A 69,219-nucleotide genomic window follows, 5' to 3' on the forward strand; every position below is an offset into this window, starting at 1 on the left:
GTGCAAAAAATTGTGAAAAAAAACAAAAATTAAACAGTATAATTCAAAACACTGACACAGGCAAGAAACTTGCAAACAGGAAGTGATGTCAACACAGCTCCCTGGAAAAAGATGATTAAGCAACTTTACTGTAATAAAATCACGATTTTGCAGTCCATACTCCCTTTATGCAATAATATCTGAATCCACAGTCTAGTTTGTAGACAGAAAAATTTTAAACAATTCAGCATGTAAAGATTAAAAGGCTAAACATTGCTAAGCTAACTCAGGACTTTGGCAGTATGCTGATAGTTGGTTATCAATAGTTAAGCATTTAAATGTTAACAAGCTAAAGATGAAGTTGAAGTGTTAAAATGAGTCAATGTTTCACTCCACATAGAAGGAAAATAATTATAGAGGAAAAACTAGCACCCTGCTAAACACAAACCTTAAAACCTAGAAAATTAAGTAATGGATGTAAAAGGACAATGGATGTAAAAGGCATCAAACTATATTGGTAGTATTTGGTAGTTATTAAGGAAGGAAAGCCTCCTTAGCTACAGAAAATATCTTAGTATTGCTATATCAATGTATCACTCCACCCTAATTGAATATAACAAAAATAATTCTAAATTTTTATTTACTACTTCAGCAAAATTAACTCCTAGTAAATCCACTGTAGAAAAAAGCACACCAGCAGCAGCAATGACTTCATGAATTATTTGATTGGACAAATTTAGAATATCAGGCTGAACATTCAGACTATTAATTTAAAGATTAATTTTAATTACATTTTTAATTTTAATAAAAGCAAACAATTAGATCAAAAAAATATTTTTCTGTTTCTGATTAGTGCTTAAGGTTAGGGTTAGGGTAACCCTGTTTTACTCCCTGTCATGAGAATTTCACTAATTTCTTCTTCGAAATCATCAACCTGCATAATAGATCCTTTTCTAATTCCTTTTGCATTGTCTATGTGCCTAAATCTTTTAAACTAGTGGTTATTAAAGCCCTATTTAAAAAAATCTGACCTCGACCCCTCAGCTGTCCAACTATAGCCCAATATCACTTATGGTCATTCTAATTAAATTCAACTGAATTCAACTTATTTGTACAGTGCTTTTAACAATGCACATTGTCTCGAAACAGCTTTACAGTATAGAAGCAGAAATAATATATAAATTATAAAGTTAAATTACTATTTTTCAATTAAAATTAGTATAAGTAAAATTACTATTACTGTCCCTAACATTTATTCATAATGAGCAAACCTTAAGTGAAGGTGGCGGGGAAAAACTCCCTGAGATGATATGAAGAAGAAACCAGGGAGAGGAACCAGGCTCATGAGAGTGACACTGGACAACAAATAATGTAAATGTTGATAATATCCTTTCTTCAACAGTTTATGGTCACAAGGAGCAACTAATAGGTCAGTGTAGTTTCTGAGTTAATTACTGACTTATTCCTTCCTGCTGAATGCTGACTAAGGCAATGGCAGTTCAAAGATAGCATGATAGTCTCCGAGTAGTTCTATCCACAGCACTCCCCTCCAGGACTCCAACCAGGGGTAAAGAATCTGGATGGCTCAGGCAGGTCCAAAACGAAGTGGTCACACTGGAAACTCAGAACACTGGGAAGTATAGCTTGACACAGAATGACAGGGAATCACATCGAGTGCAATCGGTTGAGGTTGAGGGAAGTACAGGAAAGGTTGGAGAGTAATCTGGAGAATGGTAGGAGATGGCAGACTCATGTGACTCAGGAGTGATATCAATGACCTCATAGGAATCATGGGGAGAAAGGAGAGTTTGAGTAGCTTGAGTAGTCTGGGAATTGGAAGTAGCAGGCACTGACATAGTTTGAGTGGAAGCATTGTGAGTAAGAGCCCTACGCACAATGAGAGAGGGAAAAAATGGATGCTCAGGGAGATTAGGGTTACAGAAATGATCCAGGAATTTGGAGAGTTTAACTTCCATGTAAGAGAGTTTAAAATGATGACAGCACCTCAGAGCATGAGTAGAGTGCCTGCGGAAGGATTCACTTCCCCGTTCTAGTAGATTGGGCTGAGTACAAAATAGAGAGAAAGGAAGGAAAAATCATTAAGAAAATACATGTTGTCCTTGCAAAATGCTAGATTGCAGTAACTAGGTTGATGACCTTTCTAGGGAGCCGGCTGCGTGCACTGTGAAACTTTTCCTTTCTGTAAACTCTGCTCTCGCTTGGCTATTTTCTCCAGCCAAGCGCCTGTGCCTCATGACTCTGGTACCGCATTTGTTGAGGCAGCGCTCTGACTTAGATAATGGGTCTCGCAGGTCGAGTTAGTGGAGGCGTTCTCTTTGGCTACAGGAGCTCGTTTTGCGATTTCTCCTGACCTGAACAAGGAATTATAATCGGACTCTGAGGAGCTCGATGTGGGCAATGATGAGCGGTATGTCACTGAATTGCTTCTTGAGAGAAGCAATCAGTGGCGTTCGTGCTGTTAAGCTTCGTGCGCTGTCGCTAAGTGCATACTGCGTTTGCTTACTTGTATTTCCAGCCAAGCGCTTGTGCCACGTGGCTTGAGTTACACGTCTGTTGAGGCAGTGTGCCGGATTTGGTCATTGTTTCATGGTGTCCTGAATACCTCTGCCATGGCTCTGTGAGATTGTTTTGCGATTTCTCCCAACCTAGATGGGGATATAACGTTATCTGCATCGGACTCTGAGGAGCTTGATGTGGGCAAGAAGGAGCGAACAGCATTCGAACAGCCACCACATTCTGTGGTATTCAAAAAGCTCCTGGAGGTGACCACACATGCTGAAAAATGAAGAAAAATATGATATATATGTAAATGTAAGATAAATATATACGTATAAAATACATAAATATGAATATCTGGGTATAACAGGAATGTCAGGGAGTAAAGTGAAGGTGCAAAAACAAAATATGCATATAAATAAAGTGAGTGTGACCTGTGCAGAGTAGTGCAGGTATGTGTGTGCACCAATCTGCTGAGGTAGAATGATGTGTGAGGAAGTCCAGAGAAAAAGTCCAGGTTCTAGGTTTTTTGGTTGAGGGCCCGAATGGCCTGCGGGAAGAAGCTCCTCCTCATTCTCTCTGTGTTTGCCTTCAAGGAGTGGAAACGTTTCCCTGACCGCAACAGAGAGAAGAGTCCATTGTTGGGATGGCTGAGGTCCTTCATTATCTTTATGGCCTTGGTCCAGCACTGCTTGCTGTATATAGTCTCCAGGTCAGGAAGCTCATTGTGGCTGGTATGCTCAGCTGATTGTACCACCCTCTGGAGAGCTTCTCTGTCCTGCTTGGTGCTGTTTCCCTTTGGTATGAATAAAGTGCCTATCTTTCCAAGCCAGGCTGTGATGCTTCCCACTTTTGAGGGCAGTTTAAAGTCCTTTAAACCATCTGAGATGGTAAAGATGCTGCCAGGCCTTCTTCACCAGGGTGTTGACATGACAGGGCCATGACAGGTCCTGTGTGATGTGAACACCTAGGTACCGGAATCTGTCCACTCTCTCCACTGGGGTCCCATTAATAGTGAGGGGCTGGTAATTCTTGGAACCACCTTGGTTCATATCAGATTCATGTCAGATTGGTTCATGTCAGAAAATAAATAAACAAACGAAGCATGGACGGAGTAGTCGTGATGGCAGCCAACCTCACTGGTGCCATCTTTATACATTACCTTTTTCTTGAAAGGTTAGTGTTGTCTGCTATGAGTTTGATAACACTGAGGTTTTGAGGTTGTGGAATAATCCTTATTCTGCCTGACGCTTGCAGGCTATCCATAAACAGACTGTACACTGGCTCTAGACTGTACAGCCCCTTCACTGGCTGTATGGTGAAAGTCTGCTTTCCCACTGAGGACCTGTCAGGCCACATCGGCCTTATAGGGAAGGACTACAATTCTGCAGTTTAAGCCGTTGCGGTGCTGCACACAATGGCAGTTTTGCAGTTGTACTGAGCTCACCTGCTAAAGGAGCTCATCTGCAGGAAGGGGCTCATCAGTGAGGTCTGAACTCTTTCAGACCACAGATTTAGCCCCCTGTGCCAGTAAGCAGATGGCCCATGTCATCGGCAATCTGACAGAGATAAAAGAAAAGGACAAACCTTTCTTTTAGATATCTTGGTGTCTCCTAAGACCCTGTTCTTCCTTTGCCACAGTGAGGAGCTAGGGCTAGGCCAGTACCCACCAGCCCCAGCTTATGTCTTGCCACCTCCTTGGTTAGCCCTTGCCAGCTTGCTGTTTCAGGGCACTATGCGACCACTCTCAGATCACCTGCCAGCATGGAAGCTTCTGCCAGGTGCACCACAATGGGTTCTGTGGGAAAAGGCTATCCTTCCATTCTCTTTCTTTCAGGGTCTGCTGCCCACTGTTGTTGGCACAGACTGAACCTCATTCCTCTATGAGGAACCTCTCTTGAACTCAATGAAGTGTGTGCTTTCTCCCTCTCTGAGAATAGTTTGGGATTCAGCCACGATGCAGGCACGTCTGTCTCCTTCTCTGGGGAATCCCATCCTTTCTGCCATAAAGGTCTTCACCCTTGCACCCCTTCACCCCTTTTCAATCGTTAGGGCGGTCTGTGTTTGCACCCCCTGTTCAGGTTGGTGCACCAGATCTGGCCCTAGGTAGAGGCCAGATTTCTCTCGCCGAGAGCTTTTTACAATCCATAGCACATGATCGGGGTCTGGCCCCTGAGTGGAACCAGTTCCTAGATTCCGTTATCCCAACTGAGGTTGTGGAAACTACTTTTTTTTATTTTTTGTTACCTCTAGGTTGGATTTTTATAATACTTTACTGCCTGTATGTTCCAGTAGGTGCTTAAGCAAGGTTCAGTTAGTTCAGAATGCAGCAGGTGGAACTGCAAGAACCAGAGGATATGAGCCCATTACTCTTATCCACACTGCACTGGCTTCCAGTCAAATTTCACATTCATTATAAAATACTACTACTGACCTAAGCACTAAATGGTCTTGTGCCATAGTACACCACCATGCCTACTTCTATCAAAAGGGGTGGGCTATTTGGTAGTACATAAATACAGTAATAAATACAGTGGGGGCAGAACTTTTTCCTACAAACCCTCACAGTTATGGAACGGCTGTCCGATTAGTCTTTGGGACTTAGACAGAGTCTCAGTGTTTAAGTCTAGGCTGAAAACAAATTTGTTCAGTCAAGCTATTTATGTATAGTTTTTCTCAGGTAAAGGAACAGATCTGGAAGGTTCATGGGCAGAGTGTTTGGTGTGCTGGGATATTTGGATGCTGTCATATTACCACCCTCACAAGTCACTCAGATTTTCTGACTGTGAAGTGATTGTATGCTTTTTATGCCTGTGTCACCTTCTGGCTCTCCCTTTTAGTTATGCTGTTATAGCTAGTCTTTAACCATCACGTAATTACAAGCATATCTACTCTCTCTCTCTCTCTCTCTCTCCCTCTGTCTCTCTCTCTCTGTTAAGCTATATGTGCCACTCTCTACCTCCCAGTGTTCCCAGCATTCCCATTTGGACCTTTCTGAACCTGCCTGATCCATCCAGATGCTCTATCCTGGTTTAAGACTTGTCACTTTATAGGGTTTACTGCTGCTGAGGATAGATCTGCGTAGACAGGTGGTGACCCAGGGGACTGCCCAGGAGACTGCCATGGAAACAACAACTTGGAGACTATCGCACCAGCAGTCAGCTCTATGCTCGGGCCTTCATCAGTGAACATTTGAAGATTATGGCAGGAAGGAATTTCTGTTCTAAGTAACTCAGAAATTACACCGACCTATTTCCTCAAGAGCTCTTGGTTGCACAATTCCACATGCATACAAACTGTTGTAGAAAAGACTTTACTTACTCTTACATTATTTAATGTCCAGTTTCACCCAATTGAACATGGGTTCCCTTCTGAGCCCGGTTCCTCTCAAGGTTTCTTCCTCATATTATCTCAGGGTCCTATATTTGATCAAACTTTTAAAAAGCAGTGACCTTTCATTTGAAAAATTGATGCTCTAACCATCTCTCTCTCCTTTTCTCTCTCCTTCTTTCCTTTTCCCAATCTCTTAAAGTTAAACAAAATTAGTTATTTAACAATAACATAAATTTATATTTCTCATTAATCAAATAATTACCAGATTAACAGATACAAGGATATAGATATAAAACAAACTATTACTCCAATACCATTTCTGCCACATACCGGGAAATGTCTGTCTGTAAAAGAGCACAAAGGTCAGGGTGCTGGACATGGTGATATGCCTAGTGGTGTAATTCGTAGAGGTGAAGCCTCACAGCAAACCTCATAGGCCTAAGAGATAGCTACCACTACCGAGCACAAGGTGCTGCTTGCGGAACTAACTGCTTTTGTTACAGCCAAGGCAGATGAAAAAGGGAGAGGACCTATGCCTTGTGCTCAAGCAATAGGCATAGATCCCAAAAACCTGAACAGGGCACAGCAGTTGCAGTCTCTCCTGCTCTGCCAACTCATGGGGTGGAGGGCAAAAGGCCCGCTGAAAGACTGGATGACTGGCTTACAAAGCTAATAGCAAAGCTAACAGCATTGTGGCTGACCCCACACACCCCTCACACACACTCTTCACCCTCCTGCCATCTGGAAAGAGGTACCGGAGCATTCGGGCCCTTACAACCAGACTGTGTAACAGTTTCTTTCCTCAAGCCATCAGGCTCCTCAACACCCAGGACTGAACTGTTCTACACTCTCTCTCTCTCACACACACACACACACACACACACATACACACACACACACTCAGGACTGAACTGTATATTAACTCTCTGTCTCTCTCACACACAGATACACACACACTCTCTCTTGACTGTGTGGACACGCACACACACGCACACACATAATTTATATTGTTCATTACTTATTGCACTACCTCAACCTGTCATCCGTGCCTGTTCAATACTTATTGCACTACCTTAACCTGTCATCCGCTGCTATAGTTATATTTATTTCTATTTGCACTACCTCAACCGCTGCTGTGTATTTTTGCACAATACTTTTGCACAATACTTTTTTTTACATCATTTCACTTTATCTTATTTTATTTCACTTACATTCCATTACACATGGCCTTTTCTTTCTTTTCGGTGCTAAGTGTCCTGTGTTCTTTTGTGTTTTTCTTGTATTTATTGTCTTTTGCACTGTCTTGTCTATGCTCTGTTTGCACCTAGCTGCACACTGTGCACTTTACGTGGCTAAGACAAACTTCTGTCCTAGCTCTGTGGTGTTGTTTTTGTGTTGAACTTGCTGTTGTATGTTTATGTAGCACCAGGTCCTGGAGAAACGTTGTTTCATTTCACTATGTACTGCGTCAGCTATATGTGGTTGAAATGAAAATAAAGCTTCTTGAATCTTGAATCTTATAGCAGAGTCATGTTCAGGGTCAGAAACTCCTCAGAGGCTGACTTCAGTAGCACAAAGGGCCCGGGGAAGCCCCTCCAGGAACACTTAAAGGTCCTAGGGGAGGAGACATGGTCTAAAGGAAAGCCTTAGCCGCCTGGCACCACGCAGGAGGTCAGAGACCAGAGAGCAGGCACATGACTCGCAGAAATGGCTGCCACATATACCTCAATGTAGAGGGTGATAGGGCCTCAAAGAGGCGTGACTATTGTGATGATTTGTGACTATTGTTAAAAGCACTATACAAAGGTAAGTTGGATGGTTAAACCAGATGGTTTATGGGCATGGAGATTTCTAGTAAACTTGAACTTTGGATACTTTTGCCTCCACTCCCACATTTGCTTATGTCCAATGGATGGTGTCAGCCTCTGGCTCATAACAGGTCATGAATAGGTGAGTGGGTTTGGCTGACAGGCAACAAAAACATTTCCAAGGTTAAATTTAAGGTTTCACCTCCCCAAGATTATTGCAAGTAAACACACAAAACACACACCAGCTGTGGGAATGAGAATTTGTAAAAATGACACAACACAGGGTTGGATAATACAAAAATTGTTTATTAATGTTAGCAGAGGCAGAAGAAAAGACGGGTTTCTCTTATCCTGTCTCATGACTCAAATTTCCCCACTTTGGGTCCGGGAGCTCTCTTTACGATTTCTCCCGAACCCAACGAGAAATTGTTATTGTGGGAATTATGAGGAGCTCGATGTGGGTGGGTGATGATGAGTGGTATGCCACTGAATTGCTTATTGAGAGAAAACATTCAGTGGCGTTCATGCTATTGAAAACAATTTTTTGCACTATCACTAAGGTCATTCCAGGCTCGCTTGGCTGTATTTCCAGTCTGTCGAGGAGACACCTCATGTTTGCTTTCAAGGGCAAAGCATACCAGTACCAGGTTCTCCCTTCTGGCCTAGTCCTATTGCTCACTCTCATTGTTCACTCTCACAAAGTGCATGGCAGCTGCTATGGCATCATTGCACCCTAGGGCATCCATGTACTCAATCAGAAAGATGACTGGCTCATCTTGGCTTAGTCGAGGGGCAAGGCAGCCGGGCACTGAGATGGTGTGCTTGCCCACATGTGGCCTAAAAGGCCTCAGGCTCAAGTGTGTGCTTTCTCTATTTCAGAGAACCATCTTCTTTGTAAAATTAGACGTAAAATGCATATATGCTATATGCAATCCCCCCGAGCGGAAGAATCCACAACTATTACATCCAGTTGTTTTGCACCCTCATGCTGTCATATGAGTCTCATATCTTATTGTTGTCATATTTGCAGCCTGTTATGGTCTTCTTCTCTCCTATGCTCAAGGCACACTCTGTTCCTAGCTCCCTATCTAGTTAGCAAGGACATATATGCAGGCTATGTTGACTGATCTTTCTGACCTACTTTCCTTTCTCGAATTTGCTAAAAACATGGAAATAAGATGCAGTCATTATATATAGCTATTTCACATTATATGTTTAACTTTTGCCGTAACTGATAACTAATAATAATTATACGGCTTAAGCACACATTAAGATAAGTGAGAATAATATATGTACATCAAAATAAGTAAAGATTAAAATTTGAATTAACTTCAGATAATGGATTAAAATAATCTTTAAATTTGTTTTAGCTTAACTGAGTAAATTTAAGGATTAAACAGTGACTTTTAATTTATTGATTAAATTAAATTAGGCTTGCCTTAATGATTAAATTTGAATAGAATTAGATTTATATGTTGATCCACTGCATAACTTCAACATCTTTATCAAGTATGCAGATAATACCTGTGAGGGACCATACAGCCCAGAATTGAAGGGGCGTAGATAAAAACAATTTTCCCAAAAATATACTGTAGTTAATATAGTATAATATAGTTTAATAAATCCACAACATCTACATCTAAAGGAGGCTAACAGAATCAAAACTAAGCTCAAACTGATAAACTCAGGACAACTTAACTGAACAAAACTGACCTCCCAAATGAAACAATAGGGAGACATTTATAACCACGGACCAGTCCATTTACAAACACAAGGGGAAGACACAACATCACCAAAGACCAAAACACAATCTACTAACAAGGTCAATCAAATAACTATAATAAAAATTAAACATATATTGAAAAAAGGATAAACAATTAGAGAAAGAAAAAAAAATCAAAACCAAATATCCAAACGTAAACATCCCACTCCCCCATCACAATACCACAGTCTATATTTCTATGGCATTTCCATAGCATCAGCCACGAAGCAGTGTCAAAATAAAATGAGAAACAGGCAGAGGGTGGGTGAGCTACAATCAACAATGGCAGGGAAGTCCAAAACACATGAACAAGGTAACAGAACAAGATAAAAAACCTAAAAAGCCACAGAACAAAACGGTTCCACATATGGCGGAGATTCCTGCCATTGAATAACCAATCAAAAAAAGAAAAATATCCATGTTGAGACATAATATGATAAGCTTTATTATAGATATCATTAATAAACAGGCAAAATAAATATATTTATGCACATAGAAGATTGAATATTTATATATATGTATATATTTTTTTTCTTTAATTTAATATTTTAATTTTTAATATTTTAAATATATAATATTTAAAGTATGCAGCATAATTTCAGTAATCCATGACACCAAGTATTTTGGAATTAATGTTAAAATAAATAAATACGTAAATAAATAAGAATTAAATAATGACATAAATACATAAATAAATAAGCACAATTAATTATTAAATGTTCTATTATTTAACACTTAATTACTCTTATTTTTAAAAGAGTCCATTTCGTGTTGCATATTGGACGTTGTAGGACCTTCTTCTGTTGTAGCGCCTCCTTAAACCAGCACAGCAGCCACACAACAGACACTGAGACATACAGAGAGAAAGTTAATAAGAGAGGCAAAGGGGAATAGATGAGAGATTCTGATCAGCTATTTACATTTATTTTGATTGTTCATAAAAATAACATATTTAATAAAAAATAAAGAAATAATTTTAGTCAGTTCCTGCAACAAATACAAATACACAAAAATCTAAAAATAAGATTATTTATATTTCATGCCATATAGCACTCTAAGTTACACTTACACAGAGTAGAATCCAGCAGGGTATGAGAATAATGACTATACTGCAGGGGATAATGATGCCCAGGATCCATGCAGAATTTCCTCCATTGGTGGTGTTCTGAGCTTGGACTGTGGGCCTCAGAACTACATGGACAGGAGGTTCTGTTTGAGCAGCAGGAGTGGTGACAGTCGACAGACCGCTAATGTTGAGTATTGCAAACAGAAATCCACTTGGTGTCCACTTGGTGTCACCTTCCACAAAGACGTATTCTGAATTAGCCACAATTTCTGTACCAGTTAACCTAGGGAAAAAGAAAAATATTAACTGAGTGTACCATTCTGATTTTGTTTGCTTGGGAAGAGAGTTACAAATTTATGCATCCGACACATTTTTGACACATTTTTTACACACCGTATTCTACATCTACATTTGACCTTGTGGGTGTTTGTTCCTCTATAGTAATAGCTTCTTATGTGACTGCTCTTTAATTCTTGGGGAATGATTTTGTTCCACTTGAAGAACCTGTGTGAGCTAATCATTTCACTCTAGAACCCCCCCCAAAATGTGGTTTTAAAGGCAGCTGGTTTAAAATGATCCTTAATTTAAAGGTGGTCTTTTTTCCTCTTTTTGTTTCAGCACTAAACCTAGCATTGCCTTCCAGTGTAACAAGTTAAGGTGAACTGTGCATTTATCACGTTTGTGCATCTAGTTTAGTACTTTTCTGTTACAGATGTGATTATGGAGCCACCTCCTGGATGTAAGTGGTATTTTCACTATATATTAATAAGACAATAAGTAGTATGTTAGTTCTGTTCTGCATCCAGTAGCAAGAACATCTGCACTTTCAAGCAGTTTTCTTACATTTAAGCCTTTGGTGTTTGATTGCTGTTTTGGTTAACTAGCTGTTTAGTATTGCTCAGGTACACATTGCAAGGGCAGCAAAAAGCCTGCATGTTTACTACAGAGCTTTTGCTTTTATGTTTGCTTTGTAAATTGATGAGTGCAGATTCACATGCAGATTCATGTCTTTGAATCATTATAAAATATTAAGGCAGTCAATATTTTAAATAAATTATTTCTTTTATTAATATTATCCTGGTGCATGTATCCTGAGAAGAAGTGATGTTTATTCATCACATATATATTACAGCACAGTGAAACTCTTTACTTGGAATATCCCAGATCATTAGGCAGGTGGAGTAAAAGCACAGAGTCAGCCAGGGTACAACAGCCCTGGAACAGTCTGGGTTAACTGTGTCAGCTTAGTAGTACTGGGGCTTGAACCCCCAACCTTCTGGCCAGGAACCCATAGCCTTACCCACTGCTCCAGTGTCTAATGTGTGGAGATATTTCTTTAAAATTATAACTCTTTTCCTCCCATTAAAGAAAATGCTAGAATTTTGAACCTATTTTGAAAAACAGCACTGGATAGTAGATGCAAAATGAAGACACTTACGTGAGGTTAGCAAATGGGAAGACAAATTCAGGAGCACCCTTGACATTCAGAATAGTGTTCAGCTAAAAAAGAGAAATATAAAAGTGTTTAGTTTAGTTTACTGTATAATTTTGTGACAAAGAACAGTTGCCAAGAACACTTACCAAGTTGTTGATGGTGGTTTGGATTAAATTATATGTTTCATTCCTCAGCTGAATGTCCTTGGAGATGGTGACATTGCCGATTTGGAATCCAAAGCTAATAATGTATGATTTGTTATCAATTTCTGAAAAATCGATAATGAACAAAATTATATTCAACACATTATATTTAACATATTGTAATTATAATTTAGGGACAGATTAATAAAAAGAAGACTCACGCTGATATTTGACATCCTGAATGCTCACAGGATCACTCAGTTTTTGTGTTACAAGATCTCGTGCTCTTCTTATCTTTGCATCCAGCAGAGCATTAGCAGCATTGAGAACATCAGCTTCACTAGGTACCCTGGTCAAATTCTTAAAAACTAGACGAATATATATCAGCACCTTCCCCAATCTGAAGTAGAATAAAAAGAAATTTTAAAATTAATATATATATATATATATATATATAAGAGAGATATTTAAAGAAGAGTAGTTAACTTCTCATTAGGTATATAAAGGCTAATAAAAATAAGATCCAATAAAGACTGACTAATAAATTATAAACATTTCATATAAATATGTCTGAATAAGCTGACAGTTATTACAGTTTGATGAAACTCAGACTAAAATGCTAAATTGTGACACTTACACAGGTGTAATCTCATTGAGGAAGGCTGCTGGAGTTTTGGTGTCTTCATCTTTGAAGCTGTACATCATGTCACCATTAACCTGGTTTTCTGAACTCCTGTTAATCGTATAAAAAAAATCACAATACAATTTGTTGTACAGTAAGAATTACAAAAAGTATATTTCAAAAAGAGAAATCAATAGTGCTTTAAACTTACGTGAAAGAAAAGTTATGCGGTTTGAATGGTTCTGCACCAGGTTTATTCAGAAGAATATTCAGCTAAAGACAGAAAAATAATCATTTTAATGTGGTATACAAAAGAATTCCAGAGAATTGTTTGGATAACGATTTCATCTCTTAAAAATAAAAACTGTTTAACAATATATAAGTTGAAGAAAATAATTATCAAAATGAACTTTTATAATGAATAATATTGAATCATATTTAATAATTTAAATGTTAATATATCACATGTAAAAAGATAACACTTTACACAAAGAAACTCAAGTGTCCTGACTAACAGATTTTCAGTGATAAAATAATCCATTTGTATATGAATGGAATGCCTGTGTACTGTGAAAAAGGGTTAAACTCAGCAACGAGATCCAACAACTTCTCCCTACATTTGTTAATGTTATGCATTTGCTCATATACACTCACAGCATTATTGACGATGCTCACTACTTGGTTGTAGGTGGTGTTCCTGAGGACAGGGTTCTCTGATATGCTGATGTTAATGATATTGAATATGAAGATGACTGCATAGCTGGTGTCGGAAATTTCTAAGGAACAAATCAAATGTGCTTTAGAATAACTGATGATGGTCAAAAATGTAAGAGCCTGATAGACAGATAGACAGCCAGATAGAAATTTTATGTAATCGTGTGATTATTAAAACAAACTCACTCTCATAAGTAAAGTTCATCACTTTTACAGAGTCACCGAGGTTTGTGCGTCTAGCACTCAGAAGAGTCTCAGTTGAATTGAGGACCAAATTTTTACTGGGAATTGATGAGGTGGAACTGAAAACCATCCTGGTCTGAACCACTGCTGAACCAGATCTGAAGATACAAAGCATTCTGGTGAATATTGTTCATGATAAATCATGATAAAAATGTGAATCTCTATTTCATGCTCATTTAGGGAATTAACATACATTATTGATGGAGTTGATGTTAAAGTCAAAGCAACAAGTTTTGTAGTCACTGGAGAAGCCGTTGTAGATGATACTGCAAGAGAAATTTATGTAACAATTACAGTCCATAAAACCTCATAGAACTGTTTGGGTCTAGGTAGGCAGGGGTTCTGTTTGAGCAGAAAGAGTGGTGAAAGTTAACAGACCTCTAATGTTGAGTATTGCAGAAAGAAATTCACTTGGTGTCCACTTGATGTCACTTTCCACAAAGGTGTGTTCTGAATCAACCACAATTTCTGTACCATTAAATCTGGAGGAAAAGAAAAAGAAAACCACAGTGCCCCATTCTGTGTTTAAAAAAGTATGTTTTCAGTTATGGAAAAAACAGTCTATGGTTTCAGAAAAATCTTAACAATCTCTTTCTTGGCATTGTATGATATTAATCAGTGTTATGACACTCTCCAGTTTCATGGGTTCTGCACAGACAGATTTCCTAAATCACATCATTTCTATTTCCAACTTTTTCTATTTACAGTGTCTACAAACTGACTATTTTTACCTAGCTTGTAAAAATATCACCGTTGGGGTTGAGATGCAGAGAGAAGTCACTTACTCATAGTTTGCCCGTGGGAAGACAAATGAAGTGGCCTCTTTCGCATTTAAAATATCATTTAGCTATATAAAAGAGCAAAATCTTGTGAGTGAACAAGTAATTTTATATTTTTTAATCCTGACATGCAGAATGATGGTTTATACTTACCAAGCTGTTGAGGGTGTTTTGGATTAAATCATATGTTTGGTTCCTCAGCTGAATGTTCTTGTAGACGGTTACATTGCTAATTTGGAATGCAAAGCTAATATCATATGAGTTGTTGTCAATTTCTAAAAGAGAGAAATTAAACAAAATTATATTGGCATAAAAACTTAGGAGAAAATACAATACATTTTTATTCAATTAACATTACTACATGAGGGCAGATTTATAAAAGGAGACTCACTCTGATATTTGACATCCTGTATGCTCACAGGATCACTTAGTTTTTGTGTTACAAGATCTCGTGCTCTTCTGATCTTTGGATCCAAAAGAGCATTAGCAGATTTAAGAACATCAGCCTCACTAGGTATTCTGGTGAAGTTCTTAAAAATTAGACGAATATATATCAGGACATTCCCCAATCTGAAATAGGAAACCAAATGTAATTAATAAAATACGTCAACAGTAGGTAGAGCATAAAGAACATGTAGACACTCGTGAGTATGAAAGAGACGATGAAAACTGAAAGATTTAGAATAAAATAGCAACATCTGTAAATAATTACAATTGTCTTATGTGACATTCAACAGATTTTGTGAGAACAAACTGAATACAAATGGAAATTTTTGAAATAATTAGCAAAACATTTACACAGGTGTAAGCTCATTCAGGAAAGCTGCTGGTGTTTTGGTGTCTCCATCTTGGAAGTGGTACATCATGTCACCATTAATGTGGTTTCTAGAAGTTCTGCTACAAATAGAAGAAAAAAGTAATGATACAGTTTACTTTACAATATTTACAACAAAGAATTATCACACTATTTTTCGAGAGTGGACAGAATGCTGCTGTGATCTTACGTGAAGATAGAGCTCTGGGATTCAAATGGTTCTGCACCAGCTTCATTTAGAAGTGTGTTTAACTATAGAAGGAAAGATAATCAGTAATCAGTTGTTATGTTTGATAAAAAATATTGCTTTGTACTGTTTTTGTAACTATTTATTGTTTAAAATAAACATTTTTATGTTGCAATGGAATAGAGAAATGCTATTATCTTTTTAATTGGACGTTAATGAATGATATTAGTTAAAAATATGTTTAATATGGACTTTTAATATACAGCATATTTTTATACATAGTTGACACTAAAATACATTTAGACCACTGACCACAGGAGTCACTCTCACCTGAGTTGTGAACTGATTTGCACACCTGAGGGAATTTGCTTCATTTATGTCCCTACTTATGGTGCATGTTTGATGTCTCCCATTGCAAAGTCTTGCGACTATTTCTGTTAGACATACACTATATTGCCAAAAGTATTTGCTCACCTGCCTTGACTCGCATATGAACTTAAGTGACATCCCATTCCTAATCCATAGGGTTCAATATGATGTCGGTGCACCCTTTGCAGCTATAACAGCTTCAACTCTTCTGGGAAGGCTGTCCACAAGGTTTAGGAGTGTGTTTATGGGAATTTTTGACCATTCTTCCAGAAGCGCATTTGTGAGGTCACACACTGATGTTGGACGAGAAGGCCTGGCTCTCAGTCTCCGCTCTAATTCATCCCAAAGGTGTTCTATGGGGTTGAGGTAAGGACTCTGTGCAGGTCAGTCAAGTTCATCCACACCAGACTCTGTCATCCATGTCTTTATGGACCTTGCTTTGTGCACTGGTGCACAGTCATGTTGGAAGAGGAAGGGGCCAGCTCCAAACTGTTCCCACAAAGTTGGGAGCATGGAATTGTCCAAAATGTCTTGGTATGCTGAAGCATTCAGAGTTCCTTTCACTGGAACTAAGGGGCCAAGCCCAGCTCCTGAAAAACAACCCCACACCATAATCCCCCCTCCACCAAACTTTACACTTGGCACAATGCAGTCAGACAAGTACCGTTCTCCTGGCAACCGCCAAACCCAGACTCGTCCATCAGATTGCCAGATGGAGAAGCGCGATTCCTCACTCCAGAGAACGCGTCTCCACTGCTCTAGAGTCCAGTGGCGGCGTGCTTTACACCACTGCATCCGACGCTTTGCATTGCACTTGGTGATGTATGGCTTGGATGCAGCTGCTCAGCCATGGAAACCCATTCCATGAAGCTCTCTGCGCACTGTTCTTGAGCTAATCTGAAGGCCACATGAAGTTTGGAGGTCTGTAGCGATTGACTCTGCAGAAAGTTGGCGACCTCTTCGCACTATGCGCCTCAGCATCCGCTGACCCCGCTCCGTCAGTTTACGTGGCCTACCACTTCGTGGCTGAGTTGCTGTCGTTCCCAAACACTTCCACGTTCTTATAATACAGCTGACAGTTGACTGTGGAATATTTAGGAGCGAGGAAATTTCACGACTGGATTTGTTGCACAGGTGGAATCCTATCACAGTTCCATGCTGGAATTCACTGAGCTCCTGAGAGCGACCCATTCTTTCACAAATGTTTGTAAAAACAGTCTGCATGCCTAGGTGCTTGATTTTATACACCTGTGGCCATGGAAGTGATTGGAACACCTGATTCTGATTATTTGGATGGGTGAGCAAATACTTTTGGCAATATAGTGTATCTGACCATTTACAATTCCCAAATTGCAGTCCTCTATGCAATTACTGTTCATGATGCTGTTGAAGATTTCTGTGCTGTTTTTCTTCTGTACCTACTTTCTTGTGCTTTGCCCTTTGCCTGATTACACCACTGTGAGTCATTTCGCTTTTTATAACCTTGAGTTTGTTCTGTAACTTTTAGACCATTTGGTTTTTGAACTGTTTATATTAAACTCTGCAACGGGATACAATGCCATCTCTGGACATTTGTCAGAATGGCATTAAACACATGGTGATGTACACTTACAGCATTGTTGATGATGCTCTTTACATGGCTGTAGGTATCGTTCCTGAGGTCAGGGTTCTGTGTCATGCTGACGCTACTGATGTTGAATGTGAAATTTAATGCATAGGAGGTGTCTGAAATTTCTGTGGAACAAATCACATGATTTAGAAAGTCTGATCAAGAAGTCACAACTCTGAGACAATAATTTGTATATTATGTGATTGCGTTATTAGTAAAACAAACGTACTCTCATAGGTGAAGTTCAGCACTTTTACAGAGTCAGTGAGGTTTGTGAGTCGAGTACTCAGAAGAGTCTGGGTTACATTGAGAACCAAACTCTCACTGGGAACAGGAGAGGAAGAACTGAAGACCATCCTGGTCTGAACCACAGCTGATCCAGTTCTGATGAAATAAGGCATTATGGTGATTTTTTTTTCACAACCCAAATGTAAATTTAATTCTCTTTTAAATATGATGTTTGAAACAATATTTTTTTATAGATTAATGAGCAGACAATAAAACAGAGTGTGAGAAAACACTGATTAAATGCAAACTTTGTCAAATTAATATCAGCACACTTACATTGGCGTGCTTTGTGCTTTAAGCTCATTCAGGAAAGCTGCTGGTGTTTTGGTGTCTCCATCTTGGAAGTGGTACGTCATGTCACCATTAACCTGGTTTCCTGAACTCCTGTTACCAGTAGAAGACAAAGTCACGATACAGTTAACTTTACAAAAAGAATTATCATACTATACTTTGTGAGCGGAAAGAACACTGGTGTTATCTTACGTGAAGACAGAGCTCTGAGGTTCGAATGGTTCTGCGCCAGCTTCATTTAGAAGTGTGTTTAACTGCAGGAGGAAAGATAATTCATCAGGTTTGATGTTTGATGAAAAATATTCCATTGTATTGTTTCTTGAACCATTTATTTTTTCTAGATATAAATTTTTCACGTTTGCAATTTAACACACAGACATGACGTTATATTTTATGTTAGAGCTTTATAAATTTTTTACTTGAAAATGTTATGATTATTTGGGACTTTAAATATACAGCATCTTTTTTCTAGATAGGTGATGTTACAATACATTTAGAATACAGAACACTAAGAACCACTACCTGTAGTTTTCCCACTGACCACAGGGGTCATTTAGTTCTAAACTGCTTTTCACACCTGAGGGAATTTGCTTCATTTATGTCCCTACTTATGGAGCATGTTTGAGGTCTCCCATTGCAAAGTCTTGCGACTATTTCTGTTAGACATATCTGACCATTTACAATTCCCAAATTGCAGTCCTCTATGCAATTACTGTTCATGATGCTGTTGAAGATTTCTGTGCTGTTTTTCTTCTGTACCTACTTTCTTGTGCTTTGCCCTTTGCCTGATTACACCACTGTGAGTCATTTCGCTTTGGATAACCTTGAGTTTGTTCTGTAACTTTTAGACCATTTGATTTTTGAAATCTTTATGTTGAACTCTGCAACGGGATACAATACCATCTCTGAACATTTGTCAGAATGGCATTAAACACATGGTGATGCACACTTACAGCATTGTTGATGATGCTCTTTACATGGCTGTAGGTATCGTTCCTTAGGTCAGGGTTCTGTGTCATGCTGACGCTACTGATGTTGAATGTGAAATTTAATGCATAGGAGGTGTCTGAAATTTCTGTGGAACAAATCACATGATTTAGAAAGTCTGATAAAGAAGTCACAGCTCTGAGACAATAATTTGTATATTATGTGATTGCGTTATTAGTAAAACAAACGTACTCTCATAGGTGAAGTTCAGCACTTTTACAGAGTCAGTGAGGTTTGTGAGTGGAGTACTCAGAAGAGTCTGGGTTACATTGAGAACCAAACTCTCACTGGGAACAGGAGAGGAAGAACTGAAGACCATCCTGGTCTGAACCACAGCTGATCCAGTTCTGATGAAATAAGGCATTATGGTGATTTTTTTTTTCACCACCCAAATGTAAATTTAATTCTCTTTTAAATATGATGTTTGAAACAATATTTTTTTTATAGATTAATGAGCAGACATTAAACACAGAGTGTGAGAAAACACTGATTAAATGCAAACTTTGTCAAATTAATATCAGCACACTTACATAGGCGTGCTTTGTGCTTTAAGCTCATTCAGGAAAGCTGCTGGTGTTTTGGTGTCTCCATCTTGGAAGTGGTACGTCATGTCACCATTAACCTGGTTTCCTGAACTCCTGTTACCAGTAGAAGACAAAAGTCACGATACAGTTAACTTTACAAAAAGAATTATCATACTATACTTTGTGAGCGGAAAGAACACTGGTGTTATCTTACGTGAAGACAGAGCTCTGAGGTTCGAATGGTTCTGCGCCAGCTTCATTTAGAAGTGTGTTTAACTGCAGGAGGAAAGATAATTCATCAGGTTTGATGTTTGATGAAAAATATTCCATTGTATTGTTTCTTGAACCGTTTATTTTTTCTAGATATAAATTTTTCACGTTTGCAATTTAACACACAGACATGATGTTATATTTTATGTTAGAGCTTTATAAATTTTTTACTTGAAAATGTTATGATTATTTGGGACTTTAAATATACAGCATCTTTTTTCTAGATAGGTGATGTTACAATACATTTAGAATACAGAACACCAAGAACCACTACCTGTAGTTTTCCCACTGACCACAGGGGTCATTTAGTTCTAAACTGCTTTTCACACCTGAGGGAATTTGCTTCATTTATGTCCCTACTTATGGAACATGTTTGAGGTCTCCCATTGCAAAGTCTTGCGACTATTTCTGTTAGACATATCTGACCATTTACAATTCCCAAATTGCAGTCCTCTATGCAATTACTGTTCATGATGCTGTTGAAGATTTCTGTGCTGTTTTTCTTCTGTACCTACTTTCTTGTGCTTTGCCCTTTGCCTGATTACACCACTGTGAGTCATTTCGCTTTGGATAACCTTGAGTTTGTTCTGTAACTTTTAGACCATTTGATTTTTGAAATCTTTATGTTGAACTCTGCAACGGGATACAATACCATCTCTGAACATTTGTCAGAATGGCATTAAACACATGGTGATGCACACTTACAGCATTGTTGATGATGCTCTTTACATGGCTGTAGGTATCGTTCCTGAGGTCAGGGTTCTGTGTCATGCTGACGCTACTGATGTTGAATGTGAAATTTAATGCATAGGAGGTGTCTGAAATTTCTGTGGAACAAATCACATGATTTAGAAAGTCTGATAAAGAAGTCACAGCTCTGAGACAATAATTTGTATATTATGTGATTGCGTTATTAGTAAAACAAACGTACTCTCATAGGTGAAGTTCAGCACTTTTACAGAATCAGTGAGGTTTGTGAGTGGAGTACTCAGAAGAGTCTGGGTTACAGTGAGAACCAAACTCTCACTGGGAACAGGAGAGGAAGAACTGAAGACCATCCTGGTCTGAACCACAGCTGATCCAATTCTGAAGAAATAAGGCATTATGGTGATTTTTTATCACAACCCAAATGTAAATTTAATTCTCTTTTAAATGTGATGTTTGAAACAATATTTTTTTTATAGATTAATGAGCAGACATTAAACACAGAGTGTGAGAAAACACTGATTAAATGCAAACTTTGTCAAATTAATATCAGCACACTTACATTGGCGTGCTTTGTGCTTTAAGCTCATTCAGGAAAGCTGCTGGTGTTTTGGTGTCTCCATCTTGGAAGTGGTACGTCATGTCACCATTAACCTGGTTTCCTGAACTCCTGTTACCAGTAGAAGACAAAAGTCACGATACAGTTAACTTTACAAAAAGAATTATCATACTATACTTTGTGAGCGGAAAGAACACTGGTGTTATCTTACGTGAAGACAGAGCTCTGAGGTTCGAATGGTTCTGCGCCAGCTTCATTTAGAAGTGTGTTTAACTGCAGGAGGAAAGATAATTCATCAGGTTTGATGTTTGATGAAAAATATTCCATTGTATTGTTTCTTGAACCGTTTATTTTTTCTAGATATAAATTTTTCACGTTTGCAATTTAACACACAGACATGATGTTATATTTTATGTTAGAGCTTTATAAATTTTTTACTTGAAAATGTTATGATTATTTGGGACTTTAAATATACAGCATCTTTTTTCTAGATAGGTGATGTTACAATACATTTAGAATACAGAACACTAAGAACCACTACCTGTAGTTTTCCCACTGACCACAGGGGTCATTTAGTTCTAAACTGCTTTTCACACCTGAGGGAATTTGCTTCATTTATGTCCCTACTTATGGAGCATGTTTGAGGTCTCCCATTGCAAAGTCTTGCGACTATTTCTGTTAGACATATCTGACCATTTACAATTCCCAAATTGCAGTCCTCTATGCAATTACTGTTCATGATGCTGTTGAAGATTTCTGTGCTGTTTTTCTTCTGTACCTACTTTCTTGTGCTTTGCCCTTTGCCTGATTACACCACTGTGAGTCATTTCGCTTTGGATAACCTTGAGTTTGTTCTGTAACTTTTAGACCATTTGATTTTTGAACTCTTTATACTAAACTCTGCAACGGGATACAATGCCATCTCTGGACATTTGTCAGAATGTCATTAAGAACATGGCCATGTACACTTACAGCATTGTTGATGATGCTCTTTACATGGCTGTAGGTATCGTTCCTGAGGTCAGGGTTCTGTGTCATGCTGACGCTACTGATGTTGAATGTGAAATTTAATGCATAGGAGGTGTCTGAAATTTCTGTGGAACAAATCACATGATTTAGAAAGTCTGATAAAGAAGTCACAGCTCTGAGACAATAATTTGTATATTATGTGATTGCGTTATTAGTAAAACAAACGTACTCTCATAGGTGAAGTTCAGCACTTTTACAGAATCAGTGAGGTTTGTGAGTGGAGTACTCAGAAGAGTCTGGGTTACATTGAGAACCAAACTCTCACTGGGAACAGGAGAGGAAGAACTGAAGACCATCCTGGTCTGAACCACAGCTGATCCAGTTCTGATGAAATAAGGCATTATGGTGATTTTTTTTTTCACAACCCAAATGTAAATTTAATTCTCTTTTAAATATGATGTTTGAAACAATATTTTTTTTATAGATTAATGAGCAGACATTAAACACAGAGTGTGAGAAAACACTGATTAAATGCAAACTTTGTCAAATTAATATCAGCACACTTACATTGGCGTGCTTTGTGCTTTAAGCTCATTCAGGAAAGCTGCTGGTGTTTTGGTGTCTCCATCTTGGAAGTGGTACGTCATGTCACCATTAACCTGGTTTCCTGAACTCCTGTTACCAGTAGAAGACAAAAGTCACGATACAGTTAACTTTACAAAAAGAATTATCATACTATACTTTGTGAGCGGAAAGAACACTGGTGTTATCTTACGTGAAGACAGAGCTCTGAGGTTCGAATGGTTCTGCGCCAGCTTCATTTAGAAGTGTGTTTAACTGCAGGAGGAAAGATAATTCATCAGGTTTGATGTTTGATGAAAAATATTCCATTGTATTGTTTCTTGAACCGTTTATTTTTTCTAGATATAAATTTTTCACGTTTGCAATTTAACACACAGACATGATGTTATATTTTATGTTAGAGCTTTATAAATTTTTTACTTGAAAATGTTATGATTATTTGGGACTTTAAATATACAGCATCTTTTTTCTAGATAGGTGATGTTACAATACATTTAGAATACAGAACACCAAGAACCACTACCTGTAGTTTTCCCACTGACCACAGGGGTCATTTAGTTCTAAACTGCTTTTCACACCTGAGGGAATTTGCTTCATTTATGTCCCTACTTATGGAACATGTTTGAGGTCTCCCATTGCAAAGTCTTGCGACTATTTCTGTTAGACATATCTGACCATTTACAATTCCCAAATTGCAGTCCTCTATGCAATTACTGTTCATGATGCTGTTGAAGATTTCTGTGCTGTTTTTCTTCTGTACCTACTTTCTTGTGCTTTGCCCTTTGCCTGATTACACCACTGTGAGTCATTTCGCTTTGGATAACCTTGAGTTTGTTCTGTAACTTTTAGACCATTTGATTTTTGAAATCTTTATGTTGAACTCTGCAACGGGATACAATACCATCTCTGAACATTTGTCAGAATGGCATTAAATACATGGTGATGCACACTTACAGCATTGTTGATGATGCTCTTTACATGGCTGTAGGTATCGTTCCTTAGGTCAGGGTTCTGTGTCATGCTGACGCTACTGATGTTGAATGTGAAATTTAATGCATAGGAGGTGTCTGAAATTTCTGTGGAACAAATCACATGATTTAGAAAGTCTGATAAAGAAGTCACAGCTCTGAGACAATAATTTGTATATTATGTGATTGCGTTATTAGTAAAACAAACGTACTCTCATAGGTGAAGTTCAGCACTTTTACAGAGTCAGTGAGGTTTGTGAGTGGAGTACTCAGAAGAGTCTGGGTTACATTGAGAACCAAACTCTCACTGGGAACAGGAGAGGAAGAACTGAAGACCATCCTGGTCTGAACCACAGCTGATCCAGTTCTGATGAAATAAGGCATTATGGTGATTTTTTTTTTCACCACCCAAATGTAAATTTAATTCTCTTTTAAATATGATGTTTGAAACAATATTTTTTTTATAGATTAATGAGCAGACATTAAACACAGAGTGTGAGAAAACACTGATTAAATGCAAACTTTGTCAAATTAATATCAGCACACTTACATAGGCGTGCTTTGTGCTTTAAGCTCATTCAGGAAAGCTGCTGGTGTTTTGGTGTCTCCATCTTGGAAGTGGTACGTCATGTCACCATTAACCTGGTTTCCTGAACTCCTGTTACCAGTAGAAGACAAAAGTCACGATACAGTTAACTTTACAAAAAGAATTATCATACTATACTTTGTGAGCGGAAAGAACACTGGTGTTATCTTACGTGAAGACAGAGCTCTGAGGTTCGAATGGTTCTGCGCCAGCTTCATTTAGAAGTGTGTTTAACTGCAGGAGGAAAGATAATTCATCAGGTTTGATGTTTGATGAAAAATATTCCATTGTATTGTTTCTTGAACCGTTTATTTTTTCTAGATATAAATTTTTCACGTTTGCAATTTAACACACAGACATGATGTTATATTTTATGTTAGAGCTTTATAAATTTTTTACTTGAAAATGTTATGATTATTTGGGACTTTAAATATACAGCATCTTTTTTCTAGATAGGTGATGTTACAATACATTTAGAATACAGAACACCAAGAACCACTACCTGTAGTTTTCCCACTGACCACAGGGGTCATTTAGTTCTAAACTGCTTTTCACACCTGAGGGAATTTGCTTCATTTATGTCCCTACTTATGGAACATGTTTGAGGTCTCCCATTGCAAAGTCTTGCGACTATTTCTGTTAGACATATCTGACCATTTACAATTCCCAAATTGCAGTCCTCTATGCAATTACTGTTCATGATGCTGTTGAAGATTTCTGTGCTGTTTTTCTTCTGTACCTACTTTCTTGTGCTTTGCCCTTTGCCTGATTACACCACTGTGAGTCATTTCGCTTTGGATAACCTTGAGTTTGTTCTGTAACTTTTAGACCATTTGATTTTTGAAATCTTTATGTTGAACTCTGCAACGGGATACAATACCATCTCTGAACATTTGTCAGAATGGCATTAAACACATGGTGATGCACACTTACAGCATTGTTGATGATGCTCTTTACATGGCTGTAGGTATCGTTCCTGAGGTCAGGGTTCTGTGTCATGCTGACGCTACTGATGTTGAATGTGAAATTTAATGCATAGGAGGTGTCTGAAATTTCTGTGGAACAAATCACATGATTTAGAAAGTCTGATAAAGAAGTCACAGCTCTGAGACAATAATTTGTATATTATGTGATTGCGTTATTAGTAAAACAAACGTACTCTCATAGGTGAAGTTCAGCACTTTTACAGAATCAGTGAGGTTTGTGAGTGGAGTACTCAGAAGAGTCTGGGTTACAGTGAGAACCAAACTCTCACTGGGAACAGGAGAGGAAGAACTGAAGACCATCCTGGTCTGAACCACAGCTGATCCAATTCTGAAGAAATAAGGCATTATGGTGATTTTTTATCACAACCCAAATGTAAATTTAATTCTCTTTTAAATGTGATGTTTGAAACAATATTTTTTTTATAGATTAATGAGCAGACATTAAACACAGAGTGTGAGAAAACACTGATTAAATGCAAACTTTGTCAAATTAATATCAGCACACTTACATTGGCGTGCTTTGTGCTTTAAGCTCATTCAGGAAAGCTGCTGGTGTTTTGGTGTCTCCATCTTGGAAGTGGTACGTCATGTCACCATTAACCTGGTTTCCTGAACTCCTGTTACCAGTAGAAGACAAAAGTCACGATACAGTTAACTTTACAAAAAGAATTATCATACTATACTTTGTGAGCGGAAAGAACACTGGTGTTATCTTACGTGAAGACAGAGCTCTGAGGTTCGAATGGTTCTGCGCCAGCTTCATTTAGAAGTGTGTTTAACTGCAGGAGGAAAGATAATTCATCAGGTTTGATGTTTGATGAAAAATATTCCATTGTATTGTTTCTTGAACCGTTTATTTTTTCTAGATATAAATTTTTCACGTTTGCAATTTAACACACAGACATGATGTTATATTTTATGTTAGAGCTTTATAAATTTTTTACTTGAAAATGTTATGATTATTTGGGACTTTAAATATACAGCATCTTTTTTCTAGATAGGTGATGTTACAATACATTTAGAATACAGAACACTAAGAACCACTACCTGTAGTTTTCCCACTGACCACAGGGGTCATTTAGTTCTAAACTGCTTTTCACACCTGAGGGAATTTGCTTCATTTATGTCCCTACTTATGGAGCATGTTTGAGGTCTCCCATTGCAAAGTCTTGCGACTATTTCTGTTAGACATATCTGACCATTTACAATTCCCAAATTGCAGTCCTCTATGCAATTACTGTTCATGATGCTGTTGAAGATTTCTGTGCTGTTTTTCTTCTGTACCTACTTTCTTGTGCTTTGCCCTTTGCCTGATTACACCACTGTGAGTCATTTCGCTTTGGATAACCTTGAGTTTGTTCTGTAACTTTTAGACCATTTGATTTTTGAACTCTTTATACTAAACTCTGCAACGGGATACAATGCCATCTCTGGACATTTGTCAGAATGTCATTAAGAACATGGCCATGTACACTTACAGCATTGTTGATGATGCTCTTTACATGGCTGTAGGTATCGTTCCTGAGGTCAGGGTTCTGTGTCATGCTGACGCTACTGATGTTGAATGTGAAATTTAATGCATAGGAGGTGTCTGAAATTTCTGTGGAACAAATCACATGATTTAGAAAGTCTGATAAAGAAGTCACAGCTCTGAGACAATAATTTGTATATTATGTGATTGCGTTATTAGTAAAACAAACGTACTCTCATAGGTGAAGTTCAGCACTTTTACAGAATCAGTGAGGTTTGTGAGTGGAGTACTCAGAAGAGTCTGGGTTACATTGAGAACCAAACTCTCACTGGGAACAGGAGAGGAAGAACTGAAGACCATCCTGGTCTGAACCACAGCTGATCCAGTTCTGATGAAATAAGGCATTATGGTGATTTTTTTTTTCACAACCCAAATGTAAATTTAATTCTCTTTTAAATATGATGTTTGAAACAATATTTTTTTTATAGATTAATGAGCAGACATTAAACACAGAGTGTGAGAAAACACTGATTAAATGCAAACTTTGTCAAATTAATATCAGCACACTTACATTGGCGTGCTTTGTGCTTTAAGCTCATTCAGGAAAGCTGCTGGTGTTTTGGTGTCTCCATCTTGGAAGTGGTACGTCATGTCACCATTAACCTGGTTTCCTGAACTCCTGTTACCAGTAGAAGACAAAAGTCACGATACAGTTAACTTTACAAAAAGAATTATCATACTATACTTTGTGAGCGGAAAGAACACTGGTGTTATCTTACGTGAAGACAGAGCTCTGAGGTTCGAATGGTTCTGCGCCAGCTTCATTTAGAAGTGTGTTTAACTGCAGGAGGAAAGATAATTCATCAGGTTTGATGTTTGATGAAAAATATTCCATTGTATTGTTTCTTGAACCGTTTATTTTTTCTAGATATAAATTTTTCACGTTTGCAATTTAACACACAGACATGATGTTATATTTTATGTTAGAGCTTTATAAATTTTTTACTTGAAAATGTTATGATTATTTGGGACTTTAAATATACAGCATCTTTTTTCTAGATAGGTGATGTTACAATACATTTAGAATACAGAACACTAAGAACCACTACCTGTAGTTTTCCCACTGACCACAGGGGTCATTTAGTTCTAAACTGCTTTTCACACCTGAGGGAATTTGCTTCATTTATGTCCCTACTTATGGAGCATGTTTGAGGTCTCCCATTGCAAAGTCTTGCGACTATTTCTGTTAGACATATCTGACCATTTACAATTCCCAAATTGCAGTCCTCTATGCAATTACTGTTCATGATGCTGTTGAAGATTTCTGTGCTGTTTTTCTTCTGTACCTACTTTCTTGTGCTTTGCCCTTTGCCTGATTACACCACTGTGAGTCATTTCGCTTTGGATAACCTTGAGTTTGTTCTGTAACTTTTAGACCATTTGATTTTTGAACTCTTTATACTAAACTCTGCAACGGGATACAATGCCATCTCTGGACATTTGTCAGAATGTCATTAAGAACATGGCCATGTACACTTACAGCATTGTTGATGATGCTCTTTACATGGCTGTAGGTATCGTTCCTGAGGTCAGGGTTCTGTGTCATGCTGACGCTACTGATGTTGAATGTGAAATTTAATGCATAGGAGGTGTCTGAAATTTCTGTGGAACAAATCACATGATTTAGAAAGTCTGATAAAGAAGTCACAGCTCTGAGACAATAATTTGTATATTATGTGATTGCGTTATTAGTAAAACAAACGTACTCTCATAGGTGAAGTTCAGCACTTTTACAGAATCAGTGAGGTTTGTGAGTGGAGTACTCAGAAGAGTCTGGGTTACATTGAGAACCAAACTCTCACTGGGAACAGGAGAGGAAGAACTGAAGACCATCCTGGTCTGAACCACAGCTGATCCAGTTCTGATGAAATAAGGCATTATGGTGATTTTTTTTTTCACCACCCAAATGTAAATTTAATTCTCTTTTAAATATGATGTTTGAAACAATATTTTTTTTATAGATTAATGAGCAGACATTAAACACAGAGTGTGAGAAAACACTGATTAAATGCAAACTTTGTCAAATTAATATCAGCACACTTACATTGGCGTGCTTTGTGCTTTAAGCTCATTCAGGAAAGCTGCTGGTGTTTTGGTGTCTCCATCTTGGAAGTGGTACGTCATGTCACCATTAACCTGGTTTCCTGAACTCCTGTTACCAGTAGAAGACAAAAGTCACGATACAGTTAACTTTACAAAAAGAATTATCATACTATACTTTGTGAGCGGAAAGAACACTGGTGTTATCTTACGTGAAGACAGAGCTCTGAGGTTCGAATGGTTCTGCGCCAGCTTCATTTAGAAGTGTGTTTAACTGCAGGAGGAAAGATAATTCATCAGGTTTGATGTTTGATGAAAAATATTCCATTGTATTGTTTCTTGAACCGTTTATTTTTTCTAGATATAAATTTTTCACGTTTGCAATTTAACACACAGACATGATGTTATATTTTATGTTAGAGCTTTATAAATTTTTTACTTGAAAATGTTATGATTATTTGGGACTTTAAATATACAGCATCTTTTTTCTAGATAGGTGATGTTACAATACATTTAGAATACAGAACACCAAGAACCACTACCTGTAGTTTTCCCACTGACCACAGGGGTCATTTAGTTCTAAACTGCTTTTCACACCTGAGGGAATTTGCTTCATTTATGTCCCTACTTATGGAACATGTTTGAGGTCTCCCATTGCAAAGTCTTGCGACTATTTCTGTTAGACATATCTGACCATTTACAATTCCCAAATTGCAGTCCTCTATGCAATTACTGTTCATGATGCTGTTGAAGATTTCTGTGCTGTTTTTCTTCTGTACCTACTTTCTTGTGCTTTGCCCTTTGCCTGATTACACCACTGTGAGTCATTTCGCTTTGGATAACCTTGAGTTTGTTCTGTAACTTTTAGACCATTTGATTTTTGAACTCTTTATACTAAACTCTGCAACGGGATACAATGCCATCTCTGGACATTTGTCAGAATGTCATTAAGAACATGGCCATGTACACTTACAGCATTGTTGATGATGCTCTTTACATGGCTGTAGGTATCGTTCCTGAGGTCAGGGTTCTGTGTCATGCTGACGCTACTGATGTTGAATGTGAAATTTAATGCATAGGAGGTGTCTGAAATTTCTGTGGAACAAATCACATGATTTAGAAAGTCTGATAAAGAAGTCACAGCTCTGAGACAATAATTTGTATATTATGTGATTGCGTTATTAGTAAAACAAACGTACTCTCATAGGTGAAGTTCAGCACTTTTACAGAATCAGTGAGGTTTGTGAGTGGAGTACTCAGAAGAGTCTGGGTTACATTGAGAACCAAACTCTCACTGGGAACAGGAGAGGAAGAACTGAAGACCATCCTGGTCTGAACCACAGCTGATCCAGTTCTGATGAAATAAGGCATTATGGTGATTTTTTTTTTCACAACCCAAATGTAAATTTAATTCTCTTTTAAATATGATGTTTGAAACAATATTTTTTTTATAGATTAATGAGCAGACATTAAACACAGAGTGTGAGAAAACACTGATTAAATGCAAACTTTGTCAAATTAATATCAGCACACTTACATTGGCGTGCTTTGTGCTTTAAGCTCATTCAGGAAAGCTGCTGGTGTTTTGGTGTCTCCATCTTGGAAGTGGTACGTCATGTCACCATTAACCTGGTTTCCTGAACTCCTGTTACCAGTAGAAGACAAAAGTCACGATACAGTTAACTTTACAAAAAGAATTATCATACTATACTTTGTGAGCGGAAAGAACACTGGTGTTATCTTACGTGAAGACAGAGCTCTGAGGTTCGAATGGTTCTGCGCCAGCTTCATTTAGAAGTGTGTTTAACTGCAGGAGGAAAGATAATTCATCAGGTTTGATGTTTGATGAAAAATATTCCATTGTATTGTTTCTTGAACCGTTTATTTTTTCTAGATATAAATTTTTCACGTTTGCAATTTAACACACAGACATGATGTTATATTTTATGTTAGAGCTTTATAAATTTTTTACTTGAAAATGTTATGATTATTTGGGACTTTAAATATACAGCATCTTTTTTCTAGATAGGTGATGTTACAATACATTTAGAATACAGAACACTAAGAACCACTACCTGTAGTTTTCCCACTGACCACAGGGGTCATTTAGTTCTAAACTGCTTTTCACACCTGAGGGAATTTGCTTCATTTATGTCCCTACTTATGGAGCATGTTTGAGGTCTCCCATTGCAAAGTCTTGCGACTATTTCTGTTAGACATATCTGACCATTTACAATTCCCAAATTGCAGTCCTCTATGCAATTACTGTTTATGATGCTGTTGAAGATTTCTGTGCTGTTTTTCTTCTGTACCTACTTTCTTCTGTAACTTTTAGACCATTTGATTTTTGAACTCTTTATACTAAACTCTGCAACGGGATACAATGCCATCTCTGGACATTTGTCAGAATGTCATTAAGAACATGGCCATGTACACTTACAGCATTGTTGATGATGCTCTTTACATGGCTGTAGGTATCGTTCCTGAGGTCAGGGTTCTGTGTCATGCTGACGCTACTGATGTTGAATGTGAAATTTAATGCATAGGAGGTGTCTGAAATTTCTGTGGAACAAATCACATGATTTAGAAAGTCTGATAAAGAAGTCACAGCTCTGAGACAATAATTTGTATATTATGTGATTGCGTTATTAGTAAAACAAACGTACTCTCATAGGTGAAGTTCAGCACTTTTACAGAATCAGTGAGGTTTGTGAGTGGAGTACTCAGAAGAGTCTGGGTTACATTGAGAACCAAACTCTCACTGGGAACAGGAGAGGAAGAACTGAAGACCATCCTGGTCTGAACCACAGCTGATCCAGTTCTGATGAAATAAGGCATTATGATGATTATTTTTCACAACCCAAATGTAAATTTAATTCTCTGTTAAATACGATGTTTGAAACAATATTATTTTTATAGATTAATGAGCAGACATTAAACACAGAGTGTGAGAAAACACTGATTAAATGCAAACTTTGTCAAATTAATATCAGCACACTTACATTGGCGTGCTTTGTGCTTTAAGCTCATTCAGGAAAGCTGCTGGTGTTTTGGTGTCTCCATCTTGGAAGTGGTACGTCATGTCACCATTAACCTGGTTTCCTGAACTCCTGTTACCAGTAAAAGACAAAAGTCACGATACAGTTAACTTTACAAAAAGAATTATCATACTATACTTTGTGAGCGGAAAGAACACTGGTGTTATCTTACGTGAAGACAGAGCTCTGAGGTTCGAATGGTTCTGCGCCAGCTTCATTTAGAAGTGTGTTTAACTGCAGGAGGAAAGATAATTCATCAGGTTTGATGTTTGATGAAAAATATTCCATTGTATTGTTTCTTGAACCATTTATTTTTTCTAGATATAAATTTTTCACGTTTGCAATTTAACACACAGACATGACGTTATATTTTATGTTAGAGCTTTATAAATTTTTTATTTGAAAATGTTATGATTATTTGGGACTTTAAATATACAGCATCTTTTTTCTAGATAGGTGATGTTACAATACATTTAGAATACAGAACACTAAGAACCACTACCTGTAGTTTTCCCACTGACCACAGGGGTCATTTAGTTCTAAACTGCTTTTCACACCTGAGGGAATTTACTTCATTTATGTCCCTACTTATGGAGCATGTTTGATGTCTCCCATTGCAAAGTCTTGCGACTATTTCTGTTAGACATATCTGACCATTTACAATTCCCAAATTGCAGTCCTCTATTCGATTACTGTTTATGATGCTGTTGAAGATTTCTGTGCTGTTTTTCTTCTGTACCTACTTTCTTGTGCTTTGACCTTTGCCTGATTACACCGCTGTGAGACATTTCACTTTGGATAACCTTGAGTTTGTTCTGTAACTTTTAGACCATTTGATTTTTGAAATCTTTATGTTGAACTCTGCAACGGGATACAATGCCATCTCTGAACATTTGTCAGAATGGCATTAAACACATGGTGATGCACACTTACAGCATTGTTGATGATGCTCTTTACATGGCTGTAGGTATCGTTCCTGAGGTCAGGGTTCTGTGTCATGCTGACGCTACTGATGTTGAATGTGAAATTTAATGCATAGGAGGTGTCTGAAATTTCTGTGGAACAAATCACATGATTTAGAAAGTCTGATAAAGAAGTCACAACTCTGAGACAATAATTTGTGTATTATGTGATTGCGTTATTAGTAAAACAAACGTACTCTCATAGGTGAAGTTCAGCACTTTTACAGAATCAGTGAGGTTTGTGGGTCGAGCAATCAGAAGAGTCTGGGTTACATTGAGAACCAAACTCTCACTGGGAACAGGAGAGGAAGAACTGAAGACCATCCTGGTCTGAACCACAGCTGATCCATTTCTGATAAAAAAAAATTTCAAAATATTTGTATTAGTAAATAATTTATCTATCTATCTATCTATCTATCTATCTATCTATCTATCTATATATATATATATATATATATAAATATATATATAAATTCAAATACATAAATATTTAACATACATATCTGACAGTGTTGCCACAGGTATTGAAGTTGCTGCATTTGTCGGGTGTGATTTTGTTGAAATTGGAGCTGCTGTTGGGAATAAAACTGGAGCTGTTTCAGCATTCTTGCTAGTGTTTATGAATGCTGTTGTTTCTTCATTTGCATTTGTTTGTGTCATTGGATCTGTGGTGACTGTAGGATTTGCACTGGATACACTAACAAAAGTGGTAGTAGTTGTTTTTGCCATTGTTGGTGATGCGCTTGTTGTAGCTTGCGTTTTGTACAAAGTTGTACCTGGATATGCTGCTGTTTGTTTGGTGTATAAAACAGTTGTTTCAGTGGATATTTTCTCTGTAGCTGTTGCTTCAGCAATGGTACTTGTTGGGGTGCTAGTTGGTGTCAGTGGAATTCCTTCTGCTGTTGTTGGTGCTGTGATTGTTGTAGCTTCTGTTGTAGCCATGGTTGTTTCTGGAATTGTACTTGTTGGAATGATAGTAGTTTTAACTGCATATGTTTCAGCTGATGTTGATGGGGTGGTTGTTGTAGATTCAGTTGTGTACAAAGTATTGGGCATAAATTCTGTTGGTGTAAAAGTGGATGTGAATGTCATAACAGTGGATGTGAATGTCATATCAGCGGGTTCTGAAGTTGCACTTGCTGGGGTGCAAGTAGTTTTCACTTCAGTTGTTTCCGATGTTGGTGCTGTGCTTGATGTAGCTTCTATTGTTGCACTGGTTGCTTCAGAAATTGTATTAGTTGGAGTCATGGCTGTTGTCAATGCAGTTAGATCTGCTGTTGTTGGTGCTGTGGTTGTTGTACCTTCTGTTGTGGCAGAGGTTGTTTGTGATATTGTACTTGTTAGTCTAGTAGTAGTTGTCACTGCAGTTGTTTCTGCTGTTATTGGTGTTGTGGTTGTTGTAACTTCTGTTGCAGCACTGTGTGTATCTGAAATTGTACTTGTTGGGCTAGTAGTAGTTGTCACTGCAGTTGTTTCTTCTGTTGTGTGTGCTGTGGTTGTTTTATCTTCTGTTATGTACAAATTGGTGGTAAATCCTGTAGTTGGTGCTGTGGTTTTTGTACCTTCTGTTGTGGCAAAGGTTGTTTCTATTATTGTACTTGTTGGGCTTGTAGTAGTTTTCACTGCAGTTGTTTCTGCTGTTGTTGGTGCTGTGGTTGTTGTACCTTCTGTTGTGGTAAAGGTTGTTTCTGATACTGTACTTGTTGTGCTAGTAGTAGTTGTCACTGCAGTTGTTTCTGCTGTTGGTAGTGCTGTGTTTGTTGTACCTTCTGTTGTGGCATAGGTTGTTTCTGATATTGTACTTATTGGTCTAGAAGTAGATTTCACTGCAGTTGTTAATGCTCTTGTTGGTGCTGTGGTTCTTGGTGCTGTAGTTGTTGTACCTTCTGTTGTGGCATAGGTTGTTTCTGATATTGTACTTCTTGGCCTAGTAGTAGTTGTCACTGCACTTGTTTCTGCTGTAGTTGTTGTACCTTCTGTCGTGGCAATGGTTGTTTCTGATATTGCACTTGTTGGGTTAGTAGTAGTTGTCACTGATGTTGTTTCTGCTGTTGTTGGTGCTGTGGTTGTTGAACTTTCTGTTGTGGCAAAGGTTCTTTCTGATATTGTAATGTGTCGGCTAGTAATGTTTGTCACTGTAGTTGTTTCTGCTATTGTTGGTGCTGTGGTTGTTGTACCTTCTGTTGTGGCAAAGGTTGTTTCTGATCTTGTACTTGTTGGGCTAGTAGTAGTTGTCACTGCAGTTGTGTCTGCTGTTGTTGGTGCGGTGGTTGTTGTACCTTGTGATGTGGTAAAAGTTATTTCTGATATTGTAGTTGTTGGTCTAGTAGTAGTTGTCACTGCAGTTGTGTCTGCTGTTGTTAGTGCTGAGGTTGTTGTACCTTCTCTTGTGGCAACGGTTGTTTCTGAACTTGTACTTGTTGGGTTAGTAGTAGTTGTCATTGCAGTTGTTTCTGCTGTTTTTGGTGCTGTGGTTGTTGTACCTTGTGATGTGGTAAAAGTTATTTCTGATATTGTAGTTGTTGGTCTAGTAGAAGTTGTCACTGCAGTTGTGTCTGCTGTTGTTAGTGCTGAGGTGGTTGTACCTTCTCTTGTGGCAAAGGTTGATTCTGAACTTGTACTTGTTGGGTTACTAGTAGTTGTCACTGCAGATGTTGGTGCTGTTGTTGTTGTAGCTTCTGTTGTGTACAAACTTGTGGTAAATTCTGTTGTTAGCGGTGTGGTTGTTGTACTTTCTGTTGTGTAAAAGGTTGTTTCTGATAATGTACTTGTTGGGATAGCAATAGTTGTCACCTCAGTTGTTTCTGCTGTGCTTGATGTAACTTTTTTTGTGGCATAGATTGTTTCTGATATTGTACTTGTTGGGCTACTAGTAGTTGTCACTGCAGTTGTTTCTGCTGTTGTCAATGCTATGGTTGTTGTAGCTTCTGTGGTGTACATATTTGTGGTAACTTGTGTTGCTGGTGCTGTGGTTGTTGTACCTTCTGTTGTGGAAAAGATTGTTTCTGATAATGTACTTGTTGGGATAGCAATAGTTGTCACTGCAGTTGTTTCTGCTGTGCTTGATGTAAATTCTGTTGTGGCAACGGTTGTTTCTGATATTGTACGTATTGGGCTAGTAGTAGTTGTCACTGCAGTTGTTTCTGCTGTTTTTGTTGCTGTCATTGATGTACCTTCTGTTGTGGCAAAGGTTATTTCTAATATTGTACTTGTTGGGCTAGAAATAGTTGTCACTGCAGTTGTTTCTGCTGTTGGTAGTGCTGTGATTGATGTACCTTCTGTTGTGGCAAAGGTTGTTTCTAATATTGTACTTGTTGGGCTAGAAATAGTTGTCACTGCAGTTGTTTCTGCTGTTGTTAGTGCTGTGGTTGTTGTAGCTTCTGTTGTGTACATATTTGTGGTGAATTCTGTTGCTGGTGCTGTGGTTGTTGTACCTTCGGTTGTGGCAATGGTTTTTTCTGAGATTGTACTTGTTTTGCTAGTAATGCTTGTCATTGTAGTTGTTTCTGCTGTTGTTGGTGCTGTGGTTGTACCTTGTGATGTGGTAAAAGTTGTTTCTGATATTGTACTTGTTGGGCTAGTAGTAGTTGTCACTGCAGATGTTGTACCTTCTATTGTGGCAAAGGTTGTTTCTGATATTGTATTGGGTCTGCTAATAATGGTTGTCACTGTAGTTGTTTCTGCTGTTGTTGTTGCTCTGGTTGTTGTACCTCCTGTTGTGGCAAAGATTGTTTCTGATATTGCAGTTTTTGGGCTAGTAGTAGTTGTCTCTGCAGTTGATTCTGCTGTTGTTGTTGCTCTGGTTGTTGTACCTTCTGTTGTGGCAACGATTGTTTCTGATATTGCAGTTTTTGGGCTAGTAGTAGTTGTCACTGCCGTTGTTTCTGCTGTTGTTGGTGCTGTGGTTGTTGTACCTTCTGTTGTGGCAAAGGTTGTTTCTGATATTGTGCTGGGTCGGCTAATGATTGTCACTGTAGTTGTTTCTGCTGTTGTTTGTGCTGTGGTTGTTGTACCTTCTGTTGTGGCAAACGTTGTTTCTGATATTGTACTTGTTGGGCTAGTAATAGTTGTCACTGCAGATGTTGGTGCTGTGGTTGTTGTAGCTTCTGTTGTGTACAAATTTGTGGTAAATACTGTTGTTGGTGATGTGGTTCTTGTACCTTCTGTTGTGGCAAAGGTTTTTTCCGATATTGTCCTTGTTGGGCTAGTAGTAGTTGGCACTGCAGTTGTGTCAGCTGTTGTTGGTGCTGTTGTAGTTGTACCTTCTGTTGTGGCAAAGGTTGTTTCTGATATTGTACTTGTTGGGCTAGTAGTAGTTGTCACTGCGGTTGTTTCTGCTGTTGTTGGTGCTGTGGTTGTACCTTCTGTTGTGGCAAATGTTGTTTCTGATATTGTACTTGTTGGGCTAGTAGTAGTTGTCACTGCAGTTGTTTCTGCTGTTGTTGGTGCTGTGGTTGTTGTACCTTCTGTTGTGGCAAATGTTGTTTCTGACATTGTACTTGTTGGGCTAGTAACAGTTGTCACTCCAGATGTTGGTGCTGTGGTTGTTGTAGCTTCTGTTGTGTACAAATTTTTGGTAAATTCTGTTGTTGGTGCTGTGGTTGTTGTAGCTTCTATTGTGGCAAAGATTGTTTCTGGTATTGTACTTGTTGGGCTAGTAGTAGTTGTCAATTCAGTTGTTTCTGCTGTTGTTGGTGCTGTGGTTGTTGTACCTTCTGTTGTGGCAAAGGTTGTTTCTGATATTGTACTTGTTGGGCTAGTAGTAGTTGTCACTGTAGTTGTTTCTGCTGTTGTTGGTGCTGTGGTTGTTGTACCTTCTGTTGTGGCAAAAGTTGTTTCTGATATTGTACTGGGTCGGCTAGTAATGGTTGTCACTGCAGTTGTTTCTGCTGTTGTTGGTGTTTTGGTTGTTGTACCTTCTGATGTGGCAGTAGTTGTTTCTGATCGTGTACTTGTTGGGCTAGTAGTAGTTGTCACTACGGTTGTTTCTGCTGTTGTTGGTGCTGTGGTTGTTGTACCTTGTGATGTGGTAAAAGTTGTTTCTGATATTGAACTTGTTGGGCTAGTAGTAGTTGTCACTGCAGTTGTGTAAGCTGTTGTTGCTGCTGTGGTTGTTGTACCTTCTGTTGTGGCAAAGGTTGTTTCTGATATTGTACTGGGTCGGCTAGTAATGATTGTCACTGTAGTTGTTTCTGCTGTTGTTGGTGCTGTGGTTGTTGTACCTTCTGTTGTGGAAAACGTTGTTTCTGATATTGTACTTTTTGGGCTAGTAACAGTTGTCACTGCAGATGTTGGTGCTGTGGTTGTTGTAGCTTCTGTTGTGTACAAATTTGTGTTATATTGTGTTGTTGGTGATGTGGTTGTTGTATCTTCTCTTTTGACAAAGTTTGTTTGTGATATTGTACTTGTCGGGCTAGTAGTAGTCATCACTGCAGATGTTGGTGCTGTGGTTGTTTTAGCTTCTGTTGTGTACAAATTTGTGGTAAATTCTGTTTTTGGTGCTGTGGTTGTTGTACCTTCTGTTGTGGCAAAGGTTGTTTCTGATATTGTACTTGTTGGGCTAGTAGTAGTTCTCACTGCAGTTGTTTCTGCTGTTGTTGGTGCTGTGGTTGTTGTACCTTCTGTTGTGGCAAAGGTTGTTTCTGATATTGTCCTTTTTGGGCTAGTAGTAGTTGGCACTGCAGTTGTTTCTGTTCTTGTTGGTGTTTTGGTTGTTGTACTTTCTGATGTGGCAATAGTTTTTTCTGTTATTGTACTGGGCCGGCTAGTAATGATTGTCACTGTAGTTGTTTCTGCTGTTGTTGGTGCTGTGGTTGTTGTACCTTCTGTTGTGGCAAAGATTGTTTCTGATATTGTACTTGTTGGGCTAGTAGTAGTTCTCACTGCAGTTGTTTCTGTTGTTGTTGGTGCTGCGGTTGTTGTACCTTCTGTTGTGGCAAAGGTTGTTTCTGATATTGTACTTGTTGGGCTAGTAGTAGTTGTCACTGCGGTTGTTTCTGCTGTTGTTGGTGCTGTGGTTCTTGTACCTTCTATTATTGCAAATGTTGTTTCTGATATTGTACTTGTTGGGCTAGTAGTAGTTGTCACTGCAGTTGTTTCTGCTGTTGTTGGTGCTGTGGTTGTTCCGTGTGATGTGGTAAAAGTTGTTTCTGATATTGAACTTGTTGGGCTAGTAGTAGTTGTCACTGCAGTTGTTTCTGCTGTTGTTGGTGCTGTGGTTGTTGTACCTTCTGTTGTGGCAAAGGTTGTTTCTGATCTTGTACTTGTTGGGCTAGTAGTAGTTGTCACTGCAGTTGTTTCTGCTGTTGTTGGTGCTGTGGTTGTTGTACCTTCTGTTGTGGCAAACGTTGTTTCTGATATTGTACTTGTTGGGCTAGTAACAGTTGTCACTCCAGATGTTGGTGCTGTGGTTGTTGTAGCTTCTGTTGTGTACAAATTTGTGGTAAATTCTGTTGTTGGTGATGTGGTTGTTGTATCTTCTCTTTTGGCAAAGGTTGTTTGTGATATTGTACTTGTTGGGCTAGTAGTAGTCGTCACTGCAGATGTTGGTGCTGTGGTTGTTGTAGCTTCTATTGTGGCAAAGATTGTTTCTGGTATTGTACTTGTTGGGCTAGTAGTAGTTGTCAATTCAGTTGTTTCTGCTGTTGTTGGTGCTGTGGTTGTTGTACCTTCTGTTGTGGCAAAGGTTGTTTCTGATATTGTACTTGTTGGGCTAGTAGTAGTTGTCACTGTAGTTGTTTCTGCTGTTGTTGGTGCTGTGGTTGTTGTACCTTCTGTTGTGGCAAAAGTTGTTTCTGATATTGTACTGGGTCGGCTAGTAATGGTTGTCACTGCAGTTGTTTCTGCTGTTGTTGGTGTTTTGGTTGTTGTACCTTCTGATGTGGCAGTAGTTGTTTCTGATCGTGTACTTGTTGGGCTAGTAGTAGTTGTCACTACGGTTGTTTCTGCTGTTGTTGGTGCTGTGGTTGTTGTACCTTGTGATGTGGTAAAAGTTGTTTCTGATATTGAACTTGTTGGGCTAGTAGTAGTTGTCACTGCAGTTGTGTAAGCTGTTGTTGCTGCTGTGGTTGTTGTACCTTCTGTTGTGGCAAAGGTTGTTTCTGATATTGTACTGGGTCGGCTAGTAATGATTGTCACTGTAGTTGTTTCTGCTGTTGTTGGTGCTGTGGTTGTTGTACCTTCTGTTGTGGCAAACGTTGTTTCTGATATTGTACTTCTCGGGCTAGTAGTAGTCATCACTGCAGATGTTGGTGCTGTGGTTGTTGTAGCTTCTGTTGTGTACAAATTTGTGTTATATTGTGTTGTTGGTGATGTGGTTGTTGTATCTTCTCTTTTCGCAAAGTTTGTTTGTGATATTGTACTTGTCGGGCTAGTAGTAGTCATCACTGCAGATGTTGGTGCTGTGGTTGTTTTAGCTTCTGTTGTGTACAAATTTGTGGTAAATTCTGTTATTGGTGCTGTGGTTGTTGTACCTTCTGTTGTCGCAAAGGTTGTTTCTGATATTGTACTTGTTGGGCTAGTAGTAGTTCTCACTGCAGTTGTTTCTGCTGTTGTTGGTGCTGTGGTTGTTGTACCTTCTGTTGTGGCAAAGGTTGTTTCTGATATTGTCCTTGTTGGGCTAGTAGTAGTTGGCACTGCAGTTGTTTCTGCTGTTGTTGGTGTTTTGGTTGTTGTACCTTCTGTTGTGGCAATAGTTTTTTCTGTTATTGTACTGGGTCGGCTAGTAATGATTGTCACTGTAGTTGTTTCTGCTGTTGTTGGTGCTGTGGTTGTTGTACCTTTGGTTGTGGCAAAGGTTGTTTCTGATATCGTACTTGTTGGGCTAGTAGTAGTTGTCACTGTAGTTGTTTCTGCTGTTCTTGGTGCTGTGGTTGTTGTACCTTCTGTTGTGGCAAAAGTTGTTTCTGATATTGTACTTGTTGGGCTAGTAGTAGTTGTCAATTCAGTTGTTTCTGCTGTTGTTGGTGTTTTGGTTGTTGTACCTTCTGATGTGGCAATAGTTGTTTCTGTCATTGTACTGGGTCGGCTAGTAATGATTGTCACTGTAGTTGTTTCTGCTGTTGTTGGTGCTGTGGTTGTTGTACCTTCTGTTGTGGCAAAGGTTGTTTCTGATATTGTACTTGTTGGGCTAGTAGTAGTTGTCACTGCAGTTGTTTCTGCTGTTGTTGGTGCTGTGGTTGTTGTACCTTCTGTTGAGGCAAAAGTTGAATCTGATCTTGTACTTGTTTGGCTAGAAGTAGTTGTCACTGCAGTTGTTTCTGCTGTTGTTGGTGCTGTGGTGCTTGTAACTTGTGACGTGGTAAAAGTTGTTATTGATATTGAACTTGTTGGGCTAGTAGTAGTTGTCACTGCAGTTGTTTCTGCTGTTGTTGGTGCTGTGGTTGTTGTACCTTCTGTTGTGGCAAACGTTGTTTCTGATATTGTACTTGTTGGGCTAGTAACAGTTGTCACTCCGGATGTTGGTGCTGTGGTTGTTGTAGCTTCTGATGTGTACAAATTTGTGGTAAATTCTGTTGTTGGTGATGTGGTTGTTGTATCTTCTCTTTTGGCAAAGGTTGTTTGTGATATTGTACTTGTTGGGCTAGTAATAGTCGTCACTGCAGATGTTGGTGCTGTGGTTGTTGTAGCTTCTGTTGTGTACAAATTTGTGGTAAATTCTGTTTTTGGTGCTGTGGTTGTTGTACCTTCTGTTGTGGCAAAGATTGTTTCTGGTATTGTACTTGTTGGGCTAGTAGTAGTTGTCGCTTCAGTTGTTTCTGCTGTTGTTGGTGCTGTGGTTGTTGTACCTTCTGTTGTGGCAAAGGTTGATTCTGATATTGTCCTTGTTGGGCTAGTAGTAGTTGGCACTGCAGTTGTTTCTGCTGTTGTTGGTGTTTTGGTTGTTGTACCTTCTGATGTGGCAATAGTTGTTTCTGATCGTGTACTTGTTGCGCTAGTAGAAGTTGTCACTTCAGTTGATTCTGCTGTTGTTGGTGCTGTGGTTGTTGTACCTTCTATTATGGCAAATGTTGTTTCTGATATTGTACTTGTTGGGCTAGTAGTAGTTGTCACTGCAGTTGTTTCTGCTGTTGTTGGTGCTGTGGTTGTTGTACCTTGTGATGTGGTAAAAGTTGTTTCTGATATTGAACTTGTTGGGCTAGTAGTAGTTGTCACTGCAGTTGTGTCAGCTGTTGTTGCTGCTGTGGTTGTTGTACCTTCTGTTGTGGCAAAGGTTGTTTCTGATATTGTACTGGGTCGGCTAGTAATGGTTGTCACTGTAGTTGTTTCTGCTGTTGTTGGTGCTGTGGTTGTGGTACCTTCTGTTGTGGCAAAGCTTGTGTCTGATATTGTACTTGTTGGGCTAATAGTAGTCGTCACTGCAGATGTTGGTGCTGTGGTTGTTGTAGCTTCTGTTGTGTACAAATTTGTGGTAAATTCTGTTTTTGGTGCTCTGGTTGTTGTACCTTCTTTTGTGGCAAAGGTTGTTTCTGATATTGTACTTGTTGGGCTAGAAGTAGTTGTCACGTCAGTTGTTTCCGCTGTTGTTGGTGCTGTGGTTGTTGTACCTTCTGTTGTGGCAAAGGTTGATTCTGATATTGTCCTTGTTGGGCTAGTAGTATTTGGCACTGCAGTTGTTTCTGCTGTTGTTGGTGTTTTGGTTGTTGTACCTTCTGATGTGGCAATAGTTGTTTCTGATCGTGTACTTGTTGCGCTAGTAGTAGTTGTCAATGCGGTTGTTTCTGCTGTTGTTGGTGCTGTGGTTGTTGTACCTTCTATTATGGCAAATGCTGTTTCTGATATTGTACTTGTTGGGCTAGTAGTAGTTGTCACTGCAGTTGTTTCTGCTGTTGTTGGTGCTGTGGTTGTTGTACCTTCTGTTGTGGCAAATGTTGTTTCTGATATTGTACTTGTTGGACTAGTAGTAGTTGTCACTGCAGTTGTTTCTCCTGTTGTTGGTGCTGTGGTTGTTGTACCTTGTGATGTGGTAAAAGTTGTTTCTGATATTGAACTTGTTGGGCTAGTAGTAGTTGTCACTGCAGTTGTTTCTCCTGTTGTTGGTGCTGTGGTTGTTGTACCTTGTGATGTGGCAAAGGTTGTTTCTGATATTGTACTGGGTCGGCTAGTAATGATTGTCACTGTAGTTGTTTCTGCTGTTGTTGGTGCTGTGGTTGTTGTACCTTCTTTTGTGGCAAAGGTTGTTTCTGATATTGTACTTGTTGGGCTAGTAGTAGTCGTCACTGCAGATGTTGGTACTGTGGTTGTTGTAGCTTCTGTTGTGTACAAATTTGTGGTAAATTCTGTTTTTGGTGCTCTGGTTGTTGTACCTTCTGTTGTGGCAAAGGTTGTTTCTGATATTGTACTTGTTGGGCTAGTAGTAGTTGTCACTGCAGTTGTTTCTGCTGTTGTTGGTGCTGTGGTTGTTGTACCTTCTGTTATGGCAAATGTTGTTTCTGATATTGTACTTGTTGGGCTAGTAGTAGTTGTCACTGCAGTTGTGTCAGCTGTTGTTGGTGCTGTGGTTGTACCTTCTGTTTTGGCAAAGGTGGTTTCTGTTATTGTACTGGGTCGGCTAGTAATGATTGTCACTGTAATTGTTTCTGCTGTTGTGGGTGCTGTGGTTGTTGTACCTTCTGTTGTGGCAAAGGTTGTTTCTGATATTGTACTTGTTGGGCTAGTAGTAGTTGTCACTGTAGTTGTTTCTGCTGTTGTTGGTGCTGTGGTTGTTGTACCTTCTATTATGGCAAATGCTGTTTCTGATATTGTACTTGTTGGGCTAGTAGTAGTTGTCACTGCGGTTGTTTCTGCTGTTGTTGGTGCTGTGGTTGTTGTACCTTCTGTTGTGGCAAACGTTGTTTCTGATATTGTACTTGTTGGGCTAGTAACAGTTGTCACTCCGGATGTTGGTGCTGTTGTTGTTGTAGCTTCTGATGTGTACAAATTTGTGGTAAATTCTGTTGTTGGTGATGTGGTTGTTGTATCTTCTCTTTTGGCAAAGGTTGTTTGTGATATTGTACTTGTTGGGCTAGTAATAGTCGTCACTGCAGATGTTGGTGCTGTGGTTGTTGTAGCTTCTGTTGTGTACAAATTTGTGGTAAATTCTGTTTTTGGTGCTGTGGTTGTTGTACCTTCTGTTGTGGCAAAGATTGTTTCTGGTATTGTACTTGTTGGGCTAGTAGTAGTTGTCGCTTCAGTTGTTTCTGCTGTTGTTGGTGCTGTGGTTGTTGTACGTTCTATTATGGCAAATGTTGTTTCTGATATTGAACTTGTTGGGCTAGTAGTATTTGTCACTGCAGTTGTGTCAGCTGTTGTTGCTGCTGTGGTTGTTTTACCTTCTGTTGTGGCAAAGGTTGTTTCTGATATTGTACTGGGTCGGCTAGTAATGGTTGTCACTGTAGTTGTTTCTGCTGTTGTTGGTGCTGTGGTTGTTGTACCATCTGTTGTGGCAAAGCTTGTTTCTGATATTGTACTTGTTGGGCTAATAGTAGTCGTCACTGCAGTTGTTGGTGCTGTGGTTGTTGTAGCTTCTGTTGTGTACAAATTTGTGGTAAATTCTGTTTTTGGTGCTCTGGTTGTTGTACCTTCTGTTGTGGCAAAGGTTGTTTCTGATATTGTACTTGTTGGGCTAGTAGTAGTTGTCACTTCAGTTGTTTCTGCTGTTGTTGGTGCTGTGGTTGTTGTACCTTCTGTTGTGGCAAAGGTTGATTCTGATATTGTCCTTGTTAGGCTAGTAGTAGTTGGCACTGCAGTTGTTTCTGCTGTTGTTGGTGTTTTTCTTGTTGTACCTTCTGATATGGCAATAGTTGTCTCTGATCGTGTACTTGTTGGGCTAGTAGTAGTTGTCACTGCAGTTGTTTCTGCTGTTGTTGGTGCTGTGGTTGTTGTACCTTGTGATGTGGTAAAAGTTGTTTCTGATATTGAACTTGTTGGGCTAGTAGTAGTTGTCACTGCAGTTGTGTCAGCTGTTGTTGCTGCTGTGGTTGTTTTACCTTCTGTTGTGGCAAAGGTTGTTTCTGATATTGTACTGGGTCGGCTAGTAATGGTTGTCACTGTAGTTGTTTCTGCTGTTGTTGGTGCTGTGGTTGTGGTACCTTCTGTTGTGGCAAAGCTTGTGTCTGATATTGTACTTGTTGGGCTAGTAGTAGTTGTCACTGCAGTTGTTTCTGCTGTTGTTGGTGTTCTGGTTGTTGTACCTTCTGATGTGGCAATAGTTGTTTCTGATCGTGTACTTGTTGCGCTAGTAGTAGTTGTCAATGCGGTTGTTTCTGCTGTTGTTGGTGCTGTGGTTGTTGTACCTTCTGGTGTGGCAAAGGTTGTTTCTGATATTGTACTGGGTCGGCTAGTAATGATTGTCACTGTAGTTGTTTCTGCTGTTGTTGTTGCTGTGGTTGTACCTTCTGTTGTGGTAAAGGTTGTTTCTGATATTGTACTTGTTGGGCTAGTAACAGTTGTCACTCCAGATGTTGGTGCTGTGGTTGTTGTAGCTTCTGTTGTGTACAAATTTGTGGTAAATTCTGTTTTTGGTGCTGTGGTTGTTGTACCTTCTGTTGTGGCAAAGGTTGTTTCTGATATTGTACTTGTTGGGCTAGTAGTAGTTGGCACGTCAGTTGTTTCTGCTGTTGTTGGTGCTGTGGTTGTTGTACCTTCTGTTGTGGCAAAGGTTGATTCTGATATTGTCCTTGTTGGGCTAGTAGTAGTTGTCACTGCGGTTGTTTCTGCTGTTGTTGGTGCTGTGGTTGTTGTACCTTGTGATGTGGTAAAAGTTGTTTCTGATATTGAACTTGTTGGGCTAGTAGTAGTTGTGACTGCAGTTTTGTCAGCTGTTGTTGCTGCTGTGGTTGTTGTACCTTCTGTTGTGGCAAAGGTTGTTTCTGATATTGTACTGGGTCGGCTAGTAATGATTGTCACTGCAGTTGTTTCTGCTGTTGTTGGTGCTGTGGTTGTTGTACCTTCTGTTGTGGCAAAGATTGTTTCTGATATTGTACTTGGTCGGCTAGTAATGGTTGTCACTGCAGTTGTTTCTGCTGTTGTTGGTGCTGGTGATGTTATACCTTCTGTTGTGGCAATGGTTGTTTCTGATATTGTACTTGTTTGGCTAGTAGTAGTCGTCAATGCAGTTGTTTCTGCTGTTGTTTGTGCTGTGGTTGTTGTACCTTCTGAGGTGGTAAAAATTTTTTCTGATATTGAACTTGTTGGGCTAGTTGTAGTTGTCACTGCAGTTATTTCTGGTGTTCTTGGTGCTGTGGTTGTTGTACCTTCTGTTGTGGCAAATGTTGTTTCTGATATTGCACTTGTTGGGCTAGTAACAGTTGTTACTCCAGATGTTGGTTCTGTGGTTGTTGTAGCTTCTGTTGTGTACAAATTTCTGGTAAATTCTGTTGTTGGTGATGTGGTTGTTGTACCTTCTGTTGTGGCAAAGATTGTTTCTGGTATTGTACTTGTTGGGCTAGTAGTAGTTGTCACTGCAGTTGTGTCAGCTGTTGTTGCTGCTGTGGTTGTTGTACCTTCTGTTGTGGCAAACGTTGTTTCTGATATTGTACTTGTTGGGCTAGTGGTTGTTTTAGCTTCTGTTTTGTACAAATTTGTGGTAAATTCTGTTTTTGGTGCTGTTGTTGTTGTACCTTCTGTTGTGGCAAAGGTTGTTTCTGATATTGTACTTGTTGGGCTAGTAGTAGTCATCACTGCAGGTGTTTCTGCTGTTATTGGTGCTGTGGTTGTTGTACCTTCTGGTGTGGCAAAGGTTGTTTCCGATATTGTCCTTGTTTGGCTAGTTGTAGTTGTCACTGCGGTTGTTTCTGCTGTTGTTGCTGCTATGGTTGTTTTACCTTCTGTTGTGGCAAAGGTTGTTTCTGATACTGTACTGGGTCGGCTAGTAATGGTTGTCACTGTAGTTGTTTCTGCTGTTGTTGGTGCTGTGGTTGTGGTACCTTCTGTTGTGGCAAAGCTTGTGTCTGATATTGTACTTGTTGGGCTAATAGTAGTCGTCACTGCAGATGTTGGTGCTGTGGTTGTTGTAGCTTCTGTTGTGTACAAATTCGTGGTAAATTCTGTTTTTGGTGCTCTGGTTGTTGTACCTTCTGTTGTGGCAAAGGTTGTTTCTGATATTGTACTTGTTGGGTTAGTAGTAGTTGGCACTGCAGTTGTTTCTGCTGTTGTTGGTGCTGTGGTTGTTGTACCTTCTGTTGTGGTAAAGGTTGATTCTGATATTGTCCTTGTTGGGCTAGTAGTAGTTGGCACTGCAGTTGTTTTTGCTGTTGTTGGTGTTTTGGTTGTTGTACCTTCTGATGTGGCAATAGTTGTTTCTGATCGTGTACTTGTTGGGCTAGTTGTAGTTGTCACTGTGGTTGTTTCTGCTGTTGTTGGTGCTGTGGTTGTTGTACCTTCTGTTATGGCAAAGGTTGTTTCTGACATTGAACTTGTTGGGTTAGTAGTAGTTGTCACTGCAGTTGTGTCAGCTGTTGTTGGTGCTGTGGTAGTTGTACCTTCTGTTGTGGCAAAGGTTGTTTCTGATATTGTACTTGGTCGGCTAGTAATGGTTGTCACTGTAGTTGTTTCTGCTGTTGTTGGTGCTGTGGTTGTACCTTCTGTTGTGGCAATAGTTGTTTCTGATCGTGGACTTGTTGCGCTAGTAGTAGTTGTCAATGCGGTTGTTTCTGCTGTTGTTGGTGCTGTGGTTGTTGTACCTTCTATTATGGCAAATGCTGTTTCTGATATTGTACTTGTTGGGCTAGTAGTAGTTGTCACTGCAGTTGTTTCTGCTGTTGTTGGTGCTGTGGTTGTTGTACCTTCTGTTGTGGCAAATGTTGTTTCTGATATTGTACTTGTTGGACTAGTAGTAGTTGTCACTGCAGTTGTTTCTCCTGTTGTTGGTGCTGTGGTTGTTCCTTGTGACGTGGTAAAAGTTGTTTCTGATATTGAACTTGTTGGGCTAGTAGTAGTTGTCACTGCAGTTGTTTCTGCTGTTGTTGGTGCTGTGGTTGTTGTACCTTCTGTTGTGGCAAAGGTTGTTTCTGATATTGTACTGGGTCGGCTAGTAATGATTGTCACTGTAGTTGTTTCTGCTGTTGTTGGTGCTGTGGTTGTACCTTCTGTTGTGGCAAAGGTTGTTTCTGATATTGTACTTGTTGGGCTAGTAACAGTTGTCACTCCAGATGTTGGTGCTGTGGTTGTTGTAGCTTCTGTTGTGTACACATTTGTGGTAAATTCTGTTTTTGGTGCTGTGGTTGTTGTACCTTCTGTTGTGGCAAAGGTTGATTCTGATATTGTCCTTGTTGGGCTAGTAGTAGTTGGCACTGCAGTTGTTTCTGCTGTTTTTGGTGCTGTGGTTGTTGTACCTTCTGTTGTGGCAAAGGTTGTTTCTGATATTGTCCTTGTTGGGCTAGTAGTAGTTGTCACTGCGGTTGTTTCTGCTGTTGTTGGTGCTGTGGTTGTTGTACCTTCTATTATGGCAAATGTTGGTTCTGATATTGAACTTGTTGGGCTAGTAGTATTTGTCACTGCAGTTGTGTCAGCTGTTGTTGCTGCTGTGGTTGTTTTACCTTCTGTTGTGGCAAAGGTTGTTTCTGATATTGTACTGGGTCGGCTAGTAATGATTGTCACTGTAGTTGTTTCTGCTGTTGTTGGTGCTGTGGTTGTTGTACCTTCTGTTGTGGCAAAGGTTGTTTCTGATATTGCCCTTGTTGGGCTAGTAGTAGTTGGCACTGCAGTTGTTGGTGCTGTGGTTGTTGTAGCTTCTGTTGTGTACAAATTTGTGGTAAATTCTGTTTTCGGTGCTCTGGATGTTGTACCTTCTGTTGTGGCAAAGGTTGTTTCTGATATTGTACTTGTTGGGCTAGTAGTAGTTGTCACTTCAGTTGTTTCTGCTGTTGTTGGTGTTTTGCTTGTTGTACCTTCTGATGTGGCAATAGTTGTTTCTGATCGTGTACTTGTTGGGCTAGTAGTAGTTGTCACTGCAGTTGTTTCTGCTGTTGTTGGTGCTGTGGTTGTTGTACCTTGTGATGTGGTAAAAGTTGTTTCTGATATTGAACTTGTTGGGCTAGTAGTAGTTGTCACTGCAGTTGTGTCAGCTGTTGTTGCTGCTGTGGTTGTTTTACCTTCTGTTGTGGCAAAGGTTGTTTCTGATATTGTACTGGGTCGGCTAGTAATGGTTGTCACTGTAGTTGTTTCTGCTGTTGTTGGTGCTGTGGTTGTACCTTCTGTTGTGGCAAAGGGTGTTTCTGATATTGTACTTGTTGGGCTAGTAACAGTTGTCACTCCAGATGTTGGTGCTGTGGTTGTTGTAGCTTCTGTTGTGTACAAATTTGTGGTAAATTCTGTTTTTGGTGCTGTGGTTGTTGTACCTTCTGTTGTGGCAAAGGTTGTTTCTGATATTGTACTTGTTGGGCTAGTAGTAGTTGGCACGTCAGTTGTTTCTGCTGTTGTTGGTGCTGTGGTTGTTGTACCTTCTGTTGTGGCAAAGATTGTTTCTGGTATTGTCCTTGTTGCGCTAGTAGTAGTTGACACTGCGGTTGTTTCTGCTGTTGTTGGTGCTGTGGTTGTTGTACCTTCTATTATGGCAAATGTTGCTTCTGATATTGTACTTGTTGGACTAGTAGTAGTTGACACTGCAGTTGTTTCTGCTGTTGTTGGTGCTGTGGTTGTTGTACCTTGTGATGTGGTAAAAGTTGTTTCTGATATTGAATTTGTTGGGCTAGTAGTAGTTGTCACTGCACTTGTGTCAGCTGTTGTTGCTGCTGTGGTTGTTGTACCTTCTGTTGTGGCAAAGGTTGTTTCTGATATTGTACTGGGTCGGCTAGTAATGGTTGTCACTGTAGTTGTTTCTGCTGTTGTTGGTGCTGTGGTTGTTGTACCATCTGTTGTGGCAAAGCTTGTTTCTGATATTGTACTTGTTGGGCTAATAGTAGTCGTCACTGCAGATGTTGGTGCTGTGGTTGTTGTAGCTTCTGTTGTGTACAAATTTGTGGTAAATTCTGTTTTTGGTGCTCTGGTTGTTGTACCTTCTGTTGTGGCAAAGGTTGATTCTGATATTGTCCTTGTTGGGCTAGTAGTAGTTGTCACTGCAGTTGTTTCTGCTGTTGTTGGTGCTCTGGTTGTTGTACCTTCTGTTGTGGCAAAGGTTGATTCTGATATTGTCCTTGTTGGGCTAGTAGTAGTTGTCACTGCAGTTGTTTCTGCTGTTGTTGGTGTTTTGCTTGTTGTACCTTCTGATGTGGCAAAGGTTGTTTCTGATATTGTCCTTGTTGGGCTAGTAGTAGTTCTCACTGCAGTTGTTTCTGCTGTTGTTGGTGCTGTGGTTGTTGTACCTTGTGATGTGGTAAAAGTTGTTTCTGATATTGAATTTGTTGGGCTAGTAGTAGTTGTCACTGCAGTTGTGTCAGCTGTTGTTGCTGCTGTGGTTGTTGTACCTTCTGTTGTGGCAAAGGTTGTTTCTGATATTGTACTGGGTCGGCTAGTAATGATTGTCACTGTAGTTGTTTCTGCTGTTGTTGGTGCTGTGGTTGTTGTACCTTCTGTTGTGGCAAAGGTTGTTTCTGATATTGTACTTGTTGGGCTAGTAGTAGTTCTCACTGCAGCTGTTTCTGCTGTTTTTGGTGCTGTGGTTGTTGTACCTTCTGTTGTGGCAAAGGTTGTTTCGGATATTGTACTTGTTGGGCTAGTAGTAGTTGTCACTTCAGTTGTTTCTGCTGTTGTTGGTGCTGTGGTTGTTGTACCTTCTGTTGTGGCAAAGATTGTTTCCGATATTGTACTTGTTGGGCTAGTAGTAGTTCTCACTGCAGCTGTTTCTGCTGTTTTTGGTGTTTTGGTTGTTGTACCTTCTGATGTGGCAAAGGTTGTTTCTGATATTGTACTTGTTGGGCTAGTAGTAGTTCTCACTGCAGCTGTTTCTGCTGTTGTTGGTGCTGTGGTTGTTCCTTGTGACGTGGTAAAAGTTGTTTCTGATATTGAACTTGTTGGGCTAGTAGTAGTTGTCACTTCAGTTGTTTCTGCTGTTATTGGTGCTGTGGTTGTTGTACCTTCTGTTGTGGCAAATGTTGTTTCTGATATTGTACTTGTTGGGCTAGTAACAGTTGTCACTCCGGATGTTGGTGCTGTCGTTGTTGTAGCTTCTGATATGTACAAATTTGTGGTAAATTCTGTTGTTGGTGATGTGGATGTTGTATCTTCTCTTTTGGCAAAGGTTGTTTCTGATATTGTACTTGTTGGGCTAGTTATAGTCGTCACTGCAGATGTTGGTGCTGTGGTTGTTGTAGCTTCTGTTGTGTACAAATTTGTGGTAAATTCTGTTTTTGGTGCTGTGGTTGTTGTACCTTCTGTTGTGGCAAAGATTGTTTCTGGAATTGTACTTGTTGGGCTAGTAGTAGTTGTCGCTTCAGATGTTTCTGCTGTTGTTGCTGCTGTGGTTGTTGTACCTTCTGATGTGGCAAAGGTTGTTTCTGATATTGTCCTTGTTGGGCTAGTAGTAGTTCTCACTGCAGTTGTTTCTGCTGTTGTTGGTGCTGTGGTTGTTGTACCTTCTGTTGTGGGAAAGGTTGTTTCTGATATTGTACTTGTTGGGCTAGTAGTAGTTGTCACTGTGGTTGTTTCTGCTGTTGTTGGTGCTGTGGTTGTTGTACCTTGTGATGTGGTAAAAGTTGTTTCTGATATTGAACTTGTTGGGCTAGTAGTAGTTGTCACTGCACTTGTGTCAGCTGTTGTTGCTGCTGTGGTTGTTGTACCTTCTGTTGTGGCAAAGGTTGTTTCTGATATTGTACTGGGTCGGCTAGTAATGATTGTCACTGTAGTTGTTTCTGCTGTTGTTGGTGCTGTGGTTGTACCTTCTGTTGTGGCAAAGGTTGTTTCTGATATTGTACTTGTTGGGCTAGTAACAGTTGTCACTGCAGATGTTGGTGCTGTGGTTGTTGTAGCTTCTGTTGTGTACAAATTTGTGGTAAATTCTGTTTTTGGTGCTGTCGTTGTTGTACCTTCTGTTGTGGCAAAGGTTGTTTCTGATATTGTACTTGGTGGGCTAGTAGTAGTTGGCACGTCAGTTGTTTCTGCTGTTGTTGGTGCTGTGGTTGTTGTACCTTCTGTTGTGGCAAAGGTTGACTCTGATATTGTCCTTGTTGGGCTAGTAGTAGTTGGCACTGCAGTTGTTTCTGCTGTTGTTGGTGTTTTGCTTGTTGTACCTTCTGATATGGCAATAGTTGTTTCTGATCGTGTACTTGTTGGGCTAGTAGTAGTTGTCACTGCAGTTGTTTCTGCTGTTGTTGGTGCTGTGGTTGTTGTACCTTGTGATGTGGTAAAAGTTGTTTCTGATATTGAATTTGTTGGGCTAGTAGTAGTTGTCACTGCAGTTGTGTCAGCTGTTGTTGCTGCTGTGGTTGTTGTACCTTCTGTTGTGGCAAAGGTTGTTTCTGATATTGTACTGGGTCGGCTAGTAATGATTGTCACTGTAGTTGTTTCTGCTGTTGTTGGTGCTGTGGGTGTACCTTCTGTTGTGGCAAAGGTTGTTTCTGATATTGTACTTGTTGGGCTAGTAACAGTTGTCACTCCAGATGTTGGTGCTGTGGTTGTTGTAGCTTCTGTTGTGTACAAATTTGTGGTAAATTCTGTTGTTGGTGATGTGGTTGTTGTAACTTCTGTTTTGGCAAAGGTTGTTTCTGATATTGCACTTGTTGGGCTAGTAGTAGTTGTCACTGCAGTTGTTTCTGCTGTTGTTAGTGCTGTCATTGTTGTAGCTTCTCGTTTGGCAAAGGTTGTTTGTGATATTATACTTGTTGGGCTAGTAGTAGTCGTCACTGCAGTTGTTTCTGCTGTTATTGGTGCTGTGGTTGTTGTACCTTCTGTTGTGGCAAAGGTTTTTTCCGATATTGTACTTGTTGGGCTAGTAGTAGTTGTCACTGCGGTTGTTTCTGCTGTTGTTGGTGCTGTGGTTGTTGTACCTTCTGTTGTGGCAAAGGTTGTTTCTGATATTGTACTTGTTGGGCTAGTAGTAGTTGTCACTGTAGTTGTTTCTGCTGTTGTTGGTGCTGTGGTTGTTGTACCTTCTGTTGTGGCAAAGCTTGTTTCTGATATTGTACTTATTGGGCTAATAGTAGTCGTCACTGCAGATGTTGGTGCTGTGGTTGTTGTAGCTTCTGTTGTGTACAAATTTGTGGTAAATTCTGTTTTTGGTGCTCTGGTTGTTGTACCTTCTGTTGTGGCAAAGGTTGTTTCTGATATTGTACTTGTTGGGCTAGTAGTAGTTGTCACTGCAGTTGTTTCTGCTGTTGTTGGTGCTGTGGTTGTTGTACCTTCTGTTATGGCAAAGGTTGTTTCTGATATTGTACTTGTTGGGCTAGTAGTAGTTATCACTGCAGTTGTGTCAGCTGTTGTTGGTGCTGTGGTTGTTGTACCTTCTATTGTGGCAAAGGTTGTTTCTGATATTGTATTGGGTCTGCTAATAATGGTTGTCACTGTAGTTGTTTCTGCTGTTGTTGGTGCTGTGGTTGTTGTACCTTCTGTTGTGGCAAAGCTTGTTTCTGATATTGTACTTATTGGGCTAATAGTAGTCGTCACTGCAGATGTTGGTGCTGTTGTTGGTGCTGTGGTTGTTGTACCTTGTGATGTGGTAAAAGTTGTTTCTGATATTGAACTTGTTGGGCTAGTAGTAGTTGTCACTTCAGTTGTTTCTGCTGTTTTTGGTGCTGTGGTTGTTGTACCTTCTGTTGTGGCCAAGATTGTTTCTGATATTGTACTTGTTGGGCTAGTAGTAGTTGTCACTGTGGTTGTTTCTGCTGTTGTTGGTGCTGTGGTTGTTGTACCTTCTGTTGTGGCAAAGGTTGTTTCTGATATTGTCCTTGTTGGGCTAGTAGTAGTTGGCACTGCAGTTGTTTCTGTTGTTGTTGGTGTTGTGGTTGTTGTACCTTCTGTTGTGGCAAAGATTGTTTCTGATAATGTACTTGTTGGGCTAGTAGTAGTTGTCACTTCAGTTGTTTCTGCTGTTGTTGGTGCTGTGGTTGTTGTACCTTCTGTTGTGGCAAAGGTTGATTCTGATATTGTCCTTGTTGGGCTAGTAGTAGTTGGCACTGCAGTTGTTTCTGCTGTTGTTGGTGTTTTGGTTGTTGTACCTTCTGATGTGGCAATAGTTGTTTCTGATCGTGTACTTGTTGGGCTAGTAGTAGTTGTCACTGCGGTTGTTTCTGCTGTTGTTGGTGCTGTGGTTGTTGTACCTTCTATTATGGCAAATGTTGTTTCTGATATTGTACTTGTTGGGCTAGTAGTAGTTGTCACTGCAGTTGTTTCTGCTGTTGTTGGTGCTGTGGTTGTTGTACCTTGTGATGTGGTAAAAGTTGTTTCTGATATTGAACTTGTTGGGCTAGTAGTAGTTGTCACTGCAGTTGTGTCAGCTGTTGTTGCTGCTGTGGTTGTTGTACCTTCTGTTGTGGCAAAGGTTGTTTCTGATATTGTACTTGTTGGGCTAGTAGTAGTTGTCACTGACGTTGTTTCTGCTGTTGTTGGTGCTGTGGTTGTTGTACCTTCTGTTGTGGCAAAGGTTGTTTCTGATATTGTACTTGTTGGGCTAGTAGTAGTTGGCACTGCAGTTGTCTCTGCTGTTGTTGGTGTTTTGGTTGTTGTACCTCCTGATGTGGCAATAGTTGTTTCTGATCGTGTACTTGTTGGGCTAGTAGTAGTTGTCAGTGCGGTTGTTTCTGCTGTTGTTGGTGCTGTGGTTGTTGTACCTTCTATTGTGGCAAAGGTTGTTTCTGATATTGTACTTGTTGGGCTAGTAGTAGTTATCACTGCAGTTGTTTCTGCTGTTGTTATTGCTGTGGTTGTTTTACCTTCAGGTGTGGCCACGGTTGTTTCTGATATTGTACTTGTTTGAATAGTCATGGTTGTCACTGCAGTTGTTTCTGCTGTTATTATTGCTGTGGTTGTTTTACCTTTTGTTGTCGCAACGGTTGTTTCTGATATTGTACTTGTTGGGCTAGTAGTAGTTGTCACTGCAGTTGTTTCTGCTGTTGTTGGTGCTGTGGTTGTTGTACCTTCTGTTATGGCAAATGTTGTTTCTGATATTGTACTTGTTGGGCTAGTAGTAGTTGTCACTGCAGTTGTGTCAGCTGTTGTTGGTGCTGTGGTTGTATCTTCTGTTGTGGCAAAGGTGGTTTCTGTTATTGTACTGGGTCGGCTAGTAATGATTGTCACTGTAATTGTTTCTGCTGTTGTGGGTGCTGTGGTTGTTGTACCTTCTGTTGTGGCAAAGGTTGTTTCTGATATTGTACTTGTTGGGCTAGTAGTAGTTGTCACTGTAGTTGTTTCTGCTGTTGTTGGTGCTGTGGTTGTTGTACCTTCTGTTGTGGCAAAGCTTGTTTCTGATATTGTACTTGTTGGGCTAGTAGTAGTTGTCACTGCGGTTGTTTCTGCTGTTGTTGGTGCTGTGGTTGTTGTACCTTCTGTTGTGGCAAACGTTTTTTCTGATATTGTACTTGTTGGGCTAGTAACAGTTGTCACTCCGGATGTTGGTGCTGTGGTTGTTGTAGCTTCTGTTGTGTACAAATTTGTGGTAAATTCTGTTTTTGGTGCTGTGGTTGTTGTACCTTCTGTTGTGGCAAAGATTGTTTCTGGTATTGTACTTGTTGGGCTAGTAGTAGTTGTCGCTTCAGTTGTTTCTGCTGTTGTTGGTGCTGTGGTTGTTGTACCTTCTGTTGTGGCAAAGGTTGATTCTGATATTGTCCTTGTTGGGCTAGTAGTAGTTGGCACTGCAGTTGTTTCTGCTGTTGTTGGTGTTTTGGTTGTTGTACCTTCTGATGTGGCAATAGTTGTTTCTGATCGTGTACTTGTTGCGCTAGTAGTAGTTGTCACTTCAGTTGTTTCTGCTGTTGTTGGTGCTGTGGTTGTTGTACCTTCTATTATGGCAAATGTTGTTTCTGATATTGTACTTGTTGGGCTAGTAGTAGTTGTCACTGTAGTTGTTTCTGCTGTTGTTGGTGCTGTGGTTGTTGTACCTTCTGTTGTGGCAAAGGTTGTTTGTGATATTGTACTTGTTGGGCTAGTAGTAGTCGTCACTGCAGATGTTGGTGCTGTGGTTGTTGTAGCTTCTGTTGTGTACAAATTTGTGGTAAATTCTGTTTTTGGTGCTGTGGTTGTTGTACCTTCTGTTGTGGCAAAGATTGTTTCTGGTATTGTACTTGTTGGGCTAGTAGTAGTTGTCGCTTCAGTTGTTTCTGCTGTTGTTGGTGCTGTGGTTGTTGTACCTTCTGTTGTGGCAAAGGTTGTTTCTGATATTGTACTTGTTGGGCTAGTAGTAGTTGGCACTGCAGTTGTTTCTGCTGTTGTTGGTGTTCTGGTTGTTGTACCTTCTGATGTGGCAATAGTTGTTTCTGATGGTGTACTTGTTGGGCTAGTAGTAGTTGTCACTGTGGTTGTTTCTGCTGTTGTTGGTGCTGTGGTTGTTGTACCTTGTGATGTGGTAAAAGTTGTTTCTGATATTGAACTTGTTGGGCTAGTAGTAGTTGTCACTGCAGTTGTGTCAGCTGTTGTTGCTGCTGTGGTTGTTGTACCTTCTGTTGTGGCAAAAGTTGTTTCTGATATTGTACTGGGTCGGCTAGTAATGGTTGTCACTGTAGTTGTTTCTGCTGTTGTTGGTGCTGTGGTTGTTGTACCTTCTTTTGTGGCAAAGGTTGTTTCTGATATTGTGCTTGTTGGGCTAGTAGTAGTCGTCACTGAAGATGTTGGTGCTGTGGTTGTTGTAGCTTCTGTTGTGTACAAATTTGTGGTAAATTCTGTTTTTGGTGCTCTGGTTGTTGTACCTTCTGTTGTGGCAAAGGTTGTTTCTGATATTGTACTTGTTGGGCTAGTAGTAGTTCTCACTGCAGTTGTTTCTGCTGTTGTTGGTGTTTTGATTGTTGTACCTTCTGATGTGGCAATAGTTGTTTCTGATCGTGTACTTGTTGGGCTAGTAGTAGTTGTCACTGCACTTGTGTCAGCTGTTGTTGCTGCTGTGGTTGTTGGACCTTCGGTTGTGGCAAAGGTTGTTTCTGATATCGTACTTGTTGGGCTAGTAGTAGTTGTCACTGTAGTTGTTTCTGCTGTTCTTGGTGCTGTGGTTGTTGTACCTTCTGTTGTGGCAAAAGTTGTTTCTGATATTGTACTTGGTCGGCTAGTAATGGTTGTCACTGTAGTTGTTTCTGCTGTTGTTGGTGCTGTGGTTGTTGTACCTTCTGTTGTGGCAAATGTTGTTTCTGATATTGTACTTGTTGGGCTAGTAGTAGTCGTCACTGCAGATGTTGGTACTGTGGTTGTTGTAGCTTCTGTTGTGTACAAATTTGTGGTAAATTCTGTTTTTGGTGCTCTGGTTGTTGTACCTTCTATTGTGGCAAAGGTTGTTTCTGATATTGTACTTGTTGGGCTAGTAGTAGTTGTCACTGTGGTTGTTTCTGCTGTTGTTGGTGCTGTGGTTGTTGTACCTTCTGTTGAGGCAAAAGTTGAATCTGATCTTGTACTTGTTTGGCTAGAAGTAGTTGTCACTGCAGTTGTTTCTGCTGTTGTTGGTGCTGTGGTTGTTGTACCTTCTGTTTTAGCAATGGTTGTTTCTGATATTGTACTTTTTGGGTTAGTAGTAGTTGTCATTGCAGTTGTTTCTGCTGTTGTTGGTGCTGTGGTTGTTGTACCTTCTGGTGAGGCAATGGTTGTTTCTGATATTGTACTTGTTGGGCTAGTAATAGTTGTCAGTGCAGATGTTGGTGCTGTGGTGGTTGTAGCTTCTATTGTGTACAAATTTGTGGAAAATTCTGTTGTTGGAGCTGTGGTTGTTGTACCTTCTGTTGTGGAAAAAGTTATTTCTGATATTGTACTAGTTGGGCTAGCAATAGTTGTCACTGCAATTGTTTCTGCTGTGCTTGATGTACCTTCTGTTGTGGCAATGGTTGTTTCTGATATCGTACTTGTTGGGCTAGTAGTAGATGTCACTGCAGTTATTTCTGCTGTTGTTGGTGCTGTGGTTGTTGTGCCTTGTGATGTGGCAATGGTTGTTTCTGACCGAGTACTTGTTGGTCTAGTTGTAGTTGTCACTGCAGTTGTGTCTGCTGTTGTTGGTGCTGTGGTTCTTTTACTTTGTGACGTTGCAAAAGTTGATCCTGATACAGTACTTTTTGGGCTAGTAATAGTTGTCACTGCAGATGTTGGTGCTGTGGTTTTTGTAGCTTCTGTTGTGTACAAATTTGTGGTAAATTCTGTTTTTGGTGCTGTGGTTGTTGTACCTTCTGTTGTGGCAAAGATTGTTTCTGATATTTTACTTGTTGGGCTAGTAGTAGTTGTCACTTCAGTTGTTTCTGCTGTTGTTGGTGCTGTGGTTGTTGTACCTTCTGTTGTGGCAAAGGTTGTTTCTGATATTTTACTTGTTGGGCTAGTAGTAGTTGTCACTGCAGTTGTTTCTGCTGTTCTTGATGGTGGGGTTGTTGTAACATCTGTTGTGTACAAGGTTGTGGTATACTCTTTTATTGGTGATGTTGTTGATGTCAATATTCTAAATGTGGAGGTTTCTGAAATTCTACTTGTTGGAGTGGTAGTACTTGTCACTGCAGTTGTTTCTGTTGTTTGTGGTGCCGTGGTTATTGTATCTTCTGTTTTGGCAAAGGTTGTTTCTGATATTGTACTTGTTGGGATAGTAGTAATTGTCACTGCAGTTGTTCCTGCTGTTGTTTGTGCTCTGGTTGTTGTAGCTTCTGTTGTGCCTCTAGCTGTTTGTGGTATTGTACTTGTTTTGCTAGTACTAGCTGTCACTGCAGTTGTTTCTGCTGTTGATGCTGTGGTTGTACCTTCTGTTGTGGCAAATGTTTCTGATATTATACTTGTTGGGTTGCTAGTAGTGGTCACTGCTGTTGGTTGTGCTGTGGTTATAACTTCTGTAGTGTACAATGTTGTGGTGGTAAATTCTGTTCTTGGTGATGTACTTGATGTCAGTTGCATTATAGTGGTTGTTTCTGAAATTATACTTGTTGGGCTGCTAATTATGGTCACAGCAGTTGTTTCCACTGTTGGTGGTGCTGTGTTTGTTGTAGGTTGTGTAGCTTGAGTTCTGTCGGTATTTATTATCATAAATTCTGGTGATGTAGTTGAATGTACATTTCTAGTGCTGGTTGTTTCCTCTGTAGCTGGTGAATCCTGAATTGTAATTATTGTTGTAGTATCTGTTGTTGCATCTGCTGTGGTTGGCATTGCTTGTGTTGTGTAAGTGCTAAGCCCCAACCATAGACATACTGTTAAGTGTAGAATGTAGTTAATTAATGTACTGAAATAAGTTTCAGTCACTTAATTTTGCTTTTCTTAAATTTTTCCTTTAAATTAATTAATTATCCTTCTCTCTCTGGCAATCATTAGATCATGTGACATTCCCATAGCAAATTCCATTATAGCCAATAATTAATAATGCCTTTTTAAATAATTTACCTTACCCACTGGGCATATCTTTTTTATATCATATCACACAGACACACACATACATATGTACTTTTTTTTTTTACCTAAACTACTTTTGTAATCTATTACATGATATTAACATCTACTTTTTTTAATTTGTTTTGAAAATGTTGAATCTGCATACATTCAATCTCAAAATAAAATATCAGGTATACTTACGTATAGTAAGATGAGTAGCATAACTGACCCCTTTATATTTAGAAAAATCAAACCTGTTGACATTCAATGAGATTAAATCAGAGGTATTCTCGTATTATAGGTATTACATAAGCTAAAAAGTCTCTAGTCTATAATATTAAAATAATATTAAAAATAAATCCTCTTCCTCCATTTTCTGGTATATGTACTGTTACAAGTCTGTTTCCTTGATTAAATGTGCACAAATAATTATAGTAAAAAATTAAAAAAGAGATATATTACCTTGTTTTGTTCTTGAAACTCATAGCTGTCAAATTTCAAGACTGAAACTTTATCCCTGTAACTCTATCATCAGCAGCCTTAATGACAACACTGTCTGTCAAGACAAATAGTTTGCCCAAAATGTAAACTGGTTTTATAAAGGAGTGGTTAGGGGTGTAGATCAGGAGGCGTCTTCACCTTTTCATGACAAAAAACTATTTTCATGTAACTGAACAATAATGGGTGTGTTTCTTTATGAAGAGCTGATAAAATAAAATTAATTGAATCAGAAAATGTATTACCATAGCAATGAGTTTAAGACAATAAAATTGATGCATTTTTAATGTATTTGTTGCTGTCTTTTGGCTGCTCCCTCTTCAGGGTCACAGCAGTAGATCATTCAATCTGCATATTTAACTTGGCATAGCTTTTATTCTGGATTCCCTTCGTCCCATTTCATCTGGGCTTGTGACCAGCACTATATGTACTTTTAAAGTCATGTGATCTTATTGTACAATTTGTACAACTGTTAGATATGCACATTAGTGGACTACCAACTGTACTATTCATTCTGTCAAGATACAGTAGTATTATTTATTATAACAGTAACACTGTATATTTATGCACTACATTTGAGTTAATTAATTAATCAATTAATTGATTGATTATTAAGTTTTTGTTTTGTTCTCACTGGTTTATCCACTATGAATTATACTTCATTTATAAACACCTGTATAAATTCACAATTAGGGATTGATTTATGACAAACTAATTAATAATAACATAAATTATTAAAAGCCATAGTTATCCATTCAATAATGAAATGAATTTAGTTATTCAATTATTGAGCTTGAATTCACATTCATTCTTTAAATGTGCATGTGTATATTTAGGTGGTGACAAGAGATTTCTCCAAACTGTATATATCTAAATCTAAAGTAATATTATTAGTAGTATAGCAGGGGGATATAAAATCTATGTTTTATATATATATGTATATATATATATAGAGAGAGAGAGAGAGAGAGAGAGAGAGAGAGAGAGAGAGATAGGTAGCATTATATACAATATACACCTATTCATTGTATTGGAAAGTTATGAAGAAATGTAAAAATGAAAAGAACAATGCAGCCTGTTGACGTAAAATGCTTTGTTACACCCAAATGTGTATCTCATTGTACTGCGTCACTATTTTACACAACAATACTTACAATACAAAGGTCAACTGATTCCACCTTACCTGAAAAATGAGTCACAAGTACTGGAATGTTGTTAGCATGTTTCATGTCCCAATGTTTTGTTTTGTTTGTTTCACTTGAAGGTACACCTTTTCAAGACATTCACTTTATTTGCATTTGTGTCCATTTTATTTACAATGGAAATCTGTAAATTTAACATATATATATATATATATATATATATATATATATATATATATATATATATATATATATATATATATATATATATAAAATTTACAGATTGCACTTTACTAGGAGTACTATACTAACACTGGGTAGGCCCTCAAAACAGCTTGAGTTCTTCATGGCATGGATTTCAAAAGTTGTTGCAAATGTTTCTTTGAGAATCTGGTCCATTTTGTCAGGATTGGATCATACAATTCCTGAGATATTTACGTTGCAAATCTCTTGTTCAGAGGCCTATAGCAAGTGACTTACCATTTTAATCAGCACAATTTTTCTTTGTGATTTGTCAAAACATGATGTACACCAAACAATTACAAACCTAATATACAAATATTACACTTTAATCAGAAACGACAGCCTCAGTTGTATTTTACATTACAATGCATCCTGCTGCCACAGTATTGTAAACTGCAGATAAGGCTGTCATCTCTGTTTAAAGTAATAATAATAAAGCAGGTGATAACGTTGGATGATAAAGTTGGATGCAGGCAGGTCAGCATTGTAGTTAATACAAAACAGAAGTTAATAAGTTAATCCTTTTGCATATGAGCATAACATCTGTGCTACAACCTTTTCTGTAGTGTCCGAACTGCTATATGGCAGTTGCCCACAAGGCAACATAATAAATAAAGGTTTTATTGATAAAATTCGGTGAAGGAGAGTTGGATTAACAAAGGGTGCAAGACTCCTGAGGGAGACAACAAATGATAGGACATGGGTGGAATATGTAATAGGAGCCACTTATTATTGTCCTCACACTCTTAATCTCATTCTAACATTCTGATTAAATATAAAAATATAGATCATTACCTCATGTAAACTTAAAATGTTTCTGAGATATAATATATACACTTTACATTACTGTGTCATTCATTACCATTTCATTCATGTATACTATTGCAAAGAGTCTTATCGGTTGTCTCCCAGAGTTGTCAGGAATGATTGGATCAGTGACAGTGACACCTCCTTCCCAGATGCGCTGAACAAATTCTTTGTTTGGTTTGAGGTGCAGAACAATGTTGTGGCACGGAAGACCACCTCTCCTCCAAATGACCAGGTTCTCTGATTATCCATTGCTGATGTGTGGAGACCTCTATGTAAAGGACAGAAGAAGACAGAAGTCTGCTGGACCAGACAACATTCCTGGCAGAGTGCTCAGGGAATGTGCAGAACAGCTAATGGATGTCTTTGCTGAAAACTTCAACATTTCCCCGAGCAGTGTCATTGTTCCTATATGTCTCAAGACAACGACCATCGTCCCCGTGCCGAAGAAGTCTACAGTGTCCTGCTTCAATGACTATTATCCCATCGCACCCTCATCCATCGTGATAAAGTGAGAAAGGCTCGTCATGAGACACATCAGACCCATCCTCACTTGACACCCTGAAGTTGAGCCTGCTGGACCTGAACACCTCCCTCTGCAACTGGAACCTGGACTTCCTGACTGAGAGACTACAGTCAGTCCAGATCAGGAACAGCATCTCCAACACCACGACACTGAGCACTGGAGCCCCTCAGGGCTGTGTGGTCAGCCCACTGCTGTTCACTCTGGTGAATCGAACCACATCATTAAGTTTTCTGATGACACGACTGTGGTGGGTCTCATTAGCAACGAAGAGTCAGCATACAGAGAGGAGGTGCAACAGCTAAGAGCCTGCTGTAAAGCCAACAACCTGTCTCTAAACATTGACAAAACAAAAGAGATGGTAAAATTTGAATTTGTCTTCAGGATTGCAGAGCACGACCATTATCTACTGAACACTGATGGATCCAGCATGGACAACATCAACAACACCAAATTCCTTGGTGTTCATCTGGCATAGAACTTCAGCTGGTCATTCAACAGCAGCTCCATTAGTAAGAAAGCCCAGCAGCATCTCTACTTCCTACAAAGGCTGAGGAAAGACCATTTCCCTCCCCCATCCATGTTCTACAGAGGGACCATCGAGAGAGTCCTGAGCAGCTGCAGCACTGCCTGGTTTGGGAATTGTACCAAGCCCCTAGTGAGGACAACTGAGAAGATCATTGGAGGATTATTAATAATATGAAAGCAATCCGGCCTTCACAACTAGACTGGGGAACAGTTTTTTCCCTCAAACCATCGGGCTCCTCAACACCCAGAACTGATCTGTACCAAACACACACACACACACATGCACACAAACACACAAACAACTATGTGAACTGAACTGTACCAAAATCACACGCACACTCAAACACTCATTCAGTATACATCCATGCATATAGCACCATCCATGGTGCCATGTTTTGTGCTTACTTCTTCAGGTTGGTCCATTCCATACTCCGGCCCGGGCTTTCCTGATGATCCAGCTACTACCACCTGTAATCAGTAATGGTGACCCTATAAAGCCGGGATGGAGGCCAGCACTAGCAGCTTGATTGCTCACTCGAATTTGGTGGTTGTGTTGTGAGTTGTTCCCTGTCGTGTTTTTGCTTCTGCTAATCCGGTTCGATCCTTGCCTGCCTTGACTATGAGTTTGATCCATGCCCTGTTTTGGTTTTGGTGTCCTCAGTTGTCTATACTCTTGCCTGTGAATTTAAATATTGCTACATTGTATATATATCTGGTAGTAGGGGTGTGACTGCCATTTTGTTGAGGAGTGTGTGTTTTTTTGTCTCTGTTTTCTTGATATGGAGTTTAGGGAAGGTAAAATGTATTTTTGTTCATTCTTTTTTGTGTAGGTTAGCTAATTCCCATCCTGAATGTTTCTGTTTGTTCTTTTGGCCTTGGTCCACCCTACATTATATATATATATATATATATATATATATGAAAAAAATTCGGACTATTAATTTAAAACCGAATTATTTGTTAGATAATTCTTTAGATCAGAGCTTAGAATGCTTCGCTCCACTTCAAGAGCCTGATCTAATTTCGCTAATTTCCTCTTCAAAACTTTCTACCTGCATCCTAGATCCTTTACCCATATCTTTCCTTAAACAGATATTACCAGTAGCTACCGAACCCCTTGTAAAAATCATTAATTCTTCCCTATGCACTGGCTATGTTCCTAAATCTTTTAAGCTAGCAGTTATCAAACCCTTGATTAAAAAACCAGACCTCGACCCCTGTCAGCTGTCTAACTTTAGACCAATTTCAAACCTGTCCTTTATCTCCAAGATCCTAGAAAAGGCTGTAGCACAGCAGTTATGTTCATACCTACATAGAAATAACATTTATGAAATGTATCAGTCAGGATTTAGACCTCATCATAGCACAGAGACAGCACTGGTTAAAGTGGTCAATGACCTGTTACTGGCTTCTGATCAGGGTTGTGTCTCCTTACTGTTGCTACTGGTTCTTAGTGTAGCATTTGACACCATTGACCACACTGTTCTACTTGATAGGCTAGAGCATGTTGTTGGTGTTAAAGGAACAGCCCTCTCCTGGCTCAGGTCTTATTTGACTGACCGTTATCAGTTTGTAGATCTAGATGGTGACTTCTCTATGCATAACAAGGTTATGTTTGGTGTTCCACAAGGTTTTGTTTTAGGCCCACTGCTTTTCTCGCTATATATGCTACCCCTTGGTGCAATTATTCATAAACATGGTATTAGCTTCCACTGTTATGCCGATGACACACAGCTATATGTTTCAGCTAAGTCAGATGAGAGACACTGTTGGAAACTTTTTCCTTGTCGAAGCAGAGACCAGGAGATGTTGGGATATCTTTCAAGCAGAAGTTACTCTTTATTGAGAACTCACTGTGCGTCACTGTAGTCATCCAAGTCTGACTATAGTTTCAGCACTGTAGAATTTGTACTTTTCCAGGGGGAGGGATACATAGAGGTGGAGACAATCTAAACAAAGCATGCAACTGCAGTACAGGAATCAGCCCGGTAACGGAATTTCCCCAGCCCTGAGCTCATCAGCATAAGTGTTCTTCAAATGCATAGGTGCTAATCCAATCAGCCTGACAGTATCACCCAGACCTTCACATTATCATAGAGACAAAGGCACAACCTGGCCTTGAGATTAGCATTCACATTTAACCTGGGACCTTGCCCGGTGGTCAGGAAGTACATACAGACAAAAGGTTAATGTCTCAGACACCTGGGCTGCCAGACTTGATCTTAGAATGTCATCATCCTTACCTCAAAATGTAAAACCCAATGTACATAACTTTTTCAGTTTATATACTATTACGTTGGAACCTAGATTTAACATTTTATAAATTTGTAATCCAACAACACCAGCTTATTAAGATAGAAGAATGTGTAAAGGACATTAGACATTGGATGGCCACTAACTTCCTCCTGCTTAATTCAGACAAGACAGAGGTGCTAGTACTAGGACCACATGCAGCTAGAAATGAGCTTTCTGATTACAGAGTAACGGTGGATGGTCTTTCGGTTTCATCTTGTCCAGCAGTAAAAGATCTTGGTGTGATTATTGACTGTGGTCTTTCGTTTGAAGCTCATGTAGATAATATCACTCGGGTAGCCTTCTTCCATCTCAGAAATATTGCAAAGAGAAGAAATATGATGTCACTTCATGATGCAGAGAAACTAGTTCATGCTTTTGTTACCTCTAGGTTGGGTTATTGTAATGCCTTACTGTCTGGATGTTCCAGTAGGAGCATAAACAAGCTCCAGTTAGTCCAGAATGTAGCAGCTAGAGTCCTAACTAGAACCAGAAGATATGAACACATCACTCCTATTTTAGCCACACTACATTTGCTCCCAGTCAGATTTCACAATGATTATAAAATACTGTTACTGACCAATAAAGCACTAAATGGTCTCTCGCCGCAGTACCTGAGCGATCTTTTAGTCTTTTATGATCTGCCACGCCTACTCCGATCAAAGGGTGCTGGTTACTTGGAAGTACCTCAAGTAGCAAAGGCTTCAGTAGGGGGCAGAGCTTTCTCTTTCAAGGCCCCAAAGTTATGGAACAGCCTTCCAATTAGTGTTCGGGATTCAGACACAGTCTCAATGTTTAAGTCTAGGCTGAAGACACATTTGTTTAGTCAAGCTTTTAATATATAGTTCTTAGGTAAAGGAGCAGATCTGGAAGGTTCATGGGCATAGAGTGTTTGGTGTACTGGGATGTTTGGATGCTGTCATCTTACCACCCTCAAAAGTCACTCAGGTTTGCTGACTGTGAAGTGGTTGGACGCTTTATGTCCCGGGAAGCCTTCATGTCTGTCACCTTCTGGCTCTCCTTTTTAGTTATGCTGATATAGCTAGTCTTGCCAGTGTCCCTGCCTGCACTTTACACATAATCTACACTGTCTTTAAACATCACACGATCAGAATCATACTTAATATCTTTCTCTTTCTCTCTCTGTCTTTCTCTGTCGAGCTATACACTCCACTCCTGAGCACCCAGTGTTTGCCAGTTTCCATTGTGACCACTGCCCTAGCCCTGGTCAGAGTCTCGTCGCTTGGTGGTGCCCACTGATGCTGTGGATGGATCTGTGTGGACCAGGAGACAGCCATGGACAGAGCCAATTGGGGACTTTCACCCCGTCACAGATCTGCCATTTCATCTATCAGCTTGTGACAGCAAAGAATAGTGTCTATAATGACCTTAGAAACTACAATGACCTAATAGTTCCTCATGGGCCATTGATTGCTGTTGTAGAAAGGACATTAATTAGCTACAGTTACGTTATTTACTGTTTAGTGTCACCCAAATGAGGATGGTTTCCCTTCTGAGCCTGGTTCCTCTGAAGGTTTCTTCCTCATTCCATCCCAGGGAGTTTTTCCTTGCCACCGTTGCCACAGGCTTGCTCATTATGGACAAAATAGGGGTAAAATAGTGTAATAATTAAATTTAATAATTTATTCTTATTTCAAGTTATTTAGTTATTTTTTATTTTCATTTTCCCCCTCCACTTTCTCTGTTTTTCTTCTTTTGTAAAGCTGCTTTGCAATGTTCATTGTAAAAGGCACTATACAAAATAAAATGAATTGATTGAATATACTGTATATGTTTACAAGAATACTGTTTGTTTACAGTCCTCTTATTTTTGCACAATGTCCTGTATAATAAACAGAATGTACACTGGTGGTGCTATTTTGTGTATCTGTCCTGTAGTGCTTTGTGTATCTGTCCTTGTATTATTTGTTTGCACTGTCTTTTGTCTAGCACTGTTTGCACTAGGTTGCACACAGTGCACTTTATGTGGCCAGGACAACTTACTTTATGTCTGTAACTCTGTGTTGTTCTATGTAGCACCATGGTCCTTGAGAAAAATTGTTCTATATTACTGGTCATAGAAACAGAATTATTACATACCGTAATACACACCTTTTCAAATGTACCTTTTGGAAAAATGCATTTTGAAGACCAAGTCTTGTCTTTTATAAAGAAAATGCTTTAATTTGAAAATAATTTTCATCTGGCATAACATATAACCTGCAGTCCATCTGGATTTAATAACAGTTAGGCTCTGCATCTCATTGTGAAAAAATGTATAGCCTACCAATATTTCATTAACAGTAGAAGTCTGCCTTAGAGAGAAAAATAACCGGCGTGATTGGATAACAATAATAATTAATAATAGCGCAATAAACATACTGCAACAAACAGTACAGCAATAAAAAATAGTGCAATAAACATACTGCAACAAACAGTACAGCAATAAAAAATAGTGCAATAAACATACTGCAACAAACAGTACAGCAATAAAAAATAGTGCAATAAACATACTGCAACAAACAGTACAGCAATAATCAGTAGTGCAATGAACTGTTTTAACTTGCCAGACTTGGCTCCTCAAACCATCATGTCATTCATGTCAGTCAGTCTATTCCTCACAGAGGTCCTCTGCCTCACTGGGTTCACTCTCACTGTCATCACTCTCATGCTGTGGCTCCACCAGCTCCTCCCACAGAATGTCATCCTCGTGCCCATACAAAGCATTTAAGATGCAGCATCTTTTGAAGCCATCGATGATGCTCTGGAGTATCCAATCACAGAGCAGACTTTCCACGGTCTTTTGAATTTTTCCGGATGGTGTGAGTGTGTGATTGTCAGACAGCAGCCACTCTGTGCATCTCTTGCGCAGACTATGTTTGAATGGCTTGTTAACCACAACTTCCAACACCTGTAGTTGACTTGTCATCCCCCCGGTATGATGACGAGGTCACCGTTCACTGCACGCAGTTGCTTTTTGACTGGCGAAGTCACGTCCACGGAAAGCATCCAAAATTAGCATGTTCCTTTTATTTCTGAGTGCCCCACATCGTCTGCCCCACACCACTTTAAGCCAGTCCACCACAAGCTCAGTCTCCATCCAGCCTTTTTTCTGAGCACAAACGATAATTCCAGCAGGTATTGCCTCTTTGGGTACTGTCTTGCACTTTAAAATCACGTACGGGGGAAGTTTGGTCCCGTCAGCAAGACACGCTAGTATGACGGTCACTCGACTCTTCTCATTTCCAGTAGATTTCACAATGTCTGGTTTCTCGCCTTTTTTATGTACAGTGACCGATGTTGGCATATCAAAAAACACAGGTGTTTGATCTGCATTACCTATCTGATCCAGGGGATATGAGTGTTTTAAGACATTGTGGGAGTCTTGTGTCTTGTCTTGTATTCTTTCAGTTTCCTTGTTCTGTCATACTAGTTCTATAAGTGGTTCTATAAAAATGGCAAATAAGGAAGGAGAGAGTGGGCACCCTTGCCTGGTGTGAAGGCTTGTGAAGTGGATGATGTGTATAAGGTTTTTATCCAAAAACCCCTTCAAAATCAAATCTGTGTAGGGCACTAAATAGGTATGTCTAGATCAAATGCCTTTTTCTGCATTAAATGATACAATTATGACTTTTGTTTGTTTTGGTTTTTTTTAGCAAGAATAATTAGATCAAATAATCTAAAGATGTTATCTGAGGCATTCCTATTTTTATGAAACCAGTTCGATCTTGGTGAAATAATTTTGGGGTGAATGTTTCATTTCTAGTGGCTATTTGTAATTATTTTCACAAATTATTGGGGCTTTATTGGGTTTCAACAGTGGCTGTGCTCATGTGTGATACGATGTGTGGTATAGTAAAGAAAGCTTTAATTTCTGTGCTTACTCTGTAGAAAAAAACACGTGTGATTTATGAATTCATTATAGTTTCATCACAAATTTATTTCTGCCAAAGCCATCAATTGTTCAAAATGATGAAGTGCAAAACAGATTATGGAGACAGAAGTTCAAAGCCATCACAATGGTCTCTTTCATTCCCATATATCTCCCGGTAGTCCGTGTGAGACCAGCAGCAGTGACTCCAATCAGAAGTAGGGCATCAGGATGGATCAGGCAGGTCCAGTGAGAAAAAGCGGTCAGGATCACTGG

At 39.3% G+C, this 69,219-nt stretch overlaps 5 protein-coding genes across 15 annotated transcripts; all 5 read right to left on the reverse strand.

Moving 5' to 3' along the window:
* Positions 1-9,224: 9,224 nt before the first annotated feature.
* On the reverse strand, positions 9,225-17,516 carry LOC131351152 (uncharacterized). 2 transcript variants are annotated; one of them, XM_058386414.1, is made up of 17 exons: positions 17,384-17,516; positions 15,406-15,467; positions 15,200-15,295; positions 14,793-14,971; positions 14,555-14,676; positions 14,408-14,469; positions 14,001-14,104; positions 13,816-13,888; positions 13,566-13,720; positions 13,320-13,441; positions 12,877-12,938; positions 12,681-12,776; positions 12,265-12,443; positions 12,047-12,168; positions 11,904-11,965; positions 10,469-10,748; positions 9,225-10,246 (listed from the first exon to the last, which is right to left on the reverse strand). In XM_058386414.1, the coding sequence occupies exons 1-17, from the start codon at positions 17,447-17,449 to the stop codon at positions 10,151-10,153; spliced, it is 1,938 nt and encodes a 645-aa protein (XP_058242397.1). In that variant the 5' UTR covers positions 17,450-17,516; the 3' UTR covers positions 9,225-10,150. The 2 variants fall into 2 exon arrangements, with proteins under 2 accessions (XP_058242397.1, XP_058242396.1); XM_058386413.1 differs by having other exon boundaries at positions 15,200-15,298.
* Positions 17,517-19,061: 1,545 nt separating this feature from the next.
* On the reverse strand, positions 19,062-22,133 carry LOC131351157 (uncharacterized). Its single transcript, XM_058386420.1, has 8 exons — positions 21,977-22,133; positions 21,216-21,277; positions 21,008-21,115; positions 20,672-20,826; positions 20,446-20,567; positions 19,685-19,746; positions 19,477-19,584; positions 19,062-19,293 (listed from the first exon to the last, which is right to left on the reverse strand). Exons 1-8 carry the CDS (start codon positions 22,040-22,042, stop codon positions 19,077-19,079), a joined length of 900 nt encoding a protein of 299 aa, XP_058242403.1. The 5' UTR covers positions 22,043-22,133; the 3' UTR covers positions 19,062-19,076.
* A 1,525-nt stretch (positions 22,134-23,658) lies between these two features.
* On the reverse strand, positions 23,659-26,729 carry LOC131351155 (uncharacterized). Its single transcript, XM_058386419.1, has 8 exons — positions 26,574-26,729; positions 25,813-25,874; positions 25,605-25,712; positions 25,269-25,423; positions 25,043-25,164; positions 24,282-24,343; positions 24,074-24,181; positions 23,659-23,890 (listed from the first exon to the last, which is right to left on the reverse strand). The coding sequence occupies exons 1-8, from the start codon at positions 26,637-26,639 to the stop codon at positions 23,674-23,676; spliced, it is 900 nt and encodes a 299-aa protein (XP_058242402.1). The 5' UTR covers positions 26,640-26,729; the 3' UTR covers positions 23,659-23,673.
* A 4,526-nt stretch (positions 26,730-31,255) lies between these two features.
* On the reverse strand, positions 31,256-55,039 carry LOC131351150 (mucin-19-like). Of its 10 annotated transcripts, none has more exons than XM_058386403.1 (10): positions 53,222-55,039; positions 51,707-52,564; positions 49,742-50,950; positions 41,351-46,717; positions 33,166-41,293; positions 32,864-33,018; positions 32,638-32,759; positions 31,877-31,938; positions 31,669-31,776; positions 31,256-31,487 (listed from the first exon to the last, which is right to left on the reverse strand). In XM_058386403.1, the coding sequence occupies exons 1-10, from the start codon at positions 54,495-54,497 to the stop codon at positions 31,271-31,273; spliced, it is 17,502 nt and encodes a 5,833-aa protein (XP_058242386.1). In that variant the 5' UTR covers positions 54,498-55,039; the 3' UTR covers positions 31,256-31,270. The 10 variants fall into 10 exon arrangements, with proteins under 10 accessions (XP_058242386.1, XP_058242391.1, XP_058242389.1 ...); XM_058386408.1 differs by having other exon boundaries at positions 33,166-38,893; positions 38,996-46,717; XM_058386406.1 differs by having other exon boundaries at positions 33,166-46,717; positions 53,222-53,833; positions 53,936-55,038.
* On the reverse strand, positions 54,544-57,480 carry LOC131346614 (mucin-2-like). The gene is made up of 2 exons (XM_058380143.1): positions 55,066-57,480; positions 54,544-54,547 (listed from the first exon to the last, which is right to left on the reverse strand). Exons 1-2 carry the CDS (start codon positions 57,231-57,233, stop codon positions 54,544-54,546), a joined length of 2,172 nt encoding a protein of 723 aa, XP_058236126.1. The 5' UTR covers positions 57,234-57,480.
* Between the last annotated feature and the right edge of the window lie 11,739 nt (positions 57,481-69,219).

This window comes from Hemibagrus wyckioides, linkage group LG03 (assembly GCF_019097595.1).
Source record: "Hemibagrus wyckioides isolate EC202008001 linkage group LG03, SWU_Hwy_1.0, whole genome shotgun sequence".
In the NCBI taxonomy this organism is placed as follows: Eukaryota; Metazoa; Chordata; class Actinopteri; order Siluriformes; family Bagridae; genus Hemibagrus; species Hemibagrus wyckioides.

Coding starts and splice junctions, on each gene's coding strand:
- LOC131351152 (XM_058386413.1), bottom strand. CDS start 17,449: ATGACACAGAACCCTGACCTCAGGAACGATACCTACAGCCATGTAAAG. Junction 15,468..17,383: donor AGAGCATCATCAACAATGCT/GTAAGTGTACAT, acceptor TTCCTTCTATAG/TTAAACACACTTCTAAATGA. Junction 13,442..13,565: donor GATGAACTTTACTTATGAGA/GTGAGTTTGTTT, acceptor TTTGTTCCTTAG/AAATTTCCGACACCAGCTAT.
- LOC131351157 (XM_058386420.1), bottom strand. CDS start 22,042: ATGACACAGAACCCTGACCTCAGGAACGATACCTACAGCCATGTAAAG. Junction 21,278..21,976: donor AGAGCATCATCAACAATGCT/GTAAGTGTACAT, acceptor TTCCTCCTGCAG/TTAAACACACTTCTAAATGA. Junction 19,585..19,684: donor CCTCAGAGCTCTGTCTTCAC/GTAAGATAACAC, acceptor TACTGGTAACAG/GAGTTCAGGAAACCAGGTTA.
- LOC131351155 (XM_058386419.1), bottom strand. CDS start 26,639: ATGACACAGAACCCTGACCTCAGGAACGATACCTACAGCCATGTAAAG. Junction 25,424..25,604: donor AAAGCACAAAGCACGCCAAT/GTAAGTGTGCTG, acceptor TTATTTCTTCAG/AATTGGATCAGCTGTGGTTC. Junction 24,182..24,281: donor CCTCAGAGCTCTGTCTTCAC/GTAAGATAACAC, acceptor TACTGGTAACAG/GAGTTCAGGAAACCAGGTTA.
- LOC131351150 (XM_058386402.1), bottom strand. CDS start 54,497: ATGACTATTCAAACAAGTACAATATCAGAAACAACCGTGGCCACACCT. Junction 52,565..53,221: donor AACTTTTACCACATCACAAG/GTACAACAACCA, acceptor CCACAACAGAAG/GTACAACAACCACAGCACCA. Junction 31,939..32,637: donor AGAGCATCATCAACAATGCT/GTAAGTGTGCAT, acceptor TTCCTCCTGCAG/TTAAACACACTTCTAAATGA.
- LOC131346614 (XM_058380143.1), bottom strand. CDS start 57,233: ATGACAACTACTACTAACCCAAAAAGTACAATATCAGAAACAACCATT.